At 47.4% G+C, this 72089-nt stretch overlaps 1 long non-coding RNA gene across 1 annotated transcript; it reads right to left on the reverse strand.

Annotated features, from left to right (window-relative positions):
• Positions 1-24542: 24542 nt before the first annotated feature.
• LOC140470124 (uncharacterized) lies at positions 24543-55137 on the reverse strand. The gene is made up of 2 exons (XR_011956382.1): positions 54893-55137; positions 24543-30715 (listed from the first exon to the last, which is right to left on the reverse strand). It is a non-coding gene; the product is annotated as an uncharacterized lncRNA (long non-coding RNA).
• Positions 55138-72089: the final 16952 nt, after the last annotated feature.

Genomic DNA, 72089 nt, shown 5'->3' on the forward strand with positions numbered 1-72089 from the left:
GTGTGTCTAAGAAAGGATGAGAGTGTGTCTCAGAGAGTGAGAGAGAGTCAGAGAGTGTCACAGTGTTTCTCAGAGAGTACAGAGAGCATCACAGTGTATCTCAGTGTGTCAGAGAGAGTCACATTGTGTCTCAGAGAGAGTCAGAGAGTGACACAGTGTGTCTCAGAGAGTGTGAGAGAGAGTCAAAAAATGTTACAGTGTGTCTCAGAGCGTGACCGAGTGTCTCAGAGTCAGAAAGAGACAGCAAGTCTCAGTGTGTCTCAGAGCGGGACAGAGAGTGCCATAGTGTGTTCCAGTGTGGCAGATAGAGTCACAGAGTGTCACTATGTGTCACAGTCTGTCTCAGAGAGAGTCAGAGAGTGTCACAGTGTGTCTCAGACAGTGTCAGAGAGAGTCAGAGAGTGTCACAGTGTGTCATACTGTGTCTCAGAGAGGGTCAGAGAGTGTCAGCATTTGGCTCAGAGAGGGACCCAGTCTGTCAGAGAATGTTACATTGTATTTCAGAGTGTGTCAGAGAGACACAGTAAGTGTCACAGTGCATCATACTGTGTCTCAGAGAGTGTCAGAGAGTGTCAGAGTCATTGAGTGTCACAGTGTGTCTCAGAGAGAGTCAGGGAGTGTCACAGTGTGTTTCAGAGAATGTCAGAGAGTGTCACAGTGTGTCTCAGAGAGAGTCAGGGAGTGTCACAGTGTGTTTCAGAGAATGTCAGAGAGTGTCACAGTGTGTCTCACAGAGTGTCACAGTCTCTCAGAGAGTGCTTCAGTGTATCACAGTCTGTCAGAGAGTGTCACAGTGCGCCTCAGAGAGAGTCAGAGTGTGTCACCGTGTGTCTCAGTGAGTGTCGCAGTGTGTCTCAGAGAGTCAGAGAAAGAGTCAGAAAGTGTCACAATCTGTCTTGAGAGTGTCTCAGTGTGACACGGTCTGTCAGAGAGTGTCACAGTGTGTCTCAGAGAGTCAGAGAGAGTCAGAAAGTGTCACAGTTTATCTCAGAGAGTGCAATATTGTGATAGTCTGTTAGAGAATGTTACATTGTATTTCAGAGTGTGTCAGAGAGAGTCAGAAAGTGTCACAGTGTGTCATACTGTGTCTCAGAGAGTGTCAGAGCATGTCAGCATTTGGCTCAGAGAGAGTCACAGTCAGTGAGAGAGTGCCACAGTGTGTCTCAGAGTGTGTCAGAGTGAGTCAGAAATGTGTCACAGTATGTCATACTGTGCCTCAGAGAGTGCCATAGAGAGTCAGACTATATCACAGTGTGTCTCAGAGCGTGTCAGAGAGTGTCACAGTGTGTCTCAGAGAGTGTCAGAGTGAGTCAGTGAGTGTCACAGTGTATCTCAGAGAGAGTCAGAGATTATCACAGTCTATCTCAGAGAGTGTCTCAGTGTGTCTCAGAGGGTCAGAGAGAGACGGAAAGTGTCACAGTGTGTCTCAGAGTGTGTCGCAATGTCGTAGAAAATGTCACCGTATGTCAGAGAGTGTCACAGTAGGTCAGAGAGTGTCATCGTGTGTCTCATAAATTGTCAGAGTCTGTCAGAGAGTGTCACAGTGTTTCTCAGAGAGTGTCAGAGAGCATAACAGTGTATCTCAGTGTGTCAGAGAGAGTCACATTGTGTCTCAGAGAGAGTCAGAGAGTGACACAGTGTGTCTCAGAGAGTGTGAGAGAGAGTCAAAAAATGTTACAGTGTGTCCCTGAGAGTGACAGAGTGTCTCAGAGTCAGAATGAGACAGCAAGTGTCACAGTGTGTCTCAGAGAGTGTCACAGTTTTTCAGAAAATGTCACCATCTTTCAGAGAGTGTCAGAGAGTGTCACATTGTGTCCCAGAGAGTCAGAGAGTGTCATAGAGTGTCTCAGAGAGTGTCACAGTGTGTGTGAGATTTTCAGAGAGAGTCAGAGAGTGTCACATTGTGTCTCAGTGAGTGTCGCAGTGTGTCTCAGAGGGTCAGAGAGAGAGACAGAAAGTGTCACAATCTGTCTTTGAGAGTGTCTTAGTGTGACACAGTCTGTCAGAGAGTGTCACAGTGTGTCTAAGAGATTCAGGGAGAGTCAGAAAGTGTCACAGTCTGTCAGAGAGTGTCACAGTGTGTCTCAGATAGGATCAGAGAGTATCAACATGCGTCTCAAAGTATCAGAGAAAGTCAGAGAGCGTCACGGTGTGTCTGAGAGTGTCAGAGAGAGTCAGAGAGTGTCACAGTGTGTCTGAGAGTTTCAGAGAGAGTCAGAGAGAGGCAGAGAGAGTCAGAGAGTGTCAGATTGTGTCTCAGTGAGTGTCACAGTGTGTCTCAGAGAGTCAGAGAGAGAGACAGAAAGGGTCACAATCTGTCTTGAGAGTGTCTCAGTGTGTCACAGTCTGTCAGAGAGTGACAAAGTGTGCCTCAGAGAGTGCCACAGTGCGTCTAAGAGAGGATGATTTTGTGTTTCAGAGAGTCAGAAAGTGTCACAGTTTGTCACAGAGAGTGTCACATTGTGACAGTCTGTCAGACAATGTTACATTGTATTTCAGAGTGTGTCAGAGAGAGTCAGCATTTGTCTCAGAGAGGGTCACAGTCTGTGAGAGAGTGTCACAGTGTGTCTCAGAAAGTGTCAGCGTGAGTCTGAGAATGTCACAGTATGTCATACTGTACCTCAGAGAGAGCCAGAGAGAGTCAGACTGTATCACAGTGTGTCTCAGAGAGTGTCAGAGATTGTCACAGTGTGTAACAGAGAGAGTTAGAGAATGTCAGTGAGTCTCACAGTCTGTCTCAGAGAGTGTCAGAACGGGTCAGAGTGTCACAGTGTTTCTCAGAGAGAGTCAGAGAGAGACAGAAAGTGTCACAGTGTCTTTCAGAGAGTGTCAAATTTTGTCACAGTCTGTCAGAGTGTGTCACAGTGTGTTTCTGTGAGTGTCACAGTGTGTCTCAGAGAGTCAGAAAGTGTCACAGTCTGTCTTTGAGGGTGTCACAGTCTGTCAGAGAGTGTCACATTGTGTCTCAGAGAGTGTCGCAGTATGTTTGAGAGAGTGTCAGAGAGTGTCATAATGTGTCTCAGAGAGTGTCGCAGTGTGTTTGAGAGAGTGTCAGAGAGTGTCACAGTGTGTTTGAGACAGTGTCAGAAAGTGTCACACTGTGTCTCAGCGTGTGTCAGAGAGTGTCGCAGTGTGATTCAGAGAGTATCAGAGAGTGTCACAGCCTATCATGAGAGTGTCACGGTGTGTTTCAGAGAGTGTCACAGCGTGTCTCAGAGTGTCAGAGAGAGTCAGAGAGTGTTTCACTGTGTTACAGTCTGTCAGAGAATGTCACAGTGTGCCTCAGAGAGAGTTAGAGAGTGTCACAGTGTGTCTAAGAGAGTGTCTCAGTGTGTCTCAGAGAGTGTCGCAGTGTGTTTGAGAGAGTGTCAGAGAGTGTCACAATGTGTCACAGAGAGTGTCACAGTGTGTGTGAGAGTTTCAGAGAGAGTCAGAGAGTGTCACAGTGTGTCTCTGTGAGTGTCACAGTGTGTCTCAGAGAGTCAGAAAGTGACACAGTCTGTCTTTGAGGGTGTCACAGTCTGTCACAGTCTGTCAGAGAGTGTCACAATGTGTCTCAAGGAGTGTCACAGTGTGTTTGAGAGAATGTCAGATAGTGTCACATTGTGTCTCAGAGAGTGTCAGAGAGTGTCATAGTGTGTCTCAGAGAGTGTCACAGTGTGTTTGAGAGAGTGTCAGAAAGTGTCACAGTGTGTCTCAGCATGTGTCAGAGAGTGTCGCGGTGTGATTCAGAGAGTATCAGAGAGTGTCACAGCCTATCATGAGAGTGTCACAGTGTGTCTCAGAGAATCAGAGAGAGTCAGAGAGTGTTTCACTGTGTTACAGTGTGTCAGAGAATGTCACAGTGTGCCTCAGAGAGAGTCAGAGACTGTCACAGTGTGTCTAAGAGAGGATGACAGTGTGTCTCGGAGAGTCAGAGAGAGTCAGAACGTGTCACAGTTTGTCTCAGAGAGTGTCAGATAGGATCAGAGAGTGTCACAGTGTGTTTGAGAAAGTGGTGTCTCGAACGTATGTGGGGAGTTCCTGGACGAGGGGGGATAGGACAGTGTCAAGGTAGGTAGAGATGAGTTCAGTGGGGCAGGAGCATGCTGAGACAATGGGTCGGCCAGGGTGGTCAGGCTTGTGGATCTTGGGAAGGAGGTAGAACCGGGCAGTGCGGGGTTCCCGGACTATGAGGTTGGAAGCTGTGGGTGGGAGATCTCCTCCTGAGGTGATGAGGTTCTGTATGGTCTGGGAGATGATGGTTTGGTGATGGGGGGTGGGGTCATGGTCGAGGGAGCAGTAGGAAGAGGTGTCCTCGAGTTGGTGTTTGGCTTCAGCGGTGTAGAGGTCAGTGCGCCAGACTACCACTGCGCCCCCTTTATCCGCTGGCTTGATGGTGAGGTTGGGATTGGAGCAGAGGGATTGGAGGGCTGCGCGTTGTGAGGGTGAGAGGTTGGAGTGGGGGAGGGGGGACGACAGGTTGAGGCGGTTAATGTCCCGGCGGCAGTTGGAAATGAAGAGGTCAAGGGCAGGTAATAGGCCAGCGCGGGGTGTCCAGGTGGATGCAGTGTGTTGGAGGTGGGCGAAGGGGTCCTCGGAAGGTGGGCGGGAGTCCTGATTGTGAAAGTAAGCTCGGAGGCGGAGGCGACGGAAGAATTGTTCGATGTCACGTCGTGTATTAAATTCATTGATGCGTGGACGGAGGGGGATGAAGGTGAGTCCTTTGCTGAGGACTGATCGTTCGTCCTCAGTGAGTGGGAGGTCTGGAGGGATGGTGAAAACTCGGCAGAGCCGGGGGCTGGGATCTGGTGTGGGTGTGGAGCTGGGAGTGGGGTCGGAGCCAGTACCTGCTCCCGCGAGGAGGTTGAGCAATTCATCAACTTCACCAACACATTCCACCCTGACCTTAAATTTACCTGGACTATCTCTGACACCTCGCTCCCCTTCCTGGACCTCTCCATCTCCATTAATGACGACCGACTTGACACTGACATTTTTTACAAACCCACTGACTCCCATACCTACCTGGATTACACCTCTTCCCACCCTATCTCTTGCAAAAATGCCATCCCGTATTCCCAATTTCTCCGCCTCCGCCGTATCTGCTCCCAGGAGGACCAGTTCCACCATAGGACACACCAGATGGCCTCCTTCTTTAGAGACCACAATTTCCCTGCCCACGTGGTTAAAGATGCCCTCCAACGCATCTCATCCACATCCCGCACCTCCGCCCTCAGACCCCACCCCTCCAACCGTAACAAGGACAGAACGCCCCTGGTGCTCACCTTCCACCCTACAAACCTTCGCATCAACCAAATCATCCACCGACATTTCCGCCACCTCCAAACAGACCCCACCACCAGGGATATATTTCCCTCCCCACCCCTTTCCGCCTTCCGCAAAGACCGTTCCCTTCGTGACTACCTGGTCAGGTCCACACCCCCCTACGACCCACCCTCCCATTCTGGCACTTTCCCCTGCCACCGCAGGAACTGTAAAACCTGTGCCCATACCTCCTCCCTCACCTCTATCCAAGGCCTTAAAGGAGCCTTCCACATCCATCAAAGTTTCACCTGCACATCCACCAATATCATTTATTGTATCCGTTGCTCCCGATGTGGTCTCCTCTACATTGGGGAGACTGGACGCCTCCTAGCAGAGCGCTTTAGGGAACATCTCCGAGACACCCGCACCAATCAACCAAACCGCCCCGTGGCCCAACATTTCAACTCCCCCTCCCACTCTGCCGAGGACATGGAGGTCCTGGGCCTCCTTCACCGCCACTCCCTCACCACCAGACGCCTGGAGGAAGAACGCCTCATCTTCCCCCTCGGAACACTTCAACCCCAGGGCATCAATGTGGACTTCAACAGCTTCCTCATTTCCCCTTCCCCCACCTCATCCTAGTTTCAAACTTCCAGCTCAGTTACTGCCTCCTTGACTTGTCCGACCTGCCTATCCTCTTTTCCACCTCTCCACTCCACCCTCTCCTCCTTGACCTATCACCTTCATCTCCTCCCCCACTCACCCATTGTACTCTCTGCTCCTCTCTCCCCACCCCCACCCTCCTCTAGCTTATCTCTCCATGCTGCAGGCTCACTGCCTTTATTCTTGATGAAGGGCTTTTGCCCGAAACGTTGATTTCGCTGCTCGTTGGATGCTGCCTGAACTGCTATGATACTCTCTGACAGACTGTGACACACTGTGACATTCTGACTTTCTCTGACACTCTCTGAGGTACACTGTGACACTCTTTGACAGACTGTGATAAACTGTGACACTCTCTGACTTTCTCTGACACTCTCTTAGACACACTGTGACACTCTCTGACCCTTTCTCTCACTCTCTGAGACAGACTTTAACACTCTCTCACAGACGGTGACCCTCTTGGAGACAAATGCTGACTGTCTCTGACACTCTCTGAGACACAGTATGACACACTGTGACAATGTCTGACTCTCTCTGACCCACTCGGAAATACACTGTAGCCTTCTCTTACAGATTGTGACACATGGAGACACTCTCTGAGACACACTGTGACACTCTCTGACTCATTCTGTCACTCTCTGTGACACACTCTGACCCTCTCTGCGACAGACTGTAGCACTCTCTCACAGACTGTGACATTCTCTGAGACAAATGCTGACCCTGTCTGACACTCTCTGAGACACAGTATGACTCACTGTGACACTCTCAGACTCTCTCTGACACAATTGGAAATACACTATAACCTTCTCTGACAGACTGTGACACACTGTGACACTCTCTGAGACACACTGTGACACTTTCTGACTCTCACTGACTCTGACTCTCTGAAACACACTGTGACACTCTCTGAGACTCAGAGTTACACTCTCTGACTCTCTCTGACACTCTCTGAGACACACTATGACACTCTCTGACAGACTATGACACATTGTGACATTCTCTGACTTTAACTGACAATCTCTGAGGAACACTGTGACACACTCTGACAGACTGTGACACACTCTGACCCGCTCTGAGACAGACTGTGACACTCGCTGATGCTCTGTGACACTCTCTTAGACATGCCGTGACACTCTGTGACTCTTTCTGACACACTGAGACACACTGTGACACTCTCTGACAGACTTTTACACACTGTGAGACTCTCTGACTCTATCTGACTCACTCTGAGACACACTGTGACACTTGTTGACACACTGTGATGCTCTCCGAGACACACTGTGGACTCTCTGACACTCTCTAAGACAGACTGTGACACTCTCTGACTCTCTCTGACAATCTCTGAAACACACTATGACACACTATGAAACTCTCTGACACACTATGACACACTCCAACACACTGTGACACTCTCAGACACACGGTGACATTCTCTGAGACACTGTGACACTCTTGGAGACATACTGCGACACTTTTGACTCTCTCTGAGACACACAGTAACACCCTCTGACAGACTGTGACCCTCTTTGAGACAAATGCTGACGCTCTCTGACAATGTCTGATACACTCTAAAAATAAACTGTAACCTTCTCGGACAGACTGTGACACACTGTGACACTCTCTGAGACAAACTGTGACACTTTCTAGCACTCTCTGACCCTCTGAGACACACTATGAAACACTCTGACCCTCGCTGACCCTCTCTGAGACACAGTGTAACAGTCTCCGACTCTCTCTGACACTCTCTGAGACACACTGTGACACTCTCTGACCCTCTCTGTCACGCTCTGAGACACAGTGTAACACTCTCAGACTCTCTCTCTGACACTCTCTGAAGCACAATGTGACTCTGAGACACACGGTGATAGTCTCTGACTGGTTCTTAGACACACTGTGACACACTATGACGCTCTCTTAGACATGCTGTGACACTCTCTGACAGACTGTGACAATTTCTGAGACACACGATGACACTCTCTGACCTACTGAGACACTCTCTGACACACGGTGACATTCTCTGAGACACTGTGACACTCTCTGCGACACACTGTGACACTTTCTGTCTCTCTCTGACACTCTCTGAGACAGACTGTGACACTCTCTGACATGAGGCACAATGTGACACTCTCTGACTTTTTCTGTCAATCTCTGAGACACACTGTGAGACTCTCTCATGGACTGTGACACTCTCTGAGACAAACACTGACACTCTGACACTCTCTGAGACACAGTAGGACACACTTTGACACTTTCTGACTCTCTCTGACTCACTCTGAAATACACTGCAACCTTCTCTGACAGACTGTGACATACTGTGACACTCTCGGAGACACACTGCGACACTTTCTGACTCTCTCTGACGCTCTGAGACAAACTGTGACATTTTTTGACAGTCTATGACACACTGTGACATTCGCTGACTTTCTCTGACACTCTCTGAGGCACACTGTGACAATCCCTGACAGACTGTGACACACTGTAAAACTCTCTGACCCTCTCTGCGACACACTATAAAACTCTATGACACTCTCTGACAGACTGTGAAACACTGTGACACATTCTGACCATCTCTGAGACACACGGTGACACTCTGTGACTCTCTCTGATGCTCTCTGAGACACACTGTGATACTCACTGACTCTCTCTGACACTCTCTGAGACATACTGTGAAACTCTCTGACAGACTATGACAATCTCTGTGACACTTTCTGTCTCTCTCTGACTCTGAGACACACTGTGACACTCTCTGCCTCTCTCTGAGACACTCAGTCACTCTCTCAGACACACTGTGACACACTATGACATCTTTTGACTCTCTCTCACACTGTCTGAGACACATTGTAACACTCTCAGACAATCTCTGAGACACACTGTGACACTCTCTGAGGCACACTGTGACACTCTCTGACAGATTGTGACAAACTGTCACACTCTCTGACTCTCTCCGACACTCTCTTAGACAAACTGTGACATGCTCGGTCTCTCTCTGACATTCTCTGAAACTCAGTGTGACAGTTGCTGACTCTCTCTGACTCTCCCTGACACCCTATGAGACACACTGTGACACTTTCTGACTCTTTCTGTCACTCCCTGAGACACACTGTAACACTCTCTTACAGACTGCAACTCTCTCTGGGACAAAAGCTGACCCACTCTGACAGTCTCTGAGACACAGTACGACTCAATGTGACACTCACTGACTTTCTCTGACACACTTTGAAATACACTGTAACCTTCTCTGACAGACTGTGACACTCCCTGAGACACACTGTGACACTTTCTGACTCACTCTGCCACTATGAGGCACAACCTAACGCTCTCAGAGACACACTGTGAAACTCACTGCCCTCTCTGACTCTGTCTGAGACACACTATGAGACTCTCTGACTCTCTCTGACACTCTGAGACACACTGTGTCACTCTGTGACTCTCTCTGACACTCTGAGACACACTATAATACTGTTTGACTTGCTTCGACACTCTCTGAGACACACTGTGACACCCTCTGAGACACACTGTGACACTCTCTGACACACGGTGATGTTCTCTGAGACACTGTGACACTCTCTGAGACACACTGTGACACTCTCTGAGACACACTGTGACACTCTCCGACACACGGTGATGTTCTCTGAGACACTGTGACACTCTCTGAGACACACTGTGACACTCTCTGAGACACACTGTGACACTCTCCGACACACGGTGATGTTCTCTGAGGCACTGTGACACTCTCTGAGACGCACTGAGACACATTCTGTCTCTCTCGCTGACCCTCAGAGACACACTGTGACACTCTCTGAGACACACTGTGACACTCCCTGCCTCTCTCTGAGACACTCAGTCACTCTCTGAGACACAGTGTGACACACTGTCACATTTTCTGACTCTCTCTCACACTCTCTGAGATGCACTGTAACTCTCTCTGACAGATTGTGACACACTGTGACACTCTCTGACTCACTCTGAGACACACTGTGACACTTTCTGACTCTCTCTGACACTCTCATACATAGTGAGACACTCTCTGACTCTAACACTCTCTGAGATATTGTATGACACACTATGACATTCTCAGACTCTCTCTGACACACTCTGAAACACATGTGACACACTACAACACTCTCTGACACACGGTGACATTTTCAGAGACACTATGTCACTCTCTGTCCCTCTCTGACACTCTCTGAGTCACACTATGACACTCTCTGAATCTCTCTGTCATTCTCTGAGACGCACTGCAACACTCTGTGACAAACGGCGACCCTCTCTTAGACAAATGCTGACCCTCTCTGCCACTCTCTGAGACACACTGTAACACTCTCTGACAGACTGTGACATTCTCTGAGACAAACACTGACACTCTCTGAGACTCTCTGAAATACACTGTAACCTTCTCTGAAAGACTGTGACACACTGTGAAACTCTCTGAGACACACTGTAACACTTTCTGACTCTCTCTGATTCTCTGAAATACACTGTGACACTCTCTGAGACACACTGTAACACTCTCTGACTCTCTCTGAGACATACTATGACACCCTTTGACAGGTTGTGACACACTGTGACACACTCTGACCCGCTTTGAGATAGACTGACACTCTCTGACACTCTCTGATGCACTCTGTAACAAAATGTGACACTCTCTGACAGACTGTGACAAACTGTGACACTCTCTGTCTTTCTCTGACACTCTCTGAGGCAGACTGTGACACTCTTTGACAGGCTGTGACACACTGTGACACTCTCTGACCCTCTATGAGACCGACTGTGACACTCTCTGACACTCTCTGAAACACACTGTGACACTCTCTGACAGACTGTGACACACTGTGACACTCTCTGAGACACACGGTGACACTCTCTGACTCTATCTGACACTCTCTGAGACACACTGACTCTCTCTGACAGACTGTGACACACTGAGACACTCTCTGAAAATCTCCGAGACGCACTGTGACACTCTCTGGCAGACTGTGACACTATCTGACTCTCACTGACACTGTCTGAGACACACTGTGATACTCTCTGACTCTCTCTGACACTCTCTGACTGACTGTAAGACACTATGACAATCTCTGATACACTGTGGCTTTCTCTGAAACACACTGTGGTTCTCTCTGACACTCTCTGAAACGTACGGTGACACTCTCGGACAGGCTGTGACACACTGTGACACGTTTTGACTCTCTCTGACACTCTCTGACTATCTCTGACACTCTCTGAAACGTACGGTGACACTCTCGGACAGGCTGTGACACACTGTGACACGTTTTGACTCTCTCTGACACTCTCTGACTCTCTCTGACACTCTCTGAAACGTACGGTGACACTCTCGGACAGGCTGTGACACACTGTGACACGTTTTGACTCTCTCTGACACTCTCTGACTATCTCTGACACTCTCTGAAACGTACGGTGACACTCTCGGACAGGCTGTGACACACTGTGACACGTTTTGACTCTCTCTGACACTCTCTGAAACACACTGTGCCACTCTCCAACTCTCTCAGTCACTCTCTGAGAAACACTGTGACATTCTCTGACAGACTGTGACACACTGTGATACTGTTTGACTCTGTATGAAGCACTCTCTGACTCTCTCTGAGACACACTATGACACTCTGACACACTGTGACACTCTCTGACTCTCTCTGAGACACACTATGACACTCTGACACACTGTGACACTCTCTGACTCTCTCTGAGACACACTATGACACCCGCTGACACACTGTGACACTCTCTGACTCTCTCTCTCTGACACACTGTGACAATCCCTGACACACAGTGACACCCACTGAGACGCTGTGGCACTCTCTGACACACTGTGACACTCTCTGAATCTATCTGACACACTATGACAATCTCTGACACACTGTGACACTCTCTAAAACACTGTGACACTTTCTGACACTCTCAGAGACATACTGTATCCCTCTCTAAGGCACTGTGATAATCTCTGACGGTCTCTGAGACATACTGCGACACTCTCTAACAGACTGTGACACACTGTGACACTCCCTGACTCTCTCTGACACTCCCTGAGACACACTGTGACACTCTCTGGGACACACTGCTACACTGTCTGACCCTCTTTGACACTCTCTGGGACACACTGTGACACTCTCTGACACACGGTGAAGTTCTCCGAGACACTGTGACACTCTCTGAGACGCACTGTGACACATTCTTATCTCTCTGTCTGACCCTCAGAAACACACTGTGACACTCTCTGAGACACACTGTGACACTCCCTGCCTCTCTCTCTGAGACACTCGATCACTTTCTGAGACAGAGTGTGAAACACTATGGCATCTTCTGACTCTCTCTCACACTCTCTGAGACACACTGTGACTCTCTCTGACAGATTGTGACACACTGTGACACTCTCTGACTCACTCTGAGACACACTGTGACACTTTCTGACACACTGTGACATTCTCTGAGACACTGTGACACTCTCTGAGACACACTGTAACACTCTCTGACTCTCTCTGACACACTCTGAGACCTACTATGACACTCTTTGACATGTTGTGACACACTGTGACACATTCTGACCTGCATTGAGATAGACTGTGACACTCTCTGACACTCTCTGATGCACTCTGTAACACACTGTGACACTCTCTGACAGACTGTGACAAACTGTGACACTCTCTGTCTTTCTCTGACACTCTCTGAGGCAGACTGTGACACTCTCTGAAACACACTGTGACATTCTCTGACAGACTGTGACACTGTGACACTCTCTAAGACATACTATGACTCTCTTTGAATAACTGTGACACACTGTGACACACTCTGACCCTCTCTGAGACGACTGCGACACTCTGACACTTTCTGAAACAGACTGTGACACTGTGACTCTCTCTGAGACACATAGTGACACTATCTGACTCTATCTGAGACAGACTGTGACACTCTCTGACTCTCTCTGACCCTCTCTGAGGAACAACACAACACACTGTGACACTCTCTGACAGATTGTGACAAACTGTGACACTTTCTGACACTCTCTGATGCACGCTGTAACACTACCTAACAGACTGGTACACACTGTGACACTCTCTGACTCGCTCTGACACTCTCAGAGACATACTATGCCACTCTCTGACTCTCTCTGACACTCTCTGAGATACACTGACTCTCGCTGACAGACTGTGACACACTGAGACACTCCCTGAAAATCTCCGAGACACACTGTGACACTCTCTGGCAGACTGTGACACTATCTGACTCTCACTGACACTCTCTGAGACACACTGGGATACTCTCTGACTCTCTCTGACACTCTCTGACCGACTGTGAGACACTGTGACAATCTCTGATGCACTGTGACACTCTCTGAAACACACTGTGGCTCTCTCTGACTGACTGAGACACACTGTGACAAGTTTTGACTGTCTCTGACTCTCTCTGATACTCTCTGAAACGTACGGTGACACTCTCGGACAGGCTGTGACACACTGTGACACGTTTTGACTCTCTCTGACACTCTCTGACTATCTCTGACATTCTCTGAAACGTACTGTGACACTCTCTGACAGGCTGTGACACACTGTGACACGTTTTGACTCTCTCTGACACTCTCTGAAACACACTGTGCCACTCTCCAACTCTCTCTGTCACTCTCTGAGAAACACTGTGACATTCTCTGACAGACTGTGACACACTGTGATACTGTTTGACTCTGTATGAAGCACTCTCTGACTCTCTCTGAGACACACTATGACACTCTGACACACTGTGACACTCTCTGACTCTCTCTGAGACACACTATGACACCCGCTGACACACTGTGACACTGTCTGACTCTCTCTCTCTGACACACTGTGACAATCCCTGACACACAGTGACACCCACTGAGACGCTGTGGCACTCTCTGACACACTGTGACACTCTCTGAATCTATCTGACACACTATGACAATCTCTGACACACTGTGACACTCTCTAAGACACTGTGACACTTTCTGACACTCTCAGAGACATCCTGTATCCCTCTCTAAGACACTGTGATAATCTCTGACGGTCTCTGAGACACACTGCGACACTCTCTAACAGACTGTGACACACTGTGACACTCCCTGACTCTCTCTGACACTCCCTGAGACACACTGTGACACTCTCTGGGACACACTGTTACACTGTCTGACCCTCTTTGACACTCTCTATAGCACACTGTGACACTCTCTGGGACACACTGTGGCTCTCTCTGACACACGATGAAGTTCTCTGAGATGCTCTGACACTCTCTGATACACACTGTGACACATTCTGTCTCTCTGTCTGACCCTCAGAAACACACTGTGACACTCTCTGACACACGGTGACGTTCTCTGAGACACACTGTGACACTCTCTGAGACACACTGTGACACTTTCTGAAACACACTGTGGCACTCTCTGACTCTCTCTGACACTCTCTGAGACATACTGTGACACTCTCTAACAGACTGTGACACACTGTGACACTCCCTGACTCTCTCTGACACTCCCTAAGACACTCTCTGAGACACACTGTTACACTGTCTGACCCTCTTTGACACTCTCTGTAACGAACTGTGACACTCTCTGACTCTCTCTGACAATCTCTGAGTCCCACTGTGACACTCTCTGGCATTGTCTGGGACATACTGTGCCTCTCTCTGATATACTTTGACACTCTCTGACTGTCTTTGAGACGCGCTGTGCCTCTCTCTGATACACTGTGACACTCTCTGAGACACAATGGGACACACTGAGACCCTCTCTAAGACACACCCTGAGACACACTATGACACTCTGACTCACTGTGACTCTCTCTGAGACACATTGTGACACCCTCTGACTCTTTGAACACACTGTGACTATAATAGAAAACTCCATTTACTGTGAAATTAATTATCCATTTACTGTAAAGTTTAAAGAGAATGCTTTGTTTAAATCAATGCTGTGTTGAGCTTTGTAAACGATGCTTTGATGATGGGTTGCAGTTAGCTTATCTCTGTTTGATTTCTGTAAGCATTCAACTCGACCTTGCGATAGTCGAACTCAGCGAAAGCTGAATAACTGTTATGTCTAGCACCAGGGGATGAGAGGATAACAACTTGAGTTTCCCCAGTCTCTGCCCTTGAGAGTGTGGTAAGGAACTCTATAAGGCAGGTGTCTGTGTAAATGTTTGGGTACTTATTGCATTGAGGCATCTGACTTAGTGTAATGGGTTAATCTTGCAAAATTTTTAATAAAGACCTTTGCTTTGCTCTTGCTAATTATTGAGACAAGTCGATTTAATTTCCATGCCAGTAAACTTGGGGGCTCGTCCCAGGACTCCGCGACTGGATGAGATTCTGAAGATTCCCAGGAAGCGCAGGTGCCAGCACCTTGAAGGTCTTTCACTTCATCTCGAGCGCTGAATTGGCCCTTTTGAGTGAGAGGATTGGGAATCTGTGGATTGCCCTAGCGCCGGGGTTTCAAATCAATTAAGGTTGGGAAATAGTTGTGGTTTATATAATCCTACATAGAGAGTCATTCTTAGAGAATAAATACAGCTGGAAAAGGGTTCAGTGAACTCTCACGTGGTATCATAGTAAAACCCCAAGGGGAAGGGGATTGCTGTCTGAAGGGTGTTTAGGAGACAGCAAGGTTAAGGCTGGTTTTAGACTTGGAACCACCACTGGCTGAGTTGGACTCGCCGAAGGCGTACCAGGTACGTGGTTTCTTGGTTTATGAAAACCAAGGCCATGAGGCGGACGTGCTCAATGTGAGAGGGGACCTCCGGAGGTAAAAGCAAGTCAAAAGGGAAAAGATAACTGTACCACGAGAGCGAGAGAGAGAGAGAGAGAGAGAGAGAGAGAGCTGAACACTTTTGATGTTACACTAAAAATGGGTTCTGGCAAGAGCAAACAAAGGGGGAGTCCACACAAAATTTGGAATGGCCAACCAAAAATACAATACATGCTAAATAAGTACGGCCCAGAATGTGTAAAGCAATTAGAATTGTGGATTAAGGAATGTGGTTTTCCGAAGGGAGGAAGTTTTAGTAAAAAACAGCTGGAAATATGAAGGTTGAGATAGGAGGAGAGAGAGAAGGAGAAAAGGAACGGAAAGATCGAAGCTATGAATTGGAGTGCTTCTTGTATGTGGAAGGCTGAGGCTGATATCAGAGAAAGGAGTTCTCAAGTAAAGGATCGATCAAATACACGTACAGCCACCAGTGCCCATGTGGGAAACAACCTAACGAAGCTGTACAGGGTCTTAAATCTGTTTCAGACCCTGACCTTGATGACTGCCCTCCGAGACCTGCAGCCCCCCTACGAGATCCACCTGGTGAAAGTTCCACGTCAGCGACCACCACCTCAGGGCCTGCTAGATCACCGATAGCACACCATACCCACAACAGACCGAAGCAAGAAGGCCAAAAGAAGGACGACCACTCCAAGATGGAAAGGCATCCAAGGCCTGTCCGTGATCACCCCCTGATGGATGATGAGTCCGTGAGCGTACTGGTGTACGATCATCTAACCAGGTCGTTCTGCAAGCCCCAATGGTTGAAGTTGCAGGTCCAGAAGGGCGCCCAGTGTTGGCCCACCAGCCATGGACCATGAAGGATCTGGAAAGTGCCTTTGGGCAGTTGCCTGACCCACGCGAGGTTGGAGCTAATAAGAAGTGACAAAGTTCTGTACTGAGTTCCGTCACACGTCACAAGAGATGAGACGTCTCCTGGGATGAAAACTAGGTGCCAATGTCACCAAACACAAGGATACCTGGCCAGCTGCAAACGTCCATGCCAGAGCAGCCAACCCACAAGTGGAAGAGAAGGGAGACTTTAATGCTTTTGTTACAGTGCTGGGAACCGCCTGTAGGGAGGCATTCCCAGTGTGAATGGACATGACCAAAACAGCAATGTGAAAACAATGGGAATGTGAGAGAGTGTCCCAGTACCTCACTGAAGTCCATAACACCCATAGTGCACTGAGACGGCATGAGGACATAACGACGGCAGAAATCACACTGTATGAGGCACACCTGAGGAACAGCTTCATCAATGGAAAGAAGGAAGAAATAGTGAAAAAGGTAAAAGACCTGGGACACGGGAAAGCTGAATTTGATAGAACAACATGCAATACATGCTGAAATATGGCTTACCCAAGAGAAGGATAATCAGAAACTAAAGATGGAACAGCAAACACATAAAGCTCAGCTTACTCTGGTGTAAATGGTCACCCAGCTGTTGGAGGGAGGTGCTGCAGGAAGAGAGAGAGGCAGAGGGGTGGTCACGGAAGAGGAAGAGGTCACAAAAGAGGCACTGATAGAGGGAGATCTGGTGGGTGATTTGTTTGCAGAGCAATGGACCACTGGGTGAGATGGTGCCCACACAGACAGCCTCACTCGGCCCTAGAGGTGGGACATGAGGGTGACTAACAGGGGAAGGCTGAGGTGGAGGTGGGCAGCCCACAAGGTACAGGTAAGCCTCTTTCCTTTATGCTTGGCAACGAAGACTCGCTTATGCTAATCTCTTCTACTAACCTTTCACACACTGAGACATATCACACCTCAATATTCAGCACTGAGATTGCATAGTGTGGACAGTATGTCCTATATCACAATGATGTGTATAAGCCGATGCCCACCTCTATGTTATATATGAAAGTACATCAGTTACCTTTTTGGTAGATGCAGGGCCACATACTCAATCCTTACATTAGGCCCGTTTAGACAATCGACACAAATAAAGATGAGTGAAAGGTTCCTGAACACAATGGGTGCATCAGGAGTCATGATGCGGGAGAGATTTTCTGCACCTCTAGTAAAAGGGAAACATTCCAATTCTCCTTCTTGTTATCGGAATTTTCTCCTTTAAATTTGATGGGCTGGGATCTCATACTGAGACTGGGATTGGATTTGATCAGTACTCCGACAGGCTTGTAGATAATTCAAAGAAACGATTTACCCAGTGCAGGCTGTAAAATATGACCTACGACCCCTGATGTATGTCTATGAGTGGCTATTAATACAGAGAGCGATAAGTTCAGTGAGCAATTCCCTCGCCCTGGAAGCAAGTAATTATATTAATCCTATTTAACACCAATTTTCATGCTGGAGACATGCTGCACTGCACAGCACACATACATAACGTTGGCCCTGATGAACCATATGAGAAGGATTGGTTCAGGAGATTGGTGAAACCAGATCAGTTGTTATTGTGGGAATTTTATTGGAACTTATCTAAAGTATCTGTGACGGCAAGTAGACCCTATCTTGTTGATGTGGAAGGTTCTGGTCTCATGTGTCACTGGCAAAGGCGTCTAGTGACAGGTGGTAGGATTTAGGAGCATGGGTGCTAAAGGCACAAAGAATGAAAGGTTGGGTCTTCAGGGATGATGTGGGTATCTAGTTAAATGCAGATATGCGGACATATAAGAAGAAATTAAATTGGCTAACTCAGGCAGATAGGACAGTCCAGGTAATGCCCGCTAGCCCTGAGAAGCCTCGGGGGATAGCCTGGCTTTTCCCGAAGATAGAAGTCTCAAACCCAAGATTAAAAATGGTCCCTACTGTGTTGTGGACAAAGGGCAAACATGATGTGGGGCTCATATGGGGCTGTGAGCCCATAAGGATAACCCCGAAGTCTGAGGATCGTCCTTGCAGAGCACAATATCTGTTAAAAACCCGAAGCCATAGAAGGAATTACTCCAGTCTTTGAATCCCTCCTAAAAGCTGAAGTGATAATCCTTTGTGTAAACTCACCGGTGAGAACCCCCATTTATCCGTTCAAAAAGACAAACATTCCCGGTGAACCGGAGGAATGGAGATTTGTTCAAGACCTGCTGTCAATGACGCTGTTGTTCCATGTGCCTCAAATATTCACAATCCCTATACTATATTGGCTCAAATTCCACCGGAATGGAAATGGTTCCCTGTTGTGGATTTAACAAATGCCTCCTTTAGTGTACCGGTACACCCAGAGAGTCAATTCTGGTTCGCTTTTTCATTCAAAGGGAAATCATATCCCTTCACGCGAGGTTACTGTGAGTCTCCCACCATATATAATGTGGCTCTATGCAGGAGTCTGGAGACTCTTGTTCAAACCCCGGGGTCAGTGCTGCTGCAGGATGGAGATGATTGCTTGACTGTGGCACCAACAAAGGAACAATGTGGAAGGAGACCTTTGCGTTACTCTGCCATTGAGTGCGGGAAGGGCACAAAAGCAGTCTCACAAAGCTACAATTTGTGCAACAGCAGGTGAAGTTCTTAGGTCACCTAATATCTGAATAAGGGAAGGCTATTGGTCAAGACAGAGGTCAAGCAATCCAGCAAATTCCAAAGCCTCATACGAAGAGACAATTGCTCTCCTTTTTGGGTATATGCTCCTACTGTAGGATGTTTATCGCACATTACACAACCCTTGAGGCTCATTAAGTGACATAGCCCATGGAAAAGGGTTGCAGAACCGGAGTCCATTACAGTGGACCCAGAGGCCGAGACTGCCTTTGCTGAATTAAAAAGGGGCTCTCCAAACTACACCTACACTGGGGATTCTGAACCCAAACCAGCCTTTTGTACAAACGGTTGATGATTAGCGTGGCTACATGACATCTGTGCTGTTCCAGGATCATTGGGGAAGATTGAGGCCGGTAGCATATTTTTCAGCTAAACTTGACCCTGTAGTGGCAGGATTGTCTCAATGCCTGTGAGCTGTGGCCGCAGCTGAAAAGGCTGTTGGAGCATCCAGGGATATAGTCGGCTGTGGTGAATTAACCCTTCTGGTCCCACATGCAGGATCCTGACTGCTTTACGAGCAAAGGACGCACACATGTCAGCAGCACGTTGGCTCCGATACAATACTGTGTTATTGGAGACGCCTAACATTATAATAAAGCGATGTAACGCCCTTAACCCTGCTCGCCTTCTCCCCACAGAAGGAGACAGAGACCCACATGATTCTGTTGCTGTAACTAATGAAATTTGCAGCCCTAGATCAGATTTGCAGGATTGACCATGTCAGAATTCAGATATGGAGATTTTTGTGGATGGGTCAGCATTCAGGAGCAAGGGGACAGGCCAGAATTGTGTTGGGTATGATGCAGTGACTATGTACGAGGTAGTCAAAGTGGGATCACTCCCTTCTCATCTGTCAGGGCCAGCAGCGGAGCTGATTGCCTTGACTGAGGCCTGTAAGTTGGCTGAGGGAAGGACAGTGAATATTTACACCGATAGCAGATATGCCTTTGGGGTTGTACATGATTTCGGAACCCTGTGAAAGCACAGGGGATACTTGGCCTCTACCAGAAAGCCCATCACACACCGCAACCTGATTTCCGGCCTCCTGGAAGCAGTCCCGTTGCCTAAATCAATCACTGTGTGTAAGTGTGAAGCTCACACAAAAAATAATGATCTTATTTCCCAAGGCAATGCGAGGGCAGACTCAGCAGCAAGAACGGCAGCCCAGCAGCTGCCAACTGAACAGATTGACATGTGTATGGCGAAGAGGTGGCTTGGACCGTTTCAAGTGCTCCTCACAACACAGACAGCAGGTAAGATCGCAGAAAGCCAAGTGGATACACACCAGCCTTTACAAGCGTGTAGCTGAGCCCGAGGAGATATCGGACAGCACCAGAACCAATTAAGTGCAAGTAGTGATAAGAAGCCTCATACGGTAATGGAGCTGCCGCAGCTCACACATGGGCTGTGTACAGGGCACACCAGAGCAAGGGAAGATACCACCACAAAGCTGTGTTTCGGGTAGGTGGTATCTGAGGAATGGCCTTGTGTTTCCTAAACTTTTTTTGATGTATAACTATTACGGCTCTGTATTTCTTTGTAGTTGTTGCTGTAGTTGGGCTTGATGTCATAAAATGACAAAAAGGGGGAAAATGAAATGGGAAATTATCCATTTACTGTGAAATTAATTATCCATTTGCTGCTAAATTTAAAGAGAATGCTTTTCTTTAATTCAATGCTGTACTGATCTTTGTAAACGATGCTTTGATGAAGGGTTGCAGTCAGCTAACTCTGTGTGAATTCTGTAAACATTATACTTGACCTTGCGATAGTCGAACTCAGCGAAGGCTGAAGAACCATTATGTCTGAAAGACCAGGGAGTTGCCCTTGAGAGTGTGATAAGGAACACTATATGGCAAGCATCTGTACAATGTTTCAGTGCTCTTTGTATTAAGGCATCTGGCGTAGCGTAGTGAGTCAATCCTGCAGGATTCAAAATAAAGACCTTTCGTTGCTCCTGCTAATAGTTGAGTAGTTTTAATTTCCACGACAATGACCCTTGATTGTATTTTATTTGAGAAAATCTACAGCACCATCTTCATTGATCTGCTCTGATACTAGCTTAATAAACTGACCTTTCTTGTCGATACATGTGTTTTCCATTTGCGTCTCTATTCTAGTTGCTTTGTGTAAATACAATGTTTCTGAGGAACAGATTATTCTCCCCAAATGGTGGACTCTAGAAGTCTCCTCAATATTTTAATTATATTCTATTGGCTGTTCTTTATTACAGGGTTTGTCTCTTCTTTTATGAAAAGAGATGATAATTGAAAACTCTTCAGTCCTCTGACTACATTTCCATATCTATGGAGCGTTAAATAGTTAAGATCAATCACTTTGCTGTTGTGTCCATTCCTCAGAAACACTCAGACATCCCATCCAGACTGAGCAAATGTATTAATTTACCATGGTACAAAACAAATTGGTTTGAATGGGGTTAAGTGAACCTGCTCGTTCAGTGATTGTAGTTAATGTCAGTTTCCATGCATCAAATTATTTCACTAAAAGGTTTACTTCCTATGAATAAGGGGGTCTTACAATATTATCACATAGTATCCGTAGGAACTTCACTTGCAGCACTACCCAGGAACAACAGTTCAAGAGTGAGGGAGAGAAGAGATCAGAGTCTGAGAACAATGCACTGGAGTGTTCCAACAATGGACCAGAATATGGGAACAATAGACTGGAATGTTCCAAAACTGACCAGGGGTTTACATTTGGGTCTTCACAATCTTCCTCAAGATTGGGTGGACCTTAAGTGTGCTTTGGTTGATTCAAGCTGATTTCTATCCTCTCCTCACTATTATTCCTGGTAAGTCTTTCCATCTGACTATGAATTCAATAAACTTTGTTGAACTAACTTACTGTCCTCATAACTTAAATACTGAAAAAAAAGGAAGCTGTTGCCATGACTTCTGTCCACAAACTCCATTCCTAACCAAACAATTTTAATGCCAATATCTGAAGTGGAATCAAACTGCGTATAACTCCAACATGTACTTCGGCTCTAAGCTGATATCTATTTCCACATTCTCTCCAGCACCAATCCTGTTCACTATCAACTCCGCAATATCTCAGGTCTCCCATTTTGTCTCAGTCTAGCTGCTGAATAAACCATCATCTGCACCTTTGTTATATCCAGATTCAACTGTTCCTATTCTCTTCCGGCCACAAATAATTTGACTAGAAATGTTGTGTGTTCTCCCTGAAAGGTGCTGACTTCAGGAGAGTCAGTGGGATTGTGATAATATCACTACACTTGCAATCAGAGCCCCAGGCTATTACTGTGGATAGTCAGAGCCTTTTTTCCCAGGATACTCATCTCAATTACAAGGGGACATAGTTTTAAGGTAAGAAGGGAAAGTTTAAAGGAGATGTGAGACAGCTTTTTTACACCGATGGTGACAGCTACCTGAAATGTGCTTCTGAAAGGTAATGGTGGAGGTGGATACAATAGCAATTTCTTGAATAGGTAGGGAATCGAGGGATATGGACTATGAAAAGATAAAAGGTTTTTCATTTGGAAAGGCATCACGTGTGAGCACAGTCTTGGTGGGCCGAAGGGCCTGTTCCTGTGCTGTACTGTTCGTTATTCATTACTCTCTGTTTCCTCTATAGTTTAGATTAGATTAGATTACTTACAGTGTGGAAACAGGCCCTTCGGCCCAACAAGTCCACACTGACCCATTCTCCTACATTTACCCCTTCACCTGTTTGAGGTTTGGGGGTTCTTTAAAGACGAGCAACAACTGCCAATTTCCGAGCACCATCCTACAACTCATCCGCTTTATCCTCAATTACAATGTCTTCACCTTTGACAACAGGTTCTTCATCCAGACACATGGTTCAACCATGGGGACCAAATTTGCACCCCAATATGCCAACATCTTTAGGCACGTGTCTGAACAAGACTTCTTCTCTACGCAGGACCTCCAACCAACACTATACACCAGGTACATCAACGACATTTTCTTCCTCTGGACCCATGGCGAGGAGTCACTGATAAAACTACACAGTGATATCAACAAGTTTTATCCCACCATCACACTCACAATGGACTACTCTCTGCTGTCTCATTTTGGACACATGTATCTCCATCAAGGATGGGCACCTCACTCTACCGCAAACCCACAGATAACCTCACAATGCTACACTTCTCCAGCCTTCACCCAAAACATATTAAAACAGCCAGCCCCTATGGACAAGCCCTACACAGACACAGAATCTGGTCAGATGAGGAGGAGTTGTTTAAAAGAGTTAAATCATCTCCTTGGTACACTGTGCAGTACGTTCTAAGTGTTGAATACAAGTTACTATGCAACTCTTTAGAGGGGCTGAATGGTTTATTCCTGTGCCTCAGTAATAGCCCTGAGAAATTCTGTCAGAGACGTGTTGTGTGACATTACACGGGAGGTAGGAGCACCAGTTGGTCATTCGGTCTCTGCTACACCATTCAGACAGATCAGAGCTGGTCTGACTGTGGCTGAACTCCCTGTCCATCTCTGCTCCCAATAAACATGGGCTTCCTCGACCATCAAGGAGCTACTGAGCTCAGCCTTGAATATCTTCACTGCTCCCTGCAGATGAGAATGCCACAGTTAGCACATCCCTCAGGACAAAGGAGCATCCTCATCTCAATCTGAAATGGGAGCACCCTTGCATTTAAAGTGATTGTCCTTGCACCAAATCACCTCCTACTTATGACATGATGCACAACAAATCAGAACATACGTAGACCATTCAACCCCCTCAAACCTGGCCCACATAAGCACTGGCTGTCTAGTTGATCAAATATCTATCAGATTCAGCCTTCACTGCTCTCTGCGCAACACATTATCAGATCCATCCTTATCTCAGTCTGAAATGGAAGAGATCACATTTTCAAACATTCTCCAGTTCCCCTAGTTCGACACACCCAACGTGGGGATCCATCCTCTCAGCATCCACCCTGTCAATTCCCCTCAGGGTCAGTTATGTCTCAATATGATCATGCCTATTTCTGCTGAACTTCAAAGGGTATACATCCAAACTGCGCAACATTTCCACATGGGATGAACCGGTCATCCCAGGAATCAACTGTGTGAGCTGTGTCCGTACACCTTCTCATATAATTAAATTCTTTCTGTGGTAAAGAGATTTTAAAAAGCCCGATACAGTCTTCCAGCTGTGATCTCAGTAAAACTGGGAACAGCTGCAGCAACGCTTCCTTCATGGTTGACTCCTTGCAAGAAACATTAAAATTGAGACAAGAGCCGGAAGACACTTGATTTCTTAAGTCTTAAATAAGGCAACTTTGATTGGTTAAGATTCAGAGATGCCGGTGTTGGACTGGGGTGTACAAAGTTAAAAATCACACAATACCACGTTATAGTCTAACAGGTTTAATTGGAAGCACACTAGCTTTCGGAGCGACGCTCCTTCATCAGGTGATTGTGGAGGGCTCGATCGTAACACAGAATTTATAGCAAAAATTTACAGTGTGATGTAACTGAAATTATACATTGAAAAATTGATTGTCTGTTAAGCCTTTCATCTGTTAGAATACAGTGATAGTTTCACTTCTTTCATGGGTAAATCATAAAACCCTTTTTTTAAAAGTTGCATTCTCGGATTAGCTGTTAACAATGGTGATAGCTAGACAATATGTTGAAGGTGTTGTCCCCCTGTGTTCTCTGTCCATGACCTGATGTTTAGATTGATTCTAATCTAAAAAGTGAGATAACAGAGTTTTACATAAATTCATGCAGTTTTGAGCTCAGAGTTCTACATGAATGTATGTAGCTTTTGAGCAAACTACATGTAGTATATGTGTGCATGTGGGTCTTTGTGCGTGTGCCTGTCTGGGGTGGGGGTTGTGAGTGTGAGAAAGTGTGTTGTGTGTGTGTAGTGAGTGCAGAGTGTCTTAAGTCTGTGAGGGTGTGCAGGTTTGGGAGTATGTGTGTCTATTAGGGTGTGTGTGGGTGTCTGTGTGCGCGTCTGTGTGTACGTGTGTCCGTGTGCATGTGAGGGTGTGTGTGTAGGAATATCTGTGTGTGTGTGTGTGTGTGTGTGTGTGTGTGTGTGTGTCTGTGTGTGTGTGTGTGTACTGTAATGGTGATCACCTGTAATGTGACATGAACCCAAGGTCCCGGTTGAGGCCCTCCCTATGGGTACCGAACTTAGCTATCAGACTCTGCTCGGCCACATTCCTCTGCTGCCTGTCCCGAAGTTCACCTTGGAGGATGGTCACCCGAAGGTCCGAGGCTGAATGTCCTGGACCACTGAAGCGTTCCCCAACTGGGAGGGAACCCTCCTGTCTGTTGATTGTTGTGTGGTGCCCATTCATCCGTGAATAAAATTTGATTAATTTTAAAGTAGCAATGGTTTTGTGTGTGGGAAATCATGTCACACGAACTTGACTGATTTTTTTGAAGAAGTAACAAAGAGGATTGATGAGGGCAGAGCGGTGAACGGGATCCGTGTGGACTCCGTACGGGATCCGTAAGGTGCTTGACAAGGTTCCCCATGGAATACTGGTTAGCAAGGTTACATCATATGGAATACAGGGAGAATTAGCCATTTGAATTGACTCAAAGGCAAGAGGTGGTGGTGTAAGGTTGCTTTTCAGACTGGAGGCCTATGCCCAGTGGTGTGCTCCAAGGATTGGTGTTGAGTCCACTGCTTTTCATCATTTATATAAATGATTTGGATGCAAACGTAGGAGGTATAGTTAGTAAGTTTGCAGGGGGCAACAAAATTGGAGGTGCAGTGGACAGTGAAGAAAGTTTCCTCAGAGTATAATGGGATCTTGATCAGATGGGCCAATGGGCCTAGCAGTGGCTGTTGGAGTTTAATTTAGATAAATACGAGGTGCTGCATTTTGGAAAAGCAAATCAGAGCACATCATATCCACTTAATGGTAAGGGTGTGTTGCCGAACAAAGAGACCTTGGAGTGCAGGTTCATAGTTCTTTGTAAGTAGAGTTGCAGGCAGATAGGATAATGAAGAAGGCATTTGGCATGCTTTCCTTCAATGGTCAGATGATTGAGTATCAGAATTAGGAGGTCATGTTGTGACTGTACAGGACATTGGTTAGGCCACGTGCATTCTGGTCTCCTTCCAATCGAAGAATGTTGTGAATCTTGAAAGCGTTCAGAAAATATTTCCAAAGATATTGCCAGGATGGAGGATTTGAGCTATAGCGAGAGGCTGAAATAGGCTGGGGCTGTTTTCCCTGGAGCATCAGAGGCTTCTCAAGTTTCATAAAATCACGAGGTGCATGGATCGGACGAAGTCTTTTCCCTGGGGTGAGAGAGTCCCAAATTGGAGGGCATAGGCTTAGAGTGAGAGGGAAAGATATAAAATGGACCTAAGGAGACAACTTTTTCACATAGAGGATGGTGTGTGTATGGAATGAGCTACCAGAGGAAGTAGTGGAGATTGGTACAATTACAGCATTTAAAAGGCATCTGGACGGTTATATGAATAGTAAGGTTTAGAGGGATACAGGCCAGGTGCTGGCAATAGAGACTAGATTAGGTTAGGATATCTGGTTGGCATGAATGTGGTGGACCGAAGGGTTTGTATCCATGCTGTACATCTCTATGACTAAGTGCAGTGTAACAGAGCATTTAGGGCTCCCTTAGTGACAACAAGGGTGTGTTTGCACTGTGGTGATATTTACACTCTAAATCTACACATCTGTACATGACAAACACCTCAACATACAGAGACCAGGAGGGCAATCTGTCAAGACTTGAATTCTTTAACCAGAGACTGTGAGAACGAGAACATTTCTGGGGGACATGGTAGATGGATGTAGCTTCACAAATCAAAACACGTGTATCCTTCAGTTCCTTTGTTAAAAAAAAACTTCCTCATTTAAACTGACTAACAGTTCCAGTATCCACTGTCGTTTGTGGAAGAGAGTTCCAAACCTCTCCCATCCTTTGTCTGTAGATGTGCATCCTAACATTCCTCCTGAACGCTCTGGCTCTCATTCTCAGACTGTGCCCCCTTGTTAGAGAATTGCCAGCCAATGGAAATCATTTATCTTTTTCTGTTAATGTCTTGGAGGACTTCACTCAGATCAGCCCTTATCCTTCAAGATCCTTGTGAACACAGGCTTCGTTTGTATATCAAAAAACAGAAATTGTTCAGCAGGTCTGGCAAGCATCTGTGAGAGAGAAAGTAGAGTAAATGTTTCAAGTCCGGAGACCCTTCTTCAATACTAAGTTGCATGATTTCTCTTCATACCTTCAGAATATACGAAACCAGAACAGATGACAGAATACTTAAGTCAGGACATTCTTCAGCAGCAGTGACTTTGGGAGTCTCTGTCAATGGAAAATTGTACCATGAACGCTGCTCACTGGATTGTTATCACTGTTCTTGCGTCTGGATATGGCTGACCAGTCAATGAGATGGTGACGTTGTTGTTCAAAAGGTAAAACCAGAGAGCAGATCAGCAGCAGATTACAGTAAGTCCAAATGTCTTTATGCCACACCAGAAACACCAATAATAACAAGGATGGTGTCGAACACCTTCTCCACCTGCTGAGTTGGTGGATGCATGATTCCATGTGAGGTGGTCTGTCCCTTCAGGCAGCTGACAAGCTCCTTGTTTGAAACTCTGGGCTGATGCATTCCCAGAGATGCTGCCTTATACTGTCTGAAAGCTCCTTTGGGAGACTGACACGACAGCATTGCTCAGCTTTGTGTCAAAACTCTGACAATGAACAAACTCATTACAATAACAAGTTTAATCCCAATTATGAAGGAGTGTTGCTGTTTAGTATATCATAATGAAATAACAAAAAACAGAACCTGGGATCTCTCAGCAATAATGCTGCCCACACAAATACCGTGAGCCCCGTCACAAGATCACAAATAATTTCAACCAATGCTGCATCGAGCCAGTTTATTCCATGTATGAAAATATATCTCAGAGCTGTTCTTCTGTTCTCTAGAGTAGGAGCTGCCCTCTTTAAAAAAGAGCGTTTCACTCACTGATTGAAATATGATTCTTCATACACACTGAATGTGTGCATTGCTGCCGAGGTCAGCATTTATTCCACATCACTCATGGCCCAGGTTCCAGAGGCACATGAAGGGCTTTCCTGGAGGAAGGGGACTGAGTGAACAAGTTAGGCTTCCAACAATGGAGGTATCACTGATGTCACTCTTATTGTCATTCTCCATCCTTCCCAAAGGGGCAACTAGGGACGAGTAATAAACACTGGCCCAGCCAGTGATGCCCACATCCCATCAATGGATAAGAATAAAGAGATAACCCTGGAGGTCCCATCTACCTTATAGGCCCTTGTCTGTATTCATCAGGATCATACCCACGTGTGGGGATAGGTGCCTTTTCCAAACTACAATCATAACCACCAGTATCCCGAGATATATCATGGGGAGTGCAGTTAGGAACACAGCTTGATGTGAGAGGAGCCGAATTCATGGATGACAGGCTATGGGCATGTGATCATATGGCCTGTTCCTTTACATTTACTTAAGAGTGGTCCCTGTCAATGTCCCCTCTATCTCCACAGTATGTGGGAGGAAGATATGATAAGCCATCTAAATACATTTTTTAATATAATTCCGTTAATTTGGACATCATCCTAACTTCGTCACTTGGGATAATTGGAGCCCTTATCACTGAGAGTGCCCTTGCAGTTGCCATTAAACGAGACCTTAGTGAGCTGCTGTAATTGGGGTGGATGGTGGGTCAGTGGTCAGCATTGCTGCCTCACAGCACCAGGGACATGACTTCATTTCCAGTCTTGGGCGACTGTCTGTGTGGAGTTTGCACATTCTCCCCATGTCTGCATGGGTTTCCACCCACAGGCCAAAGATGTGCAGGTTAGGTGAATTGGCCATGCTAAATTGCCCATAGTGTTAGGTGCTTTGTCAGGGGTAAATATAGGGTGGGGGAATGGGTCTGAGTGGGTTCTTTTTCAGAGGGCCGGTATGGACTTGTTGGGCTGAAGAGCCTGTTTCCATATTATAGGGAATGTAATTTAAACTGACAGTGAGAGATATTGGGCTGGGTCTTCTCCTGGAACAAATGTTTACACTGTTTGTCACAAATTTGCTGTGGGGCTTTCCCTTGGCTGGCCTGTCTGAACTCCTCCCTCATCCTGTTCCTGCAGATACTGCACAGGGTGAACCAGCAATAATGACGGTGGGCAACAAAACTGCATTCTGTGGAGTATCTACAGCTCAGAGACCCAGAGATGGAGAGCAGGAGGAAGTCTGTGATTTTGCTCCTTACCATGTCTTGGAGCTTCATCCTCCTGTTGTTCATCTCTGTTTTAAGTTTCTTACATTATATTATTCAAGGAGTCCAGCCTGAAGATGACTTGCTTTTCCTGCATAACTTCACAAAACTTGGTAATATGCTGCAGACCCTAAGTTGGTGCAGAAACAGGTTTATTTGTGCAGCAACATTATCTCGGTACAGAGTGAAGATCACTAACACAGCAAAGTAGCGAGTGACACAAATTCCTTGCATAATGAATAAATAAAACTCCTTAGTGAAGCCACAGGAGGGTCCTGTTGTTCCCGACATGAAATAATTTTTCAAATTCATTCATGGGATGTTGGCGTCACTGCCCAGGCCCAACATTTATTACCCATCCCTAGTTGCCCCTTGAGAAGTTGGTTGTGAACTGCCTTCTTGAACCGCTATTATCCATGTAGGTCAACCCATAACATTGTTAGGGAAGGAATTCCAGGAATTTGACACAGGGATATATTTCCACTTCAAGATGGTGAGAGGCTTCGAAGGAAATTTGCATAAGGTGGTGTTCCCATGTATTTGTTGCCATTTTCCAAAATGGAAGTGGCTGTGGCTTTGGAAGGTGCTGTCTCGGATCTTTGGTGAATATCTGCACTGCATTTGTAGGTGGTACACACTGCGGCTCCTGAGCATCTTTGGTGGAGGGAGTGGATATTTGTGGGTGGGGTGCCAATCAAGCAGGTTGCTTTGTCCTGGATGGTGTCAAGTTTCTTGAGTGTTTATTGTAGCTGCACTCATACAGGCAAGTGGAGCATATTCCATCACATCCGACAGAGAGTCCTTATCCCAGTGCAGAGAGAGGGTTGAGCTGGGAACCGGCAGATTCCCCATCTTAGCATAATCCAAAGGAATTGTCCAGGAAAGTGGAATTTCCTACTGGGTAAGTCCTATCAGTTTGGAACCCTCTAAGTGTCCATCAAAAATCAAATTCTTCTGCGGGTTCTGATCCAGTTAAACAGACGAGTTAATCTGTAAATATTTCATGTATACCAACCCTATATTAATGTCCCAAATAGCGATCTATGAGCTGTTGTGAAGTGAGAAATCATGGCAGGTGATTACATGATATTATTGGAACCCACTCACCAAAGAACTGGCTGGCCTCTATTTTTCAGCATCAAGCTTCCAGTTTCTTTGGGCTGCTTATCCATGACAGTCTCATCAGAAATTTCCTGCCATTAATTACGACGCAGAGGTCGAACCTCTCTGTTAATTAAACCAAACACCCAGAGAGTCTTGGTTCACTCTGTAATCTGTTAAAATAATAGGGACAGAGAACTCTAAAATTCGAATACATTAAGAAAATTATAATTATTTTCTTAACTCTAATAGTGAACACTAAACAACAACTGTCCACAAATCCAAGTCCCCTTCTTTTACCTACTTAGTATCTGACTCCAACTCCACAAAAGTACACTGTTCCAATTATTAAACTTGACACTTATTAAGCATTGCATTAACTTAATCTCAAGACCAAACATGTTCCTCTGAATTCAATCGTCTGCCTGCTGATCTCGCTGGGCCATCTTGTTTCTTTTTTTTAAAGTGAGAAGGTTGTACATGTAAAGGTACTTTGGTTGAAATTGTTTTCTAATTTCTTTGCGAGGAAGATGCGAGATGGCCATTTCGCTCTTGGGCTCGGCAGCAGTTGCTCGCTATTCGATGGCAGTTGCTCTCCCTCAGACTTTCAAAATAGTCGTGGGTGTTTATATAACACCCACGACTCAATAAACTCTTAGAATCAGTTTCAAGGTGTCAAAACAATCAAACCAAATGCCGTTGGTTTCTGGTATCCTGGGCACAACTTAAACTAGTTGGGTAAATTGGAATTGTGGTCAAAACAGCAGCAAAACCTCAAGTAATTGGAACATGTCTCTATTTTTGAAAAGCTGTTCTCTCAGATGGCAGGTATTGCTGTGCTTAAAATCAAAAAGCACTTTCTATCTTGCAGCCAACATACACTCTGTTGGCTTTGGAACAATGTGGATTCGTTGGTTACAGTTCCAGATACAGACTGTACATCCACCTGTACTGTCACCAAAAAAACAGATTCACCGAAACTGCACTCACCCCCTCCCTGACTGATCCCTACCCAACACTGCAATCACCCACTCCCTGACTGATCCTTACCCAACACTGCAATCTCCCACTCCCTGACTGATCCTTACCCAACACTGCACTCACCCCCTCCCTGACTGATCCCTACCCAACACTGCAATCACCACCTCCCTGACTGATCCCTACCCAACACTGCAATCACCCACTCCCTGACTGATCCTTACCCAACACTGTAATCTCCCCCTCCCTGACTGATCCTTACCCAACACTGCAATCACCACCTCCCTGACTGATCCTTACCCAACACTGCAATCTCCCACTCCCTGACTGATCCCTACCCAACACTGCAATCTCCCCCTCCCTGACTGATCCTTACCCAACACTGCAATCACCACCTCCCTGACTGATCCCTACCCAACACTGCAATCTCCCCCTCCCTGACTGATCCTTACCCAACACTGCAATCACCACCTCCCTGACTGATCCCTACCCAACACTGCAATCTCCCCCTCCCTGACTGATCCTTACCCAACACTGCAATCACTCCCTCCCTGACTGATCCTTACCCAACACTGCAATCTCCCCCTCCCTGACTGATCCCTCCCCAACACTGCAATCTCCCCCTCCCTGACTGATCCCTACCCAACACTGCAATCTCCCCCTCCCTGACTGATCCCTACCCAACACTACAATCTCCCCCTCCCTGACAGATCCCTACCCAACACTGCAATCACCCACTCCCTGACTGATCCCTACCCAACACTGCAATCTCCCCCTCCCTGACTGATCCCTACCCAACACTGCAATCTCCCCCTCCCTGACTGATCCCTACCCAACACTGCAATCTCCCCCTCCCAAGGAAAAAAGAATAGAGAGAAAATAAGACCCTTCAAGGACCAGAGTGGACATGTGTGTGCAGAATCACAGGAGTTATTTCTCCTCTGTGTTGATCTTGGAGAAGGACATGAAGGCTTGGGAACTTGGGAAAGTTAGTGATGATCTCTTGGGGTCAGTCCATATCACAGGAGAGGATGTGTTGAATGCATTAGAGTGTATGAAGGTGGATAAATCTCCTGGACCTGAACTAACATATCCAACGGCACCTCAAGAGGCGAGGGAAGTACGTGTGGGGTCCCTGCTGATCTTTTTGCCTCACCGTTAGCCACGGGTGAGGTCCCGGAAGACTGGAGGACAGCATATGTTGTGCCCTTATTCAAGATTGGCTGTAAAGATAAACCTGGGAACTATAGATCAGTACACCTAACATCCGTGGTAAGTAAGTTACTTGAGAAGATGCTGAGAGATTAGATAGACATGCATTTGGAAATACAACATTTGGTTGGGAGTAGTCAGCAAAGCTTTGTGCATGGGAGACCATGCCTCACAAATTTGTCAGCGTTCTTTATTGAAGTGATCAGGAAGTTTGACGAGGGCAGGCCAGTACATGTAGACTCTACAGATTTCAGGAAGGCCTTTGATAAGGTTCCACATGATAAGTTGCTTTGGAAGGTTAGATCGCATGGAATCCAGGGGGCGTTGGCAAGCTGTGTACACAATTGGCTTGATGGTAGGAAGCAGAGGGTAACAGTCAGACTGGAGGCCTGTGACTCGTGGTGTGCCTCAGCGGACATAGAATCATAGAATCCCTCCTCTGTGGAAACAGGCCCTTCGGCCTAACAAGACCACTGGCCCTCTGAAGATCATTTCACTCAAACCCATTCCCCTACTTTATTACTCTACATTTACCCCTGACTAACGCAACTTACTTCCACATCCATGAACATTCTCGGCAATTGAGCATTGCCAATTTACTTGACCTGCAGAGCTTTGGACTGTGGGAGGAAACCGGTGCACCCAGAGGAAACCCACGCAGACATGGGGAGAACGTACAAACTCAATTGGTCTGGCATGGTGGCTCAGTGGTTGGCACTGCTGTCTCACAGCGCCAGGGACCCGGGTTCGACCCCAGCCTCGGGTGACTGTGTGGAGTTTGCACATTCTCCCTGTGTCTGTGTGGGTTTCCTTCGGGTGCTCCGGTTTCCTCCCCATTCCAAAAATGTGCAGGTCAGATGAATTGGCCAGGCTAAATTGCCCATATTGCTAGGTGCATTCGACCAGGGTAAATATTGGGTAAGGAGAATGGCTCTAGGTGGGTTAGTCTTCGGCAGGTCGGTGGGGACTTGTTGGGCCAAATGGCCTGTTTCCATACTGTAGGAAATCTAACCCTAACAGGATCTAACCCACACAGACCATCCTGTGAGGTTGGAATTGAACCCAGATCCACAGTGCTGTGACGCAGCAGTACCAACCACCGAGCCATTGTGCCACTGAGCTGGTCAGTGCTAGGCCCATGGCTGTTTGTCATCTATATCAATGATTTGGATGCGGGTGTTTAAGGCATGATTAGAAAGTTTGCAGATTACACTAAAATAAGTGAGGAAGGGTCTCAGCAATTGCAACAGGGCCTTGATCAGCTGGGAAATTGGGCTTAGAAATGGCAAATGGAGTTTAATACAGAAAGTGCGAGATCTAGCATTTTGGAAAGTCACATCAAGACAGGGGTTTCATGGGGAATGGTAGGGCCTGAAGGAGTGTCGTGGAACAGAGGGACCTTGGATTCCAGGAGCACGGCTCTCTGAACTCAGGGAGACAGGGCAGTGAAGAAGGCTTTTGGCACACTGGGCCCTTCACCAGTCAGGGCATGGAATATCGAAGTTAGGAAGTTCTGTTGTAGTTGTGCAGGATGTTGCTGAGGCCGCACTTGGAGTATTGTGTTCAGTTTTGCCCACCTTGCTATAGGAAGGATGTTATTGTACTAGAAAGAGGACAGAAGTAATTTACAAGGATGTTGCCAGAATTCAACTAGACAGATATAGAGAGAGGTTGGACAAGCAAGGACATTTTCTTTAGTGTGTAGGAGACTGAAGGGTGTCCTTATTGAGGTGTATAAGATCATGGGAGACATGGATAGGGTGAATGCACTCAGTCTTTATCCAAGTCTTGGGGAATCAAGGATGAAAGGTCATCAGTTTAAGGTGAAAGGGGAAGATTAAAAGGGAACCTGGGGGACAAAGCTTTTACCCAGAGGGTGGTACACATACGGAATGAACTACCAGTGCAAGTGGTCGAGGAGGATACATTTAATAACATTTAAAAGGCACTTGGACAAATACATGGAGAGGAACGTATTGGAAGGATATGGGCCAAGTGTAGGGAAACGGGGTTAGTGTGGATGGACCAGTTTGGGCCAAAGAGCCTGTCTCCATGCTGTCGAACTCTATGAACATACCGAAGTGTCCCATCAAGCAGAAGCGGCCAAAGCAACACGAACACGAGCCGGGACAAATGGGAAACAGTCCTGCAGAATTTGGCAGGAAGCCAGCCTGGCCGTGCAGTGAAGGATTCCTGGTACAGGAGCTGTGGTGAGATGCCCAAAGAGAACTGGGGAAGGAAGCTGGAAAGCTCACTCCACTGCTGATAGCCTGGAGGAGCCCCGGCTGGGATAAGGCAGCTGGGATCCGGTCACCCCAGGGAAAACTACAGGCTGTGACCGAGCTAGGTCTCCTACACAATGAGCAGGACAGAACGTTACAGGAAAATCTCACCAACATGGGACCACTCCAGTTCCAATTGGGAAGAACCCATTCCAGTGAAAGGAGGGTCTCTGGGGATGGGGAGGCAGCCTCAGGTTACATGGACAATCTGGAAGGACAGTGTATGAGCTCCAAGCAGCTTCATGGGTCCTGTACACCTGCAACACGGAACAACACACATCAGGCCCTAGTAGGAGGTGTCAGGAGCAAATACAATCCCTAGGGAACTAGGACCCCTCCCAGAATGGGATAATGTGTGCCTTTGGGGTTCTACCTCCCCAGGGAGATAATGACAGGCCCCACACTGACACATCCACACCCGCTCACAGATGGGGACTCCCACTGCCTGTCTCCCAGGTAACTGCACCTTTTACCCCCAGCCCTGACCCACAGCCGAACTCAGATTCCATGAATCATATGGTTACCCAGTGTAAAGCATCTTCTGGTCTCACTCTGTACACAACAGTCATTCCAGGCACCCAGCTGGTGGGCAGCACCAAAAAGATCCCATCTCTGGCACAGATACTGACTGACAGTCTGTCATACACAGAGTGGACGCTGAGGAGCAAACCAAATGAATCGCCATGTGCCTTAGTCCAGCAGGCCATTCAGCCCTCCCTGAGGGCCAACAGCTAGGGAGGGGCATCCATGATGAGATGAAGGCAGCAATTATCACTGCTCGATGGCAGGATAAGGCATAACCTGCAGAGGCGCTACATAACTGCTGAACAACAACCAGGGGAATGCTCCCCCCTCCCCCTGTCAGCTTCACTTGGAGACTCTGGGTCCAATTTGTCTGGATTTTTGGGGATATGACCTGCACCTCTCTTAGCGATGAGAAACTGGGCCCGACCCTTTGTCTCCCATGTCTCAGAAAGGAGGAGGGACACCTGGGATTCGACCCCTCAATTGCACCCGTAATGAGGCTTGGGCTCTCTGCTAATTAATTGCTGAATACGAAATAGACTTTAGGGATTTCCACATTGTGTTACAGGAGCTCAGGGGTCAGAAGCGATTGGTAGGGTTTCCCGAGAATGGTAGTAGGATACCAAGCACCCTGCCTGGACTAGGGGTCATTTTCGGACAGTAATATCCCAGGAAGCCCACCAGGGAGAATTCCTCAGAAACAAAATTAAAAACGGGCTCTGACCAGGAGGGAAGGCTCCTCCCCCAGCTTGTCCCACACATACCAGGCTCTCACAATGGACTAGTCACTAAACTCACAGGGAATTCCTTCTTCATGAACATTTTTCACAAACTGATAATAATCATTATGAATGTGTCCGGGATACAGTAATCAGAGTGGTGTCCTTCCCCATAAAAATAATCATGTTCCCAACTGACCCACAGGATATTGGGACAAAGGATAGGGAAATTTGAGGGAAAACACAGAACCCAGAAAAGTAATTAAGAGACAAAAGAAAAGGGAACTCCTTAACAATTGAGCCACAGTATACGAGTCCACTCCCAGGGCAGGAGTGTTACTGGTCAGAACGCTGACTTGGCTAATTTGGAGAATAAATCAGGATCCTGACCCAACAACTCTCTAATGAGCCTGAGAAAGACTTAATACAGAAAACCCAGAGGAGACCATGGGACAACTCGTGGAGAATCCGGCTAACCATCACTTAGTGACCAGACTGGAGGGTCACGCCAACACGATTAATCAGATCATCCATGGCCCAATCAGAGATTATGGTGAGCAATAAAACCACACCCTGTGCAGTAACGCGATGATGGAACAGCTGAGGGAGGAGCTCAGGCAGGCCAGACATTGGAAAGTCCCATCCCGGGTTCGTGACAAACAGTTTCAATATTTGTTCCAGGAGAACCCCCACACCAACGTCTCTCACTGTCAGTGACAGCAGCTCACCAAGGGCTGGGTTAATAACAGCTGTAAGGACACTCTCGGTGGGACACCTGGGCTTGGTATGAGGGATTCCACTTAACCCAAGTGACCAAAGGTAGGATGAAGTCCAAATTATCGGAGTTGTATAAAAAAGGTATTTGGATGGGCTACCATGATTACCTCCCACTTACTGTGGAGATAGAGGGAACATTGCCAGGGACCATACTTACCTAAATGGGAAGGAACCGGTCATACCATGACATTCCCATAGCCTGGTATCCAAGAATTCGGCTCCTCTCACATCGGCTGTGGTCCTAACCGCACTCACCTTGATATATCTCGGGATACCGGTGATTAGGATTGCAGGCTGTAACAGATGGGTACGATCATGGTGAATAATGCCTGGATACACCCCCAGGGGCTGGAAGGTAGATGGAACTCCCCGGGTGATCACCTTAGTTTCATTCATTTGCAGTGTTTGGGTGTTCCTGGCCGGGCCAGTATTGAGTTCCTGCCCATAGTTGCCATTACGACAGATTGGCCATATTAAATTGCCCATTGTGTCAAGGGATATTCGGGCTAGCTGGAGTAGCTATAGGAAATGCAGGGTTTCAGGGATATCACTGGGGGAGTGGGTCTGAGTTGGAATCTCTTCAGAGGGTCATTATGGACTCAATGGGCCGAACAGTCTGATTCTGTTCTGTCAAGATTTTATGATATCACTTATCAGCTCTAAGACTTAGGGTGTAGGTTTGCTCGGTGATAGGTTTGATATCCAGACGTTTCGTTACCTGGCTGGGTAGCATCATCAGTGGTAACCTCCAAGTGAAGCTATAAGACCATCGGTTTGGAAAACGTACACAATGGCTTTTGCACAGACAGCTGGCTACTCTGACAACAAGCATAACCAGCTTTTAAAATTAGGTTTGTAATTTATTGCATAAGCTTCTTCCTTTCCATTCAAGTGGATGAGTTGGGGGAGATGTCACAAACTCCTGGCTAAAACACAGATAGACAGCCAAGGTTTATTGGCCAAGGAAATCTCCCAAATCACAAAACCCACACACCAGGCACAGCGCAAACACAGCATAATGTAAAAGGCAACAGTTATTCTGGACAGACGTATCTACCAAACAAATGAGGGCCCAGACAGGAAGGCACAGGTCCTGCTACACAAAGAAACTAACAGCAACAAGCCATCCAAATGATTGGCAATGCTTCAAACTATTAACGGATTCTCCTAATTGGCCAAAACGATAGAAAGTTCCTGAAAACCATCCAGAAATGAACAAAAACAGAGTTTATCTGCAGACTGATTGCCTGAATCTGTGGAGGCCTTCTGAGGAGACCAGCATGGCAAGAGACAGAGACCATCTGACCATCCAGAGAGAGAGAGGGCGAGAGAAAACAGTTTTGCAGACCCAGAGGCAGAACCAGTGAGAGAGGGAGAGAGAGAGAGAGACAGGCTGAAGCAAAACCCAGGGGCATGGGAGAGAGGGAATGTGAAAATCCATTGAGAGAGAGAGTTGGAACCAACTGGAATAACGAGTGTCACCCCTTCAGTCTGTCCATGTTTAACTCCTCAGTCTTAGTCTGACTTCCCCTTCTCTCCCTCTCTCTGTCCCCTCTCTCTCTGTCCTTCTGTCAGTCTGTCTCTCTCTCTCACACACACACACACTTTCTCTCTCTCTCCCTCTCCCTGTCTCTCTCTGCCCATCTTTCTCCCATCCCCCTTCTCCATCACCACTCTCTCCATCTCTGACTCTTTTTCTCACCCTCCCTTTCTGTTTTTCGTTATTTCAGACCTGAAAGATCTCACCCAATTTTGTCCCCCCTCAAAAATACTGTGCCCTTCATTTTCACTGTTCTCCCAAATTTATTCCCTTCCCCAAATACCTTCCCTCCCAAATACCTACCTTACCAACTGTGCCCCCCTGAAATATTTTGCTGCCCCCCCCCAACATTGCTGTGAGCCCCACTCCCTGGGGAAGAGGGAAATGAGTGGAATAGTGTGGAGCTGGAAAAGCCCAGCAGGTCAGGCCTGAACCATCGACTCTCCTGGCTGACCCGCTGTGCTTCCCCAGCTCCACACTTTGTAACTCTGACTTTCCAGCATCTGCAGTCCTCACTTTCTCACACAGGTAAATGAGTCTGGGTTGGCTGACTGGCCTGTGGCTGTTTTAATGCACAGCAAGATCCCAGTCCCAGAATTATAAAAGGTTTGTATCACAGATGGAGTCCTTTCTGCCCATTCCGCCCCTCCCCCATTAAATGATCCTCGTCCTGTTCAGGATCCTCAGGATTGTCCCCTGAATGGCCTCACTGACTGTCCTTTTTGTGGAGACCCCTTCTCCGTGTTATGGTTCTGTTCGCCGTGCTGGGAATTGTGTTACAGACGTTTCGTCCCCTGTCTCGGTGATATCCTCAGTGTTTGGGATCCTCCTGTGAAGCGTTTCTGTGATGTTTCCTCCGGCATTTATAGTGGCCTGTCTCTACCGCTTCCGGTTGTCAGTTCCAGCTGTCTGCTGCAGTGGCTGGTATGTTGGGTCCAGGCCGATGTGTTTGTTAAACACACCAACCTGGACTCAATATACCAGCCATTGCAGCAGACATCTGGAACTAACAACCGGAAGCGGCAGAGACAAACCACTACAAATGCCGGAGGAACCAACACATAAGCGCTACACAGGAGGATCCCAAGCAATGAGGATGTCACCGAGACAGGGGACGAAACGTCTGCAACACAAATTCCCAGCACGGCGAACAGAACCACAACAATGAGCACCCGAGCTACAAATCTTCTCCCAAACTTTGAACACCTCTTCTCCATCCTGTCTCAGACTTTGTGTCTCATGCTATCCCTCCCTCAATCTCTCTCTCTCTCACAGCAGCCCCTCCTTTCTCTACCATCTCCAAAACCCCATCAAACAGTCCCCCATCTCTGGCTGTCCCACTCCCCCCTTGTCTCCCAATCTCCCCCTTCCCATGTAGACCCACAGCTCCTGGGCTGGAGGACATGATGCAGAGACTAACACACCTTTTGACTGACTGCTGTCATGCACAGAAAGATCCCACTCTGCAACCATTCCCCAGCCACACACACTGTCCTTCTCCCTCCATATGTTTCCTTCTTCCTCTCCCTGTTTCTCACTGCCCCTCTCACCCTCTCCTCAATTTCTCCATCCCCACTCTCTCCATGTCTCTCTTTCTCTTTTTGTCACCCTCCCCTTCTCTTTTTCTTCATTTCAGACTCAATGAGAAAAGTACTTTTATGTCCCTTACACTAACCCCCTCCCCACAGTCGGGGTAACATTCGGGAGAGACCAGGAAAAGTTTGGTCCCCCCACATTAACTGTACAGCATCCAGCAACACAGAGACAAACTCTTCCCAATGTCCCTTCCCCAGTCACTGGGACAGGGGTCTAGGGAGACAGAGGGAGAGAAACTACAAGAGAGATAGAGAGCTGGGTAGACAGACAGTGAGAGGGAGGGAGAGAACAAGAGAAAGACGGGCAGGCAGAGGGAGGGACAGAAAGTGAGAGAGAAAGAGGAAAACGCCAGGAAGAGACATACAATGTCAGAAAGATACAAGGGGAAAAAGGGGAGGCAAAGACAGGGAGTGAAGGTCAGATAGACAGCAAGAGAGAAAACCCAGGGAGAGATATAGGACAGAGAGAGAGAAAGGAGTTGCAGCAGCAGAGAGATAGAGCTGAGAGAATGGAGTGGTGAGGGGGGCTGCTGCGATGCAACGAGAATGATTTACAGACAAGAATAGCAAGATCCCATAGAGCTGAGAGAAAGATGCAGAGAGAGATGAGCAAGGTGTTGGTTTTGGGGAAGATTGAATGATTAAGCATTCCTGAAAAACATGATGGGGTGTCAAAGGGGCAGAGTGTTGGAGGAAGGGAATCTGCAGGGAAATGTCAACAGGGCAGAGATATGAAGGATGTTGTGAGATAGGGATTGAAGGAAAAATGTGGGAGAGACAGCTGGGAACACAGAAATATACATAAGAGCTCTCATGGGAGTGGGAAGCAGTGAGATCGGTGGGATTAGACTGTGCAGCTGCCCCCTCTCTAGCATTTTGCGCCTTTGTCTTTCCTCAGTGTAGAGCTCACACCTTGTGGTAAAATTCCCACAGACAGCCTGAATCCCACAATGTGTCTGTGTGTGTGTCTGTGTGTGTGTGTTCACTCTCTCTGGTTCCAGCTCCTGTCTGATGATTCCGTATAGCAGAATAATTTGATTCTCTGTCTCTGTACTCTCCGGGTTTCAGCTCCCAAATCAAATGCTAAATCATTCACGATCCACGATCCTATTGAATAGTAGAGCAGGCTCGAGGGTCTGAATGGTATCCTCCTGTTCCTATTTCGGATGGTCTTATGTCCTTAACACTACCTCCCAGCTCTTGGCCCCCACCCTGGAGGTTATGACTCCACAAGGCCCTGATCTGTAGAGTGTTGCACCCTTCCGTGAGTCTCGGAGGGAACCAGCCTGATTTGGATTGGAGTTGCAGCCTCTCAGTGAGAAGTGAAATCTCCTCGAGATTCCCCTCAGTCTCTCACTATAAGGTGGAGCAGGCCAGTCTCAGGGAAGTAAACAGCAGGCCAGGTCTACCCTGTCCTCTTGCTCCATTTCAGAAGGCCACATGGGAGGGGCTTGTTTCCTTCATCAGCTTCCCGTGCTCTCCCTTCTGGGTAAGGGTGGGGGCCGAATGGCCTTGCTCCTGGCTCTAATTGAGGTGCAGGCTGGCAATGATTGGGTTATACAGGACATGCTCCTGGAGTGAAGTCAGTTAGCTCAGTTAGCTGGACAGTTGGTTTATAATGCAGAGTAAAACCAATAGCGTGTGTTCAATTCCCACACCAGCTGGGATTACCCTGAAGGACTCTCCTTCCCAACCTCTCCCCTCAGTTGGGCCATAGTGACCCTCTGATTAAACCCCCACCAGACCCCACTCTGTAATGAGGAGCTGTCCCATGCTCTGGTAAGACTATGGTGACATTACATTGGTTTGTACCTGGAGCACTGTGTGCAGGACTAGTCACTGCATTGCCAGAGGGATGTTAGTGTGTGGGAAGGTTTACTGGATGAATCCCCACTGGAATGAACAGCACTCTCTTTCCCCCAGTTAATTCACTCTTGCAGCCTTTGTGTCTTTGGAGACAAAAGGACCATTTCACCTGAAACTGCAGCTGGATTTTATATTCATGAGCACCCAATAAGATTGGCTAGTTTACACACACACACACACACAGACACACAGACACACTCCCTCAAACACACACAGACACACTGTCACACACACATACACAAAGGACCCCACCACACGCAGGCTCTCTCACACACACAGACACACGCTCCCTCAAACAGAAACACACACACACACACACACACTCCCTCAAACACACACAGACACACTGTCACACACACATACACAAAGGACCCCACCACACGCAGGCTCTCTCACACACACAGACACACGCTCCCTCAAACACAAACACTCACACACACACATACACACACACACAATCACACACTATATCTCTCACACACATACACACACAGACATACGCTCCCTCAAATACACACACGGACACACACTCACACAGACACACTCTGTCTCACACACACATACACACACTCTCTCATTTACACACACACGCTCACACGCACACTCTCATTCTCTCACACACCCACTCACTCTCACGCACGCTGAAACTCTCTCTCACACACAGAGACATTCTCTCTCACACACATACACACAGACAGACACACAGACACACGATCCCTCAAACACACACAGACACACTCTCTCTCTCACACACATAAACACACAGTTACTCTCTCTCTCACACACATACACACGCAGACACATGCTCCCTCAAACACACACAGACACACTCTCACACACACACATAAACGCACAGTTACTCTCTCTCACACACACATACACACGCAGACACACGCTCCCTCAAATATGCATAGACACACACTCTCTCACACACACACACGGACACCCACACTCTCTCTCACACACACTAACACACACACTCTCTCTCACTTACAGACACACTCACTCTCACACACACATGCACACAGACACACACACTCTCACACACACACACACACTATTTCTCACATAAGACACACTGTCATACACAGACAGACACACAGACACATACACACATAGACACACAAACACACACACACATAGACACACAGACACATTCTCTCACACACACAGACACACTCTCACACACACATACACACAGACAAATTCTCTCACACATACAAACACACACAGCCACACACTCTCACATGAACATGCACTTTCTCTCTCACGCACACATATACAGACACACAGAGATACACATGCATCCACTCTTTCACACACACAAACACCGGCAGTCTCTCTCTCTCTCTATCTCTCTCTGTCTCTCTCTCTCACACACACGGCTGTAAAGGCATGGTTGAGTTATTGCTGGAGAAATGATTTCTCCGAGGACTGATCCCTGATCTCACATGATGACTGCTCCAGGGAGACAGACAGCAGCTACAGATGACTTGTTGGATCTTCCTGTGCACCACCTCTTGCATCAACAGCGTTAGTCTGTTTGGGTGCCTGCTTTTCTAAAGCGTATCCAAGCAACAAGTAACAATAGATTGAGGAACGTTTTCCTCCAAACCATGTTTCAGACACATGCTGCTGTTATTTTTCACTGATTGTTTAAAATGATCTGAATCTTCTGAAATGGGAAGTGGCTTCCATTTCAAATTACGACACCAGAGTGCCTCAGGGACCCTGAGGAAATGATCAGGAAATTGCATCTGTTCCTTTCTATCCTCTGCACTCTGTACCACCAGATAGTGCTCCCTCAGAACCTCAGATAGTGCTCCCTCAGTACCTCAGATAGTTTCTCCCTGACTACCCCAGATAGTTCTCCCTCAATACGTCAGACAATTCTCCCTCAGTACCTCAGATAGTTCTGCCACGGTACCTCAGAAAGTGCTCCCTCAGTACCACAGAAAATGCTCCCTCAATATATCAGATAGTGCTCCCTCAATACCTCAGAGAGTCCTCCCTCAATACTTCAGATAGTGCTCCCTCAATACTTCAGATATTGCTCCCTCAGTACCTCAGACAGTTCTCCCTCAGTACCTCGGATAGTTCTCCCACAGTACATCAGAAAGTGCTCCCTCAGTACGTCAGATAGTGCTCCCTCAATCCCACAGAAAGTGCTCCCTCAATATTTCATTTAGTTCTCCCTCAATAGCTCAGAAAGTGCCCCCTCAATACCTCAGAAAGTACTCCCTCAATACCTCAGAAAGTGCTACCTCAATACCTCAGATAGTTCTCCCTCAGTACCTCAGAAAGTGCTGCCTCAGTACCTCAGACAGTGCTCCCTCAATAGCTCAGAACGTACTCTCTCAATGCCTCAGATAGTTCTCCCTCAATACCTCAGATAGTGCTTTCTCAGTACGTCAGAAAGTGCTCCCTCAGTACGTCAGAAAGTGCTCCCTCAATACCTCAGAAAGTGCTCCCTCAGTACCTGAGAAAGTGATCCCTCAGTACCTCAGAAAGTGCTCCCTCAGTAACTCAGAAAGTGCTCTCTCAATGCCTCAGAATGTTCTCCCTCAGTACCTCAGAAATTGTTCCCTCAATACCTCAGAAAGTGATCCATCAGTACCTCAGAAAGTGATCCCTCAATGCCTCAGATATTTCTCCCTCAATACCTCAGAAAGTGCTCCCTTAATACCTCAGATATTTCACCCACAATACCTCAGATAGTTCTCCCTCAATACCTGAGATAATTCTCCTTCAATACCTCAGATAGTTCTCCCTCAGTACCTCAGAATGTGGTCCCTCAATAGCTCAGATAGTTCCCCTTCAGTACCTCAGATAATGCTCCCTCAATGCCTCTGAAAGTGCTCCCTCAATACCTCAGAAAGTGCTCCCTTAATACCTCAGATATTTCACCCGCAATACCTCAGATAGTTCTCCCTCAATACCTCAGACAATTCTCCTTCAATACTCCAGATAGTTCTCCCTCAATACCTCAGAAAGTGCTCCCTCAGTTCCTCCGAAAGTGCTCCCTCAGTTCCTCAGAAAGTGCTCTCTCTGTACCTCAGAAAGTGCTACCTCAGAAAGTGCTCCCTCAATATCTCAGAAAGTGTCCCTCAATACCTCAGAAAGTGCTCCCTCATTACCTCAGAAAGACCGCCCTCAGTACCTCAGAAAGTCCTCCCTCTGTACCTCAAAGTGCTCCCTCAATACCTCAGATAGTTCTCCTTCAGTACCTCAGAAAGAGCTCCCTCAACATCTGAGAAGGTGCTCCCTCATTACCTCAGACAGTGCTCCCTCAGTACCTCAGAAAGAGCTCCCTCAATATCTCAGAAAGTGATCCCTCAATACCTCAGAAAGTGCTCCCTCAATACCTCAGAAGGTGTACCCTCAGTACCTCAGATAGTGCTCCCTCAGTATCTCAGAAAGTGCTCCCTCAATATCTAAGAAAATGCTCCCTCAATACGTCAGACAGTGCTCCCTCAATACGTCAGACAGTGCTCCCTCAATACCTCAGAACGTGCTCCCTCAATACTTCAGATAGTACTCCCTTAATACCTCAGAAAGTGCTCCCTCAATATCTCAGATAGTTCTCCCGCAGTACCTCAAATAATGCTCCCTCAATTCCTCAGATAGTTCTTCCTCAATACCGAAGAAAGTGCTCCCCTAAAGCCCCTTAGACAGTAGCTCCACAAAACATTCACATCCTCAACATTTCAGGGCTCAGCCCAGCTCCCCCCTCAGATTGCGTTCAAACCCCTTCAGACTGGAAGGACCCACATCCACCCCTGTCCAAGATTGGAGCCCAGGTCCCCAGAACATTACTTGTCTCTCTGGATTAATTTTAGAATTCCTACAGTGTAGAAGCAAGCCATTCGGTCCATTGGCTCCACACTGACTGTCTGAACAGCATCCCACCCAGACTCACATCCTCTACTCTATCCCTGTAATGCTGCATTTCCCATGGCATCTTTGGGCGGAGGGAGGAAACTGGAGCACCCGGAGGAAACCCACACAGATACAGAGAGAATGTGTAAACTCCACACAGACAGTCACCGGGAGTTAGAATCAAACCACTGAGACACTGTGCTGTCCTCTCTCCCTGGATGGCATGTCATCTAACCTTTTACTAAGCAACCTCCCATGTGAAACCTTCACATCTGTCTCCTTGGTCATCCCTTCAAAAGCTCTATCAACTTGGACACATCATTTCCAAACAAAGCCATGCTGACCATCCCTAATCAATTCTTGCTTTTCCAAATGCATGTAAATTGTCTCTCAGAATGCCCTCCAACAGCTTACCCCCCACTGCCATCAGGCTCACAGCTCCATAGTTCAATGACTGTTCCTCACAGCCTTACTTCAATAATGGCACATCATTAATCACCCTCCAGTCTTCAGGCACCTCACCCGTTGCCACTGATCGGTCCATCTGACAAGGCCATCTCCATCCTTCTGTAATCTAAGGCTATCATCCTCAGTATTTATCACCCAACCAATCTTCATATCATTCATGAACCCAATGATTAACCCTCCACCATTCAAATCTAAATCTTTTCTATCAACCACATCAGCAAGACCCCAACAGTGAGACATGAACAGACAGAGGTTTCTAATGGGGCCATCACTGTCTGCTTCCTGCCACTCAGCATTCTGCACCAAATTCCTTGGATCTTGAGTTTTTATGTTCATTATCAGTTTCCAGTATGGATCCTGATAAAAGCCTTACTGACCTCCAAGCAGGCGACAGGAAAGCATTGCCCTTATTTACACACCTGGTCACCTCCTTAAAAAGCGCAATCCCATTGGTCAGACCTGACCTCCCCTTAACACAACCATTCTGACTGTTCTTCGTGAACTCCAGTCTCTTTAAATGCTGATTAATTCTATCTCCCAAAATTGCTTCCAACAGACGCCCCACCCACGATATTAGCCTGACTGCCCTGTGGCTGCCTGGTATATCCCATGTTCCTTCTTGAATAACAGTACCACATGGTCAGTCCGACGACACCTCTCCTGTGGACAGAGGGGATTTGAAAATGTTTGCAAGTGTACCTGCTCCTTCCTCCATCACCTCATTCGGTAAACTGAGATACATTTCCACCGTCTTTGGAGATTTATTGGATTGTAAGAAGGCCTGACCACTCAGAACCATCTCTCTCTCTATATATGCTCATTCATTTAATTGTATCACAGAGCATCTTCACGATTTCATATCAACCCTGTCCCAATGAGCATTGACAAAATGCATTCATTCACTGTAGCCTCTGGGTCCATGCACAAATTTTCACTGTGTTTCTCGCATTATCAATTCACCCTTAATGTCACTGTAAGGTACATTCAGAATTCTATTTCCCCTCTTAGCACTCCTCTCTCCCAGGCAATTAGCCTGTGATATGATTTGGAGGAGTGTGGGATGTCATTCTGGATGTGAATTAGCATTGGGAAGCTCAGAAATAAGGAACACCCAACTGTGCTGAGTGTGGGGCAGTGGGATTCATTTGGGATGAGCACACGGAAGCTGAGGAATAAAACAAAAACTCGATCCCTGGGAAAAGAGGGTGGTACCTCTTCAGGTTCAATAACCAATTAAAGATGGTCTGTTTGAACACAGTCTCTGGAATCTGGACGTGGGAATCATTACTGAGCAGGGTATGTAGGAAGCAGATTCAGAAATGGACTGAACAATTTCAGATATTCCTCGTAGACCACAAGACATGGGAGCTGAAACTAAGTCTTTCAGCCCATCTGATAGTGTGGCACTCACTCAGTACTGACTCTCTTACAATGCAGGTATCCCACAGACTGATGCGCTGACAGTGTAGCGCTCCCTCAGTAATGACCCTCTGACAGTGCAACACTGCACCCATATGGACCCTCTGACATTGCAGCACTCCTTCAGTACTGACCCTCTGACAGTGCAGCACTCCTTCAGTACTGACACTCTGACAGTGCAGCACTCCCTCAGTACTGACCCCCTGACAGCGCAGCCCTCCCTCAGTATTGACCCTCTGACAGTGCAGCACTCCCTCAATGTGACCCTCCGACAGTGCAGCACTCCCTCAGTGCTGACCCTCTCACAGTGTGACACTCCCCCAATGCTGATACTCTGACAGTGTGGCACTCGCTCAGTAATGACCCCTCTGACAGAGCAACACTATCTCAGTACTGACCCTCTGACAGTGTGGCACTCCCACAGTGCTAACCCTGTGACATTGCAGCACTCCCTCAGTACAGACTGTTTAGCAGTGCAGCATTCCTTCAGTACTTACCCTTTTATATTGCAGCACTCTCTCAGTACTGACCCTCTGATAGTGTAGCACTCCCACATTACTGAACCTCCAGCAGTGTAGCACTCCCTCAGTACTGACCCTCTGATATTGCAGCACTCCCTCAGTGCTGACCCTCTGACAGTGCAGCACTCGCTCAGTATTGACCCTCTGGCAGTGTGACAATCCCGCAGCACTGACCCTCTGACAGGGCAGCATTCCATCAGTACTGACACTCTCACAGTGCAGCACTCCCTCAGCACTGTCACTCTGAGAGTGTGGCACTCCCTCTGTACTGACCCTCTGACAGTGTTGCACTCCCTCTGTACTGACCCTTTGGCAGTGTAGAACTCCCTCAGCACTGACCCGCTGACAGTGTGACACTCCCTCAGTGCTGACCCTCTGATAGTGTGACACTCCCTAAGTATTGACCCTCTGACATTGCAGCACTCCGTCTGTACTGACCATCTGACAGTGCAGCACTCCCTCAGTACTGACCCTCTGACAGTGCAGCACTCCCTCAATACTGACCCTCTGACAGTGCAGCACTCCCTCAGTACCGTCACTCTGACACTGAGGCACTCCCACAGTGCTGACACTCTGACAGTGCAGCACTTCCTCAGCACTGATCCTCTGACAGTGTTGCACTCCCTCTGTACTGACCCTTTGGCAGTGTAGCACTCCCTCAGCACTGACCCGCTGACAGTGTGACACTCTCTCAGTGCTGACCCTCTGATAGTGTGACACTCCCTAAGTATTGACCCTCTGACATTGCAGCACTCCATCTGTACTGACCATCTGACAGTGCAGCACTCCCTCACTACTGGCCCTCTGACAGTGCAGCACTCTCTCAGTGCTGACCCTCTGACAGTGTGACACTCCCTCAGTACTGACCCTCTGGCAGTGCAGCACTCCCTCAGCACTGAACCTCCGACAGTGTGGCACTCCCACAGTGTTGACCCCCTGACAGTGTGACACTCCCTGGGTACTGAACCGCTGACAGTGCAGCACCCTCTCTGTACTGACCCTTTTGCACTGTAGCACTCACTCAGCACTGACTGTTTGGAAGTGTAGCGCTCCCTCAGCACTGACCCTCTGACAGTGTGACAATCCCTTAGTACTGATGCTCTGACAGTGTGGCACTCGCTCAGTAATGACCCCTCTGACAGAGCAACACTATCTCAGTACTGACCCTCTGACAGTGTGGCACTCCCACAGTGCTGACCCTGTGACATTGCAGCACTCCCTCAGTACAGACTGTTTAGCAATGCAGCATTCCTTCAGTCATTACCCTTTTATATTGCAGCACTCTCTCTGTACTAACCCTTGACAGTGCCGCACTCCGTCAGTACTGACCCTCTGACAGTACAGCACTCTCTCAGCACTGACCCCTCTGACAGTGGAGCACCCCCTCAGTACTGACCCTCTGACATTGCAGCACTCCCTCAGTGCTGACCCTCTGACATTGCAGCACTCCCTCAGTCCTGACCCTCTGACAGTGCAGCACTCCCTCAGTATTAACCCTTTGGCAGTGTGACAGTCCCGCAGCACTGACCCTCTGTCATTGCAGCACTTCCTCAAGAGCTGACCCTCTGACAGTGCAGCACTCCCTCAGTATTGACCCTCTGGCAGTGTGACAATCCCGCAGCACTGACCCTCTGACAGTTTGGCACTCCATCAGTACTGACACTCTCACAGCGCAGCAATCCCTCAGCTCTGTCACTCTGAGAGTGTGGCACTCCCTCAGTACTGACCCTCTGACAGTGTGGCACTCCCTCAGTATTGACCCTCTGACAGTGCGGCACTCCCTCAATCCTGTCACTCTGACACTGAGGCACTCCCACAGTGCTGACACTCTGACATTGCAGCACTCCCTCATTACTGACTCTCTGACAGTGCAGCACTCCCTCAATACTGACCCTCTGACAGTGCAGCACTCCCTCAGTACTGACCCTCTGACAGTGCAGCACTCCCTCAATACTGACTCTCTGGCAATGAAGCAGACCCTCAGTACTGACTGTCCAACAGTGCGGTGATCTCTCATGACCGATTCATGACAGTGTGAACCTGACTCCGTACTGACCCTCTGATAGTGCAGCAGTCCCTCAGTCCAGCTTTCCTGACAGTGCAGCATCCACTCAGTACTGACCCTCTGACAATGTGACACACCCGCAGTACTGACCATCTGACAGTGCAGTACTCCCTCAGTACTGACCCTCTGACAGTGCAGCACTCCCTCAGTACTGACCCTCTGACAGTGCAGTACTCCCTCAGGGCTGACCCTCTGACAGTGCAGCACTCCCTCAGTACTGACCCTCTGACAGTGCAGTACTCCCTCAGTACTGACCCTCTGACAGTGCAGTACTCCCTCAGTACTGACCCTCTGACAATGTGACACACCCGCAGTACTGACCATCTGACAGTGCAGTACTCCCTCAGTACTGACCCTCTGACAGTGCAGCACTCCCTCAGTACAGACCCTTTGGCAGTGCAGCACTCTCTCAGTGCTGACCCTCTGATAGTGTGACACTCCCTCAGAGCTGACCCTCTGACAGTGCAGCACTCCCTCAGTGCTGATCCTCTGACAGTGTGACACTCCCGCAGTACTGACCATCTGACAGTGCAGTACTCCTTCAGTACTGACCCTCTGACAGTGTGACACTCTCTCAGTGCTGAACCTCTGACAGTGCAGCACTCCCTCTGTACGGACCCTCTGACAGTGCAGCACTCCCTCAGTACTGACCCTCTGACAGTGTGACACTCCCGCAGTACTGACCATCTGACAGTGCAGTACTCCTTCAGTACTGACCCTCTGACAGTGTGACACTCGCTCAGTACTAACCCTCTGACAGAGCAACACTATCTCAGTACTGACCCTCTGACAGTGAGGCACTCCCTCAGTACTGACCCTCTGACAGTGCACACTCTCTCAGGACTGACCCTCTCACAGTTCAATTCTCTCTCAGTAATAATCCTCTGACATTTCAGTGTTTCCTACGTCCCGACCCTCTGACAATGCTGCACTCCCACTATACTGACTCTCTGGCTATGCAGGAATCCCTCAGTACTGACCCTCTGACAGTGCAGCACTCCCTCAGTACGGACCCTATGACAGTGCAGCACTCCCTCAGTGCTGACTCTCTGACAGTGCAGCACTCCCTCAGTACTGACCCTCTGACAGTGCACACTCTCTCAGTACTGACCCTCTCACAGTTCAGCTCTCTCTCACTAATTACCCTCTGAATTTCAGCACTTCCTACGTCCCGACCCTCTGACAATGCTGCACTCCCTCTATACTGACTCTCTGGCTATGCAGGAATCCCTCAGTACTGACCCTCTGACAGTGCTGCGCTCACTCAGTAAGGACACTCTGACAGTGCAGCACTCCCTCAGTACAGACCGTCTGACAGTGCGGCACTCCCTCTATACTGACCGTCTGACATTGCAGCACTCCCTCAGTACTGACACTCTGACAGTGTGACACTCCCTCAGTACTGACCCTCTGACAGTGTGGCACTCTATCAGTACTTTCACTCTGACAGTACAGCACTCCCTCAGTACTGACCCTCTGACAGTCTGGCACTCCATCAATCCTTTCACTCTGACAGTGCAGCACTCCCTCAGTACTGACCCTCTGACTGTGCAGCACTCCCTCAGTACTGACCCTCTGACAGTGTGACATTCCCTCAGTACTGACCCTCTGACAGTGCAGCACTCCCTCAGTACTGACCCTCTGACAGTGCAGCACTCCCTCAGTAGTGACACTCTGACAGTGCAGCACTCCCTCAGTAGTGACACTGACAGTGCAGCACTCCCTCAGTACTGACCATCTGACAGTGTGGCACTCCCTCAGTACTGACCCACTGACAGTGCATCACTCCCTCAGTACTGACCCTTTGGGAGTGTAACACTCCCTCAGCATGGACTCTTTGGCAGGGTAGACCTCCCTCAGCTCTGAGATTCTGACAGTGTGGTACTACCTCAGTACTGACCCCTCTGACAGTGCCGCACACCCTCAGTACTGACCCCTCTGACAGTGCAGCGCTCACTCAGTAAGGACACTCTGACAGTGCAGCGCTCTCATAGTAAGGACTTTCTGAGAATGTGGCACTCCCTCAGTACTAACCTTCTAACTTTGCAGCACCCACTCAGTAATGACACTCTGACTGTGCAGCACTCCCTCAGTACTGCCACTCTTACAGTGCAGCACTCCCTCAATACTGACAGCTCTGACAGTGCAGCACTCCCTCAGTACTGACCCTCTGACAGTGTGGCACTCCCTCAGTACTGACACTCTGACAGTGCAGCGCTCCCTTAGTAAGGAGCCTCTGACAGTGCAGCACTCCCTCAGTACTGACCCTCTGACATTGCAGCACTCCCTCAGTACTGACATTCTTACAGTGCAGCATTCCCTCAGCACTGACCCTCTGTCAGTGTGGCACTCACTAAGTACTGGCACTCTGACAGAGCAGCACTCCCTCAGCACTGACCATCTGACAGCGAATCACTCCCTCAGTACTGACCCTCTGACAGTGCAGCACTCCCTCAGTAGTAACACTCTGACAGTGCAGCACTCCCTCAGTACTGACATTCTGACAGTGCAGCACTCCCTCAGTACTGACCATCTGACAGTGTGGCCCTCCCTCAATACTGACGTTCTGACAGTGCAGCACTCCCTCAGTACTGACCATCTGACAGTGTGGCACTCCCTCAGTACTGAAACTCTGACAGTGTGGCACTCCCTCAATTTGACCCTCTGACAGTGCAGCACTCCCTCAGTACTGACCATCTGACAGTGTGGCACTCCCTCAGTACTGACGTTCTGACAGTGCAGCACTCCCTCACTACTGACCATCTGACAGTGTGGCACTCCCTCAGTACTGAAACTCTGACTGTGTGGCACTTCCTCAGTACTGACCCTCTGACAGTGCGGCACTCCCTCAGTACTGACCCTCTGACAGTGTGGCACTCCCTCAGCACTGACCCTCTGACAGTGTGGCACTCCCTCAGTACTGACCCTCTGACAGTGTGGCACTCCCTCAGCACTGACACTCTGACAGTGCGGCACTCCCTCAGTACTGACACTCTGACAGTGCAGCACTCCCTCATTAATGACCCTTGGACAGTGCAGCGCTCCCTCAGTAGTGACCCTCAGACGGTGCAGCACTCCCTCTGTAATGACCCTCTGACAGTGTGACACTCCCTCAGTACTGATTCTCTGACAGTGCAGCACTCCCTCAGTGCTGACCCACTGACAGTGCAGCACTCCCTCAGTGCTGACCCACTGACAGTGCAGCACTCCCTCAGTACTGACCCACTGACAGTGCAGCACTCCCTCAGTGCTGACCCACTGACAGTGCAGCACCTTCTCAGTACTGACCCACTGACAGTGCAGCACTCCCTCAGTGCTGACCCACTGACAGTGCAGCACTCCCTCAGTACTGACCCTCTGACAGTGTGACACTCCCTCAGTACTGATTCTCTGACAGTGCAGCACTCCCTCAGTGCTGACCCACTGACAGTGCAGCACTCCCTCAGTCCTGACCCTCTGACTGTGCAGCACTCCCTCGGTACTGACCCTCTTTATTTCTTGGGAAATATGGAGACATAGGGTTTGCAGATTCTGAGGAAGCATGAGAGAGACACACAAACCAAGGCCTGTCTGAAACTCTCTGCAATAGATTATTCAGAGGCACAGAGTCACAGAGATGCAGAGCATGGAACCAGACCCTCCTATCCAACTTGTCCATACCAACCAGATATTCTCATCTCATTTTATTCCATTTGCTAGCACTTGGCTGATATCCCTCTAAACCCTTCCCATTCACCTACTCATCCTGATGCCTTTGAAATGTCGCAATTATACCAGCCCCCATCACTTCCTCTGGCAGCTACCTGCATGCCCTTGAATAAGTGCTCAAACATTCATACTGTCGATTCAAACTCTAATAAACACCAACCTACGAAAGGATATCATTGTCATTTTCAACTGACCCTTTGCTTCTTCATTACGCTGATTTGAACAGAGGTAAAGAAACAGAGTTAGTGACTATCCACCGTCACCCTGTTATAAAACTTATTTTCAAATGTGGCTTGTATGTGATTCCCACCCCCTCTAATAGTTGCCTGGAAGGTGGGGGTGGGGTGTACTCTCCTGCTGCAGTCCTTGGGTGTCCCACAGTGATGTTAGGGAGGGAGCTCCAGGAGTTTGACCTGCACCATGTAAAGAGCTCTCTTACTGGAGTGCCCTTTTTAAAGTTGGGAAGTTATTATAGACCAGGAGGACCTGAGAGCTGCTGTCTTGTCAGAGAGAGAGGCCTGGTGGGTCACACCCCTCAGGTGAGGGGAGAGGTCATGATAGAGATTGAGCCAACAATGTTGGCATCATGAACCTGTTAGCTGAGGTAACTGACCCCCCTTTGTAGCCGAGGGATTCAATCCCTTGAACAGAGCAAGCTTGAGAATTCAACACTAAAATCAATCTGTACGGACACGCTAGAGACCTGAAACATCAATACAGAGATTGCTGAAGAAGCTAAGCTTGTCCGGCAGCATCTCTGAGGGGAGAGGGAGAAAGAGACAGAGAGAAAGTTTACCTTTTAATCCAGTGATTTCTGCAGGAAAGTTCCTTCAGAACAAACTGTTTTGAGGAAGAGTCACTTGATAAAGGCACTTCACAAAGATCCTGATCAATGTAACTTTGTGATGTTAGTTCAGAAGGAACAGCTCAGACCTAACATTTCGGTGTGCCTTTGTTCTGTATCTGTTCTCCCATGTAGCCCGCCCTCCGAATACAATACCTTACACAGCCTTAAACCTGCACACCTGCTGTGCTCTTCCAGCACCACTAATCCAGAATCTGGTTTCCAGCATCTGCAGTCATTGATTTTACCACAGCCTTAAACCTGTTTGTCAACTTTCAACAGTAGCAGCCTCAGGGCATTGAACACAGACTGAATTACTCAGTGATGCATGAATGAGATCAAGTTCTCAAGTCAACAGATGGTGGGGAAATTCAGCACAATACAGCAGGTAGCAACAGTGAAGAGAGGAACAATTCGCATTCCAAGTGACTCTTCCTCAAAACGGTCTGTTCTGAAGGAACTTTCGCGCAGAAATCACTGGATTGAAAGGTGAACTTTCTCTCTGTCTCTTTCTCCCCCTCCCTTCACAGAAGCACTATCTGAGGTAATGAGGGGGCACATTCTGAGGTACTGAGGGAGCACTTTCTGAGCTACCGAGGGAGCACTTTTTGAGATATTAAGGGTGCACTTTCTGAGGTATTGAGGAAGCACTATCTGAGGTATTGAGGGATCAATTTCTGAGGATTTGAGGAAGCACTATCTGAGGTATTCAGGGAGCACAATCTGAGGTATTGAGCAAGCACTATCTGATGTAATGAGGAAAAACTCTCTGAGGTATTGAGGAAGCACTTTCTGAGGTATTAAGGAAGCACTACCTGAGGTACTGAGGGAGCACTTTCTGAGGTTTGAGAGAGCACTTTCTGTGGTCCTGAGTGTGCACTATCTGAGGAATTGAGCGAGTACTTTCTGAGGTATTGAGGGAGCACTATTTGAGGTACTGAGGGGCGACTTTCTGAGGTACTGAGTGTGCACTATCTGAGGTATTGAGGGAGCACTGTCTGAGGTATTGACGGTACTCCTTCTGAGGTATTGCATGAGTGCTTTCTGAGGTATTGAGGGAGTACTATCTGAGGTAACGAGGAAGCACCATGTGAGTACTGAGGGAACACTATTTGAGGAACTGAGGGAGCGTGTTCTGAGGTACTGAGGGAGCACTATTTGAGGTGTTGAGGAAGCACTATCTGAGCTATTGAGGGAGCATTGTATGAGGTACTGAGGAAGCACTGTATGAGGTACTGAGTGTGCACTATCTGATGTATTGAGGGGGCACTTTCTGAGGTATTGAACGAGTAATTTCTGAGGTATTGAGGGAGCAGTATCAGATGTACTGAGGGAGCACTTTCTGACGTATTGAGGGAGGACTTTCTGAGGTATTGAGGAAGCACTATCTGAGGTGCTGAGTTAGCACTATCTGAGGTACTGAGGGAGAACGTTCTGACATATAGAGGGTGCACTTTCTGAGGTATTGAGTGAGCACTATCTGAGGTATTGAGGGAGCATTTTCTGAGGTATTGAGGGAGTACTATCTGAGGTATTGATGGAGCACTATCTAGGTACTGAGGAAGCAGTTTCTCAGGTATTGAGTGAGCACTTTCTGAGGCAATGAGGGAGCATTATCAGAGGTATTGAGGGAGCACTTTCTGCAGTACTGCTGGAGCACCTTCTGAGGTACTTAGGAAGCACTATCTGAGGTATTGACGGTGCACTATGTGAGGTATTGAGAGAGCCTTTTCTGAGGTATTGAGGGAGCATTTTCTGAGGTACTGAAGGTGCACTATCTGAGGTACTGAGGGAGCCCTTTCTGAGGTACTGAGGGAGTTCTTTCAGAGGTATTGAGGAAGCACTATCTGAGGGACTGAGGAAGCAGTCTCTGAGGTACTGAGGGAGCACCCACTGAGGTATTGAGGTAGATCTATCTGAGGTATTGAGGAACATTATCTGAGTTATTGAGGGAACACTTTCTGAGGTATTGAGGGAGCTCTTTGTGAGGTATGGAAGGAGCTCTTTTTGAGGTATTCAGGGAGCACTTTCTGAGGTATGGAGGGCGCACTTTCTGAGGTATTGGACAAGCACTTTTTGAGCTACTGAGGGAGCAATATCTCAGGTTTTGAGGGAGCACTTTCTGAGGTATTGAGGAAGCACTATCTGAGGGACTGAGGAAGCACTCTCTGAGGTACTGAGGGAGCACTTTCTGAGGCATTGAGGAAGCACTACCAGAGGTACTGAGGGAGCACTCTCTGAGGTATTGAGGGAGATCTATCTGAGGTACTGAGGGAGCACTATCTGAGGTATTGAGGGAGCACATTGATTTATTGAGAAAGCAATTTTCTGAGGTACTGAGGGAGCACTTTCTGAGGTATTGAGTGAACACTTTCTGAGATATTGAGGGAGCATTATATGAGGTATTGAGAGAGCACTTTCTGAGGTTTTGAGGGAGCACTATGTTAGGTATGGTGGAGCACTATCTGATGTATTGAGGGTGGACTTTCTGAGGTATTGAGGGAGGACTTTCTGAGGAATTGAGGAAGCACTATCAGAGGTATTGAGGGAGCATTATCTGAGGTATTGAGGGAGCATTATCTGAGGTACTGAGGGAGCACTATCTGAGGTACTGAGGGAGCACTATCTGACATACTGAGGGACCATTATCTGAGGAACTGAGGGAGCACTTTCTGTGGGACTGAGGAAGCACTTGTTGAGGTATTGCGGGTGCACTATCTGAGGTATTGAGGGAGCACTTTCTGAGGTAGTGAGGGAGCAATTACTGAGGTATTGAGGGAGTACTATCTGAGGTATTGGGGGAGCACCTTCTGAGGTATTGAGTGAGTATTTTCTGAGGTATTGAGTATGCACTATCTGAGGTATTGAGGGAGCACTTTCTGACGTATTAAGGAAGCACTGTCTGAGGTACTGAGGGAGCAATTTCTGAGGTACTGAGTATGCACTATCTGAGGTATTGAGGGAGCACTGTCTGAGGTACTGAGTGTGCACTATCTGAGGTATTGAGGGAGCACTGTCTGAGTTGTGAGGAAGCACTGCCTGGAGTACAGAGTGTGCACTATCTGAGGTATTGAGGGGGCACTTTCTGAGGTATTGAGCGAGTAATTTCTGAGGTAGTGAGGGAGCAGTATCAGATGTACTGAGGCGGCACTTTATGACGTATTGAGGGTGCACTATCTGAGGGACTGAGTATGCAATGTCTGAGGTACTGTGGGAGCATGTTCTGAGGTATTGAGTTAGCACTATCTGAGGTAATGAGGGAGCACTTTCTGACATATAGAGGGTGCGTTTTCTAAGTTATTCAGTGAGCACTATCTGAGGTATTGAGGGAGCACTTTCTGAGGTATTGAGGGAGTACTATCTGTGGTATTGATGGAGCGCTATCTAGGTACAGAGTAAGCAGTTTCTCAGGTATTGAGTGAGCACTTTCTGAGGTAATTAGGGAGCATTATCAGAGGTATTGAAGGAACACTTTCTGCAGTACAGCGGGAGCACCTTCTGAGGTACTTAGGAAGCACTATCTGAGGTACTGACGGTGCACTATGTGAGGTATTGAGGGAGCCTTTTCTGAGGTATTGAGGGAGCATTTTCTGAGGTACTGAGGGTGCACTATCTGAGTTACTGAGGGAGACCTTTCTGAGGTATTGAGGGAGTACTTTCTGAGGTACTGAGGGAGTACTTTCCGAGGTATTGAGCAAGCACTCTCTGAGGTACTGAGGAATAATATCTGAGGTATTGAGGGAGCACTATTTGATTAACTGAGAAAGCATTCTCTGAGTTACTGAGGGAGCACTTTCTGAGGCATTGAGAAAGCACTATCTGAGCTACTGTGGAAGCAATATCTCAGGTATTGAGGGAGCACTTTCTAAGGTATTGAGTGAGCACTTTCTGAGGCATTGAGAGAGTACTATCTGCGGAATTGATGGAGCACTATCTCGGTACTGAGGAAGCAGTTTCTGGGGTATTGAGTGAGCACTTTCTGAGGTAATGAGGGAGCATTATCAGAGGGAGCACTTTCTGCAGTACTGCAGAAGCACATTCTGAGGTACTTAGGAAGCACTATCTGAGATTCTGAAAGTGCACTATGTGAGGTATTGAGAGAGCCTTTTCTGAGGTATTGAGGGAGCATTTTCTGAGGTACTGAGGGTGCACTATCTGAGCTACTGAGGGAGCCCTTTCTGAGGTATTGAGGCAGTACTTTCAGAGGTACTGAGGGAGTACTTTCTGAGGTACTGAGCAAGCACTATCTGAGGTACTGAGGAAGTAATATCTGAGGTATTGAGGGAGCACTTTCTTAGGTTTGAGGAAGCACTATTTCATTTACTGAGGAAGCACTGTCTGAGGTACTGAGGGAGCATTTTCTGAGGTATTGAGAAAGCGCTATGTGAGGTACTGAGGGAGCAATGTCTCAGGTATGAAGGGAGCACTTTCTGAGGTATTGAGGAAGCATTGTCTGATGTACTGAGGAAGCACTCTCTGAGGTACTGACGGAGCACATTCTAAGGTATTGAGGAGGCACGACCTGAGGTACTGAGGGAGCACCCTCTGAGGTATTGAGCGAGATCTATCTGAGGTATTGAGGAACACTATCTGAGGTATTGAGGGAACACTTTCTGAGGTATTGAGGGAGCACTTTCTGAGGTATGAAAGGAGCTCTTTTTGAGGTATTGAGGGAGCACTATTTGAGCTACTGAGGGAGCAATATCTCAGGTTTTGAGGGAGCACTTTCTGAGGTATTGAGGAGGCATTATCTGAGGTATGGAGGGAGCACTATCTGAGATATTGAGTGAACACTTTCTGAGATTTTAAGGAAGCAATATTCTGACGTACTGAAGGCGCACTTTCTGAGGTATTGAGTGAACACTTTCTGAGATATTGAGGGAGCATTATATGAGGTATTGAGGGAGCACTTTCTCAGGTATTGAGGGAGTGCTATCTAAGGTATAGGGAGCAAGGAGGTATTGAGGGAGCACATTCTGAGGTATTGAGGGAATACTTTCTGAGGTATTGAGGAAGCACTATCTGAGGTTTTGAGGGAGCACTTTCTGAGGTACTAATGGTGCACTTTCTGAGGTATTGAGGAAGCGCTATCTGAGGTATTGAGGAAGCACTTTTTGAGGATCTGAAGAAGCATGATCTGAGGTATTGAGGGAGTGCTATCTGAGGTATTGAGGAAGCACTTTCTGAGGTAGTGAGGAAGCACTATCTGAGGGACTGAGGGAACATTAACTGAGATACTGAGGGAGCATTATCTGAGGTACTGAGGAAGCACTATCTGAGGTACTGAGGAAGCGTTATCTGAGGTACTGAGGGAGCACTTTCTGAGGTATTGAGGAAGCACTATCTGAACTACTGAGAGAGCAATATCTCAGGTATTGAGGGAGTACTTTCTGAGGTAATGAGGAAGCACTGTCTGAGGTACTGAGGGAGCACCCTCTGAGCTGCTGAGTGTGCACTATCTGAGGTATTGAGGAACACTTTCTGAGGTATTGAGGGAGCACATTCTGAGGTATGGAAGGAGCTCATTTTGAGGTATTGAGGGAGCACTATCTGAGGTATTGAACAAGCACTATTTGAGCTACTGAGGGAGCACTTTCTCAAATTTTGAGGGAGCATTTTCTGAGGTAATGAGGAGGCACTATCTGAGGTACTTTGGAAGCAGAGGTACTGAGGGAGCACTTTCTGAGGTATTGAGGAAGCACTACCTGAGGTATTGAGGGAGATCTATCTGAGATATTGAGGAACACGTTCTGAGGTATTGAGGGAGCACTTTCTGAGATATGGAAGGATCTCTTTTTGAAGTATTGAGGGAGCACTATCTGAGGTATTGAGGGAGCGCTATCTGAGGTATTGAGGGAGCACTTTCTGAGGTGTTGAGTGAACACTTTTTGAGATATTGAGGGATCATTATATGAGGTACTGAGGGAGCACTATCTGAGGTATTGTGGGAGCACTTTCTGAGGTACTGAAGTAGCACTATCTGAGGTATTGAGGGAGCATTGTCTGAGGTATTGAGGGAGCATTATCTGAGGTACTGAGGGAGCACTTTCTGAGGTATTGAGGGAGAATTCTGAGGTATTGAGGGAGCAATTACTGAGGTATTGGGGGAGCACTATCTGAGGTATTGGGGGAGCTCCTTCTGAGGTATTGAGCGAGTATTTTCTGAGGTGTTGAGGAAGCACGATCTGAGGTACGGAGGGAGCACTTTCTGACGTATTGAGGAACCACTGTCAGACGTATTAAGGAAGCAGTGTCTGAGGTACTGAGGGAGCAATTTCTGAGGTACTGAGTGTGCACTATCTGAGGTATTGAGGGAGCACTGTCTGAGTAGTGAGGAAGCACTGCCTGAAGTACAGAATGTGCACTATCTGAGGTATTGAGGGAGCACATTCTGAGGTATTGAGCAAGCACTATCTTAGGTATGGGGGGGCACTATCTGAGGTATTGAGGGAGCACATTCTGAGGTATTGAGGGAGCACTTTCTGAGGTATTGAGCAAGCTCCATCTGAGGTACTGATGGAGCACTTTCTAACATATAGAGCGTGCACTTTCTAAGGTATTGAGTGAGCACTATCTGAGGTATTGATGAAGCACTATCTAGGTACTGAGAAAGCAATTTCTGAGGTATTGAGTGGGCACTTTCTGAGGTAATGAGGGAGCATTATCAGAGGTATTGAGAGAGCACTCTCTGCAGTACTGCGGGAGCACCTTCTGAGGTACTTAGGAAGCACTATCTGAGATATTGACGGTGCACTATGTGAGGTATTGAGAGAGCCTTTTCTGAGATATTGAGGGAACATTTTCTGAGGTACTGAGGGTGCACTATTTGAGGTTTTGAAGGAGCATTTTCTGAGGTATTGAGGGAGCATTTTCTGAGATACTGATGGTGCACTATCCGAGGTATTGAGGGAGCAGGATCTGAGGTACTGATGGTGCACTTCCTGAGGTATTGAGGGAGTACTTTCTGAGGTACTGAGGTAGTACTTTCCGAGGTATTGAGCAAGCACTATCTGAGGTACTGAGGAACAATATCTGAGGTATTGAGGGAGCACTTTCTGAAGAATTGAGGGAGCACTATTTGATTTACTGAGGAAGCACTCTCTGAGTTACTGAGAGAGCACTTTCGGAGGTATTGAGAAAGCACTATCTGAGGTACTGAGGGAGCACTATCTGAGGTATGGAGGGAGCACTTTCTGAGTTATTGAGCAAACACATTCTGAGCTACTGTGGGAGCAATGTCTCAGGTATTGAGGGAGCACAATCTGATGTACTGAGGGAGCACTCTCTGAGGTATTGAGGGAGATCTATCTGAGGTATTGAGGAACACTCTCTGAGGTATAGAGGGAACACTTTCTGAGGTAGTGAGGGTGCACTTTCTGAGGTATGGAAGGAGCTGTTTTTGAGGTATTGATGGAGCACTATCTGAGGTACTGAGGGAGCACAATCTGAGATATTGAGGGAGCACTTTCTGAGGTATTGAGGAAACAATTTTTCTGAAGTACTGAAGGTGAACTTTCTGAGGTATTGAGTGAACACTTTCTGCAAAATTGAGGGAGCATTATATGAGTTACTGAGGGAGCACTTTCTGAAGTATTGAGGGAGCACTATCTGAGCTATTGAGGGAGCATTATCTGTGATACTGAGGGAGCACTTTCTGAGGTACTGAGGGAGCACTTTCTGAGGTATTAATAGTGCACTTTTTGAGGTATTGAGGAAGCACTATCTGAGGTAGTGATGAAGCACTCTCTAAGGTACTGAGGGAGCATTATCTGAAGTACAGAGTGTGCACTATCTGACGTATTGAGGAAGCACTATCTGAGGTAGTGATGAAGCACTCTCTAAGGTACTGAGGGAGCATTATCTGAGGTACTGAGGGAGCACTTTCTGAGGTATTGAGAGTGCACTATCTGAGGTATTGAGGGAGCACTTTCTGAGGTATTGAGGGAGCAATAACTGAGGTGTTGAGAGAGCACTATCTGAGGTATTGGGGGAGCTCCTTCTGAGGTATTGAGCGAGTATTTTCTGAGGTATTGAGGAAGCACGATCTGAGGTACTGAGGGAGCACTTTCTGACGTATTAAGGAAGCACTGTCCGACGCACTGAGGGAGCAATTTCTAAGTTGTGAGGAAGCACTGCCTGAAGTACAGAGTGTGCACTATCTGACGTATTGAGGGAGCACTTTCTAAGGTATTGAGTGAGGACTATCTGAGGTATTGAGGGAGCACTTTCTGAGGTATTGATGGAGTACTGTCTGAGGTATTGAGGGAGCACTTCCTGAGGTATTGAGGGAGTACTATCTGAGGTATTGATGGAGCACTATCTAGGTATTGAGGAAGCAGTTTCTCAGGTATTGAGTGAGCACTTTCTGAGGTAATTTGGGAGCATTATCAGAGGTATTGAGGGAGCACTTTCTGCAGTACTGCGGGAGCACCTTCTGAGGTACTTAGGAAGCACTATCTGAGGTACTGACGGTGCACTATGTGAGGTATTGAGAGAGCCATTTCTGAGGTATTGAGGGAGCATTTTCTGAGGTACTGAGGGTGCATGATCTGAGATACTGATGGTGCACTATCTGAGGTACTGAGGGAGCCCTTTCTGAGGTATTGAGGGAGCACTGTCTGAGGTATTGAGGAAACAATTTTCTGAAGTACTGAAGGTGCACTTTCTGAGGTATTGAGTGAACACTTTCTGAGATATTGAGGGAGCGTTATGAGGTACTGAGGGAGCACTTTCTGAGGTATTGAGGGAACATTATCTGTGGAACTGAGGGAGCACTATCTGAGGTTCTGAGGGAGACTATCTGAGGTATTAATTGTGCACTTTCTGAGGTATTGAGGAAGCGCGATCTGAGATATTGAGGGAGAACTATCTGAGGTTTGGAGGGAGCGCTTTCTGATGTAGTGAGGAAGCACTATCTGAGGTATTGAGGGAACATTATCTGACATACTGAGAGAGCATTATCTGAGGTACTGAGGGAGCACTTTCTGTGGTACTGAGGAAGCACTTTCTGAAGTATTGAGGGTGCACTATCTGAGGTATTGAGGGAGCACTGTCTGAGTACTGAGGAAGCGCTGCCTGAAGTACAGAGAGTGCACTATCTGAAGTATTGAGGGAGCACTTACTGAGGTATTGTGGGAGCATTTTCTAAAGTATTGAGGTAGCACTTTCTGAGGTATTGAGGGAGAACCTTCTGAGGGACTTAGGAAGCACTATCTGAGTTATTGAGGGTGCACTACCTGAGGTATTGAGGGTGCACTACCTGCGGTATTGAGGGAGCACTATCTGAGGTACTGAGGGTGTACTATCTGAGGTATTGATGGAGCATTTTCTGAGGTACTGAAGGTGCGCTGGCAAAGGTATTGAGGGAGCACTATCTGAGGTATTGAGGGAGCGCTATATGAGGAATTGAGGGAGCACTTTCTTAGGTAATGAGGGACGGACTATCTGAGGTACTGAGGTAGCCCTTTCTGAGGTATTGGGTGTGCAGTATCTGAGGTACTGAGGGAGCACTTTCTGAGGTATTGAGCAAGCATTTCCTGAGGTACTGAGGGAGCACTCTCTGAGGTATTAAGGGAGATATATCTGAGGTATTGAGGAACACTATCTGAAGTATTGAGGGAGCACTATCTGAGGAACTGAGGGAGCACTATCTGATGTACTGAGGTAGCACTTTCTGAGGTATTGAGTGAGCACTTTCTGAGCTATTGAGTGAGCATTATATGAAGTACTGAATTAGCACTTTCTGAGGTATTGAGGGAGCAAAATCTAAGGCATGGGGAGCACTATCTGAGATATTGAGGGAGCACTTCCTGAGGTATTGTGGGTGCTCCTTCTGAGGTACTGAGGGAGCACTTGCTGACGTACTGAGTGTGCACTATCTGTGGTACCGAGGAAGCACTTTCTGAGGTATTGAAGAAGTACAATGTGAGTGCTGAGGGAGCACTATCTGAGGTACTGAGGAAGCACTATCTGAGGTACTGAGGAAGCACTATCTGAGTTATTGAGGGTGCACTATCTGAGGTAGTGAGGGAGCATTTTCGGAGGTATTGAAGGACCATTTTCTGAGGTACTGGCAGTGCACTATCTGAGGTATTGAGGGAGCACTATCTGAGGTATTGAGGGAGTACTTTCTGAGGTACTGAGGGAGTACATTCTGTGGTAGTGAGCAAGCACTATCTGAGGTACTGAGGAAGTACTATCTGAGGTATTGAGGAAGCACTATTTGACTTACTGAGGAAGCATTCCCTGAGGTACTGAGGGAGTACATTCTGAGGTATTGCGGAAGCACTATGTGAGGTACTGAGGGAGCAATATCTCAAGTATCGAGGGAACACTTTCTGAGGTATTGCGGGAGATCCATCAAAGGTATTGAGGAACACTATCTGAGGTATTGAGGGAGCACTTTCTGAGGTATTGCGGAAGCACTCCGTGAGGTACTGAGTTTTCAATAACTCAAGTATTGAGGAACACTTTCTGAGGTACTCAGGAAGCACTGCCTAAGGTACTGAGGGAGCACTTTCTGAGGTATTGAGAAAGCACTGCCTGAGGTACTGAGGGAGCACTCTTTGAGGTTTTCAGGGAGATCTATGTGAGGTATTGAGGAACACTATCTGAGGTATTGAGGGAGCACTCTCTGAGGAACTGAGAGAGCACTATCTGAGGTATTGAGGTTGAACTTTCTGAGATATTGAGGGAGTACTATCTAAGGTATGGGGGAGCACTATCTGAGGTATTGAGGGATCACACTCTGAGGTATTGAGGGAGCATTATCTGTGGTACTGAAGAAGCACTTTCTGAGGTATTAAGGGTGCACTTTCTGAGGTATTGAGGAAGCACTATCTGAGGTATTGAGGCAGCACTTTATGAGGTTCTGATGAAGCACTCTCTGAGGTACTGAGGGAGCATTATCTGAGGTACAGAGGGAGCACTTTCTGACGTATTAAGGAAGCACTGTCTGACGTATTGAGAGAGCAATTTCTGAGTTGTGAGGAAGCACTGCCTGAAGTACAGAGTGTGCACTATCTGACGTATTGAGGGAGCACTTTCTAAGGTATTGAGTGAGCACTATCTGAGGTATTGAGGGAACACTTTATGAGGTATTGAGGGAGCAATTACTGAGGTATTGAGGGAGCAATATCTGAGGTATTTGGGGAGCTCCTTCTGTGGTATTGAGCGAGTATTGTCTGCGGTATTGAGGAAGCATTATCTGAGGTACTGAGGGAGCACTTTCTGACGTATTTGGAAGCACTGTCCGACATATTGAGGGAGCAATTTCTGAGTTGTGAGGAAGCACTGCATGAAGTCCAGAGTGTGCACTATCTGAGGGAGCACTTTCTAAGGTATTGAGGGAGCACTTTCTAAGGTATTGTGTGAGGACTATCTGAGGTATTGAGGGAGCACTTTCTGAGATATTGAGGAAGCATTATCTGACATACTGAGGGAGCATTATCTGAGGTACTGAGGGAGCACTTTCTGTTATACTGAGGAAGCACTTTCTGAGGTTTTGAGGGAGTGCTTTCTGAGGTATTGAGGATGCACTATCGGAGGTATTGCGGGAACACTTTTTGTGGTATAAAGGGAGCACTACCTGAGGTATTGAGGGAGCACCTTCTGAGGTATTGAGGAAGCACAATCTGAGCAATTGAGGGAGCATTATCTGTGGTACTGTGGGAGCACACTTTCTGTGGTACTGAGGGAGGACATCTGAGGTATTAAGCGTGCACTTTTTGAGGTATTGAGGAAGCGCTAGCGGAGGAAGTGATGAAGCACTCTCTAAGGTACTGAGGGAGCATTATCTGAGGTACTGAGGGAGCACTTTCTGTGGTACTGAGGAAGCACTATCTGAGGTACTGAGGAAGCACTTTCTGAGGTATTGAGGGTGCACTTTCTGAGGTAGTGAGGGAGCAATAACTGAGGTATTGAGGGAGCACTATCAGATGTATTGGGGGAGCGCCTTCTGTGGTATTGAGTGAGTATTTTCTGAGTTATTGAGGGAGCACTATCTGAGGCACTGAGGGAGCACTTTCTGACGTATTAAGGAAGCACTGTCCGACATATTGAGGGAGTAATTTCTGAGTTGTGAGGAAGCACTGCCTTAAGTACAGAGTGTGCACTATCTGACGTATTGAGCGAGCACCTTGTAAGGTATTGAGTGAGAACTATCTGAGGTATTGAGGGAGCACTTTCTGAGGTATTGAGGAAGCACTATCTGAGGTACTGAGGGAGCATTATCCGACATACTGAGGGAGCATTATCTGAGGTACTGAGGGAGCACTTTCTTTGGTACTGAGGAAACACTTTCTGAGGTATTGAGGGTGCACTATCGGAGGTATTGCGGGAACACTTTCTGAGGTATTGCGTGAACACTTTTTGTGGTATAAAGGGAGCACTCCTTAGGTATTGAGGGAGCACTATCTTAGGTATGGGGGAGCACTATCTGAGGTATTGAGGGAGCACCTTCTGAGGTATTGAGGAAGCACTATCTGAGCTATTGAGGGAGCATTATCTGTGGTACTGAGGGACCACTTTCTGAGGTACTGAGGGAGCACTTTCTGAGGTATTGAGGAAGTGCTATCGGAGGAAGTGATGAAGCACTCTCTAAGGTACTGAGGGAGCATTATCTGAGGTACTGAGGGAGCACTTTCTGTGGTACTGCGGAATCACTTTCTGAGGTATTGCGGGTGCAGTATCTGAGGTATTGAGGGAGCACTTTCTGAGGTAGTGAGGGGGCAATTACTGAGGTATTGAGGGAACACTATCTGATGTATTGGGGCGCGCCTTCTGAGGTATTGAGCGAGTATTTTCTGAGTTATTGAGGAAGCACTATCTGAGGCACTGAGGGAGCACTTTCTGAAGTAGTAAGGAAGCACTGTCCAACATATTGAGGAAGCAATTTCTGAGTTGTGAGGAAGCTCTGCCTGAAGTACAGAGTGTGCACTATCTGACGTATTGAGGGAGCACTTTGTAAGGTATTGAGTGAGAACTATCTGAGGTATTGAGGGAGCACTTTCTGAGGTATTGAGGAAGCACTATCTGAGGTACTGAGGGAGCACTTTCTGAGGTATTAATGGTGCACTTTCTGAGGTATTGAGGAGGCGCTATCTGAGGTATTGGAGGAGCAATTTTTGAGGATCTGAAGAAGCGTGATCTGAGATATTGAGGGAGTGCTATCTGAGGTATTGAGGGAGCGCTTTCTGAGGTAGTGAGGAAGCACTATCTGAGGTGTTGAGGGAACATTATCTGACATACTGAGGGAACACTTTCTAATGTACTGAGGAAGCATTTTCTGAGGTATAGAGGGAGCACTTTCTGAGGTACTGAGGAAGCACTACCTGAGGTACTGAGGAAGAATTATCTGACATACTGAGGGAGCATTATCTGAGGTACTGAGGGAGCACTTTCTGTGGTTGAACTATCTGAGATACTGAGGAAGCACTGTCTGAGGTATTGAGGGTGCACTATCTGAGGTATTGTTGGAGCACATTCTGAGGTATTGAGGGAGCAATTACTGAGATATTGAGGGAGCACTATCTGAGGTATTGAGGGAGCTCCTTCTGAGGTATGGAGCAAGTATTTTCTGAGGTATTGAGGAAGTACTATCTGAGGTACTGAGGGAGCACTTTCTGACGTATTGAGGAAGCACTGTCCGACGTATTAAGGAAGCACTGTCTGAGGTACTGAGTGTGCACTATCTGAGCTATTGAGGGAGCACTGTCTGAGTACTGAGGAAGCACTGCCTGAAGTACAGAGAGTGCACTAGCTTAAGTATTGAGGGAGCACTTTCTGAGGTATTGAGTGAGCATTATCTAAAGTATTGAGTGAGCACTTTCTGAAGTATTGAGGGTGCACTACCTGAGGTGATGAGGGAGCACTTTCTGTTGTAGTGATGGAGCACTTTCTGAGGTACTGAGGGTGTACTATCTGAGGAATTGTTGGAGCATTTTCTGAGGTACTGAAGGTGTGCTGGCTAAGGTATTCAGGGAGTACTATCTGAGGTATTGAGGGAGCACTTTCTGAGGTAATGGGTGTGCACTATCTGAGGAACTGAGGAAGCACGATCTGAGGTACTGAGGGAGTACTTTCTGTGGTATTGAGCGAGAACTATCTGAGATACTGAGGAAGCACTATCTGCGGTATTGAGGGAGCACTTTCTGAAGTATTGAGGAAGCTCTATCTGAGGTACTGAGGAAGCACTATCTGAGGTACTGAGGAAGCACGTTCTGAGGTATTGAGGGTGCACTATCTGAGGTATTGAGGGAGCACTGTCTGAGTACTCAGGAAGCACTGCCTGAAGTACAGAGAGTGCACTATCTGAAATACTGAGGGAGCACTTTCTGAAGTATTGAGGAAGCTCTATCTGAGGTACTGAGGAAGCACTATCTGAGGTACTGAGGAAGCACTTTCTGAGGTATTGAGTGAGCACTATCTGAGGTATTGAGGGAGCACTTACTGAGGTATTGTGGGAGCATTTTCTAAAGTATTGAGGGAGCACTTTCTGAGGTATTGAGGGAGAACCTTCTGAGGGACTTAGGAAGCACTATCTGAGTTATTGAGGGTGCACTATCTGAGGTATTGAGGGTGCACTATCTGAGGTATTGAGGGAGGCTTTTCTGAGGTATTGAGGGTGCACTCCCTGAAGTAATGAGGGAACACTTTCTGAGGTAGTGAGGGAGCACTTTCTGAGGTACTGAGGGTGTACTATCTGTGGTATTGATGGAGCATTTTCTGAGGTACTGAAGGTGCGCTGGCAAAGGTATTGAGGGAGCACTATCTGAGGTATTGAGGGAGCACTATCTGAGGAATTGAGGGAGCACTTTCTGAGGTAATGAGGAACGGATTATCTGAGGTATTGAGGTAGCCCTTTCTGAGGTATTGGGTGTGCAGTATCTGAGGTAATGAGGAAGCACTATCTGAGGTATTGAGGGAGCACTTTCTGAGGTATTGAGGAAGCCCTATTTGATTTGCTGAGAAAGCACTCTCTGAGGTACTGAGGGAGCACTTTCTGAGGTATTGAGGAAGCACTATCTGAGATACTGAGGGAGTACTGTCTGAGGTATTGAGCAAGCACTATCTGAGGTACTGAGGGTACAATATCTCAGGTATTGAGGGAGCACTTACTGAGGTATTGAGGAAGCACTATCTGAGGTACTGAGGGTGCAATATCTCAGGTATTGAGGGACCACTTTCTGAGGTATTGAGCAAGCATTTCCTGAGGTACTGAGGGAGCACTCTCTGAGGTATTGAGGGAGATCTATCTGAGGTATTGAGGAACACTATCTGAAGTATTGAGGGAGCACTCTCTGAGGTATTGAGGGTACTCCTGAGGTATGGAAGAAGCTCTTTCTGAGGTATTGAGGGAGCACTATTTGAGGAACTGAGGAAACACTATCTGAGGAACTGTGGGAACACTATCTGAGGTATTGAGGGAGCACTTTGTGAGGTAGTGAGGGAGCAATAACTGAGGTATTGAGGGAGCACTACCTGAGGTATTTGGAGGGCTCCGTCTGTGGTATTGAGCGAGTATTTTCTGAGGTATTAAGGAAGCATTATCTGAGGTAGTGAGGGAGCACTTTCTGACATATTAAGGAAGCACTGTCCGACATATTGAGGGAGCAATTTCTGAGTTGTGAGGAAGCACTGTCTGAAGTACAGAGTGTGCACTATCTGACGTATTGAGCAAGCACTTTGTAAGGTATTGAGTGAGAACTATCTGAGGTATTGAGTGAGCACTTTCTGAGGTATTGAGGAAGCACTATCTGAGGTACTGAGGGAGCATTATCTGACATACTGAGGGAGCATTATCTGAATACTGAGGGAGCACTTTCTTTGGTACTGAGGAAGCACTTTCTGAGGTATTGAGGGTGCACTATCGGAGGTATTGCGTGAACACTTTTTGTGGTATAAAGGGAGTACTAGCTGAGGTATTGAGGGAGCACTATCTTAGGTATGGGTGAGCACTATGTGAGGTATTGAGGGAGCACATTCTGAGGTATTGAGGGAGCACCTTCTGAGGTATTGAGGAAGCACTATCTGAGCTATTGAGGGAGCATTATCTGTGGTACTGAGGGAGCACTTTCTGAGGTATTAAGGGTGCACTTTTTGAGGTATTGAGGAAGCGCTATCTGAGGTAGTGATGAAGCACTCTCTAAGGTACTGAGGGAGCATTATCTGAGGTACTGAGGGAGCACGTTCTGTGGTACTGAGGAAGCACTTTCTGAGATAGTGCGGGTGCACTATCTGAGGTATTGAGGGCGCACTTTCTGAGGTAGTGAGGGAGCAATTACTGAGGTATTGAGGGAGCACTATCTGAGGTATTGGGGGAGCGCCTTCTGAGGTATTGAGCGAGTATTTTCTGAGTTATTGAGGAAGCACTATCTGAGGTACTGAGGGAGCACTTTCTGACGTATTAAGGAAGCACTGTCCAACATATTGAGGGAGTAATTTCTGAGTTGTGAGGAAGCACTGCCTGAAGTGTAGAGTGTGCACTATTTGACGTATTGAGCGAGCACTTTGTAAGGTATTGAGTGAGAAATATCTGAGGTATTGAGGGAGCATTTTCTGAGGTATTGAGGAAGCATGACCTGAGGTACTGAGGGAGCACTTTCTGAAGGATGAAAGGAGCTCTTTTTGAGGTATTGAGGGAGCACTATTTGAGGTATGGAGGGAGGACTTTCTGAGGTATTGAGCAAGCACTATTTGAGCTACTGAGGGAGCAATATCTCAGGTTTTGAGGGAGATCTATCTGAGGTATTGAGGAACACTATCTGAGGTATTGAGGAGGCAGTATCTGATGTACTGAGGAAGCACTCTCTGAGGTATTGAGGGAGATCTATCTGAGGTATTGAGGAAAACTTTCTGAGGTATTGAGGGAGCAATCTTCTGAAGTACTGAGGGAGCACTTTATGAGGTATTGAGTGAACATTTTCTGAGGTATTGAGGGAGCATTATATGAGGTATTGAGGGAGCGCTATCTTAGGTACTGAGGAAGCATTATCCGACATACTGAGGGAGCATTATCTGAGGTACTGTGAGAGCACTATCTGAGGTAGTGAAGGAGAACTTTCTGTGGTACTGAGGAACCCTTTCTGAGGTATTGCAGGTGTACTATCTGAGGTATTGAGAGAGTACTTTCTGTGGTATTGAAGGAGCA

The sequence above is a fragment of the Chiloscyllium punctatum genome, chromosome 50 (assembly GCF_047496795.1).
Source record: "Chiloscyllium punctatum isolate Juve2018m chromosome 50, sChiPun1.3, whole genome shotgun sequence".
NCBI lineage: Eukaryota > Metazoa > Chordata > Chondrichthyes > Orectolobiformes > Hemiscylliidae > Chiloscyllium > Chiloscyllium punctatum.